The sequence below is a fragment of the Mauremys mutica genome, chromosome 5, assembly GCF_020497125.1.
Source record: "Mauremys mutica isolate MM-2020 ecotype Southern chromosome 5, ASM2049712v1, whole genome shotgun sequence".
Taxonomy (NCBI): Eukaryota; Metazoa; Chordata; order Testudines; family Geoemydidae; genus Mauremys; species Mauremys mutica.
In genome coordinates, this window is record NC_059076.1 from 132,366,665 (window position 1) to 132,438,753 (window position 72,089).

Genomic DNA, 72,089 nt, shown 5'->3' on the forward strand with positions numbered 1-72,089 from the left:
ACTCCAAGTTAGGCATGGTGGTTTCCTGAGACTCTCCAGATTCCTTTTAACTCTTCATAGATGGCGTGTTTTTTTTCAACTACTGCATATCTTAGAGTGTTATTATTTGGATTCTGGTAGTGCCTAGAGGGTCCAAATGAGATTATGCCCCATTGTTTTAGGTTCTGTACAAACATGCAATAAAAAACATGCCCAGAAGAATTTACCATATAAATAGACAAGACAGACAGAGGCTGGGACAGAAACAGGCACAATCATGGTGAAGTGCCTTGCCCCGGCTCACACAGCAGGTCAGTGGCATAGCTAGGGATACAGCCAAGGTCTCCTCTCCCAGTCAAGTAGCTCAAATAATTTGAGATATTAGCTCAAACTACCTCCCTTAGAAGTGTTTATCCAACAATCAAAAACTGTCAGCTCCTAATCTTTGGCAGTTTTAAGACAGTAATCACAATAGGTCAGAGTCATCCCTGATGTTACACCATCACTTTTCTCTCTCTTCCCAGCCGCTTTCTCTCTGCTATTTCATGCCACATCCTTAAAACAATTCAAACACGTTTCTTGAGTCCAACAAAATTGCAGGCTTTCCTGTTAAATGGTACGTATGGCCTGAAAATCACATTCCTGTGAAATGCTGCATAATTAAATTAATGAGCAAATAGTCCGACTTAATTGAAATATTTAATTAAAGTATTAGTCTGAGCTGAGGATATCCTTTTGCATATCCATGTAGATAGATCTCTGTGTTGTAGGTAGGCATGTAATCAGCTCTACCATGTCTTGGAATCGGAACTGCTGCCAGATGCATGGCCACATACACCAGTGTGAAAATTCAGCCCCCAAATGCCATTAAAGGCACTGATTCTGCAACCTTTACTCAAGGTGAATAGCATGACAGGTATTGCAGCCATTTGCCATGTCTTTGGAGAACATACTTTATGAAGTTTGACTTTCATGGATTATTGTGGGCCTAGACTGGATGCTGTTCCATAGGGAAATCATGACCATAGCTTCTCTAGGAACTGAAAATTCCTAGATTGTAAACACCTTGAGAGAAATACTAGGATGGTTTGAAAATACTGGTTTAGGGCAGTCACAGATGAGAGACAAGGGAGAAAGACAGATCTTGCGATATTAAGTCTGAGTTTGGGGAGAATTGGGGGTCTTCCTTTTGATTCAACAAACAGGATCTTGTGTCCTAGTGAGACCCCAACACTTGCTGCAAGGTTGGAAAGATTTGGGTTTACTAGGACCCATAAAGACTGATCTTTTGGCAGACTAGCTTGCTGGGAGTATCACAGTGGATGGCAGGGGGAATGGTGCGTCCTTAAAACACTGCTCAGAAGTGGGAGAGACACGGGTCTGTGCCCAACATAGGTGACATAAGGAAGTATTCAGAGTAGCAGCCGTGTTAGTCTGTATCAGCAAAAAGAATGAGGAGTACTTGTGGCACCTTGGACACTAACACATTTATTTGGGCATAAGCTAATTTTTCCCCTACTGTTACTCACACCTTCTTGTCAACTGTTGGAAATGGGCCTTCATGATTATCACTACAAAAGTTTTTTTTTCTCCTGCTGATAATAGCCCACCTTAATTGATTAGTCTCGTTATAGGTGGTATAGCAACACCCATTTTTTCATGTTCTCTGTGCATATATATCTTCCTACTGTATTTTCCACTGCACGCATCCGATGAAGTGGGTTTTAGCCCATGAAAGCTTATGCCCAAATAACTTTGTAGTCTCTAAGGTGCCGCAAGTACTCCTCATTCTTTTTATAAGGAAGTATGACATTTTCAGAGACCACAGAGGGGAAAATAAAGGTACACTTACAATGAACATGTGACAAGTAGTACCTTATTCCAGAGATTCATAGATTTTTCATTATTTTTTTTTAGGCCAGAAAGAAGCATTAGATCATCTACTTTGACTTCCTGTATACTATAGGCCTTGGAATTTCAATCAGTTACTCGTGTATTAGGCCCAGTAACTTCCTTTTGGCCAAACCAGGGATCGGCAACCTTTGGCACGCGGCTCGCCAGGGTAAGCACCCTGGCGGGCCAGGCTGGTTTGTTTATCTGCCTCGTCTGCAGGTTCAGCCGATCCTGCGTCCCACTGGCTGCAGTTCACAGCTCCAGGCCAATGGGGGCTGCGGGAAGCGACGCAGGACAAAGGATGTGCTGGCCGCCGCTTCCCGCTGCCCCCATTGGTCTGGAGCAGCGAACCGCGGCCAGTAGGAGCCACGATTGGGTGAAGCTGCGGACGTGGCAGGAAAACACACTGGCCTGGCCCACCAGATTGCTTACCCTGGCAAGCTGCGTGCCAAAGGTTGCCGATCCCTGGGCTGAACCATGTCTTCCAGAAAGACATGCAATCTTGATTATAAGACTTTGAGAGAGAGTCTGTCACTTTCTTCAGCAGTTTGTTCCAAAGATCAAACATCACTGTTATAAAAAAGTGCCTTATTTCTAATTTGAATGTCTGTCTTTAACTTCCATCTATTAGTTCTTGTTTTGACTTTCTCTGCTAGACTAAAGTGGCCTTCAGTAGGTGCCCATCTCTCCATCCCCTCCCGAGACACTATCAAAATCACCCCTTTTTTGGAGGGGGGAATAAATTAAATGCATTGAGATTACTCTAAGAGTAGACTCACTGGATCATTATGATTACTTGTATAGTAACCAACATGAGCAAAGGGTGGCAGAATCTGATATCACTTCAGACTGTCAGCAATTTTGCATTCTCAAGACGTTCAAATGTTCTTGCTTCTCATTAGCTATTGAGCCTTATGGGTAGTGATTGTAGGCGTGTTTATGTGAACAATTAGTTTACAGCAAGCTGGGGTGTGACTCTAGCCTGCACTATGCTGCTGTGGACTATTTGTTGGGGTGCACACCACTGGCACTCATTAACAGTTCGTTAGAACACTTTGAGCTAGTCACGTTTCAAAGAGGATTAGATCAGAATGCCTAATGTAATGTTCATGCATGTCACCAGGGTGTACCAGGACAGTTAATCCATGATAAACTAGGGCAGGTTTTCCACTGAGGTCTGGTATACATTACAGATTTAGGTTGATGCAAGGCATCTTACGTGAACCTAACTATGTAAGTGCTTACACTAAAATTTTGCTCCCACCGACGTAACTGCCCGGCTGTGTCAGCTTAATAACTCTACCTCCACAAGAGGCAGAAGGTCAATATTGATGTAGTTAACACAGTATAAACCATGTGTTGCTTACACAATCTTTTATTCTCTTTCAGAAGCCATCTCACAATGCCCCACACTGACAATTCAATCCATACATGTGCCTCTGGTCAGGACACACACCACCAACACAAGGAACAAGCGTAGACATGCACAAGCAATGTAATTACTGCTGCGGCTGTATACTGATGTAAGTTAGGTCAACTTAATTTTGTAGTGTAGACATGCCCTAACTAAATGTTCGCATATACAAGTCCTGTTGAACTCTGGGACTTGTCTCACAGTCATTTCTGCATGAATCCAGAACTAGAAAAGGTCTCATTCCCTTCCATCTACCACCTCCTCAAGAGCTCAATTCAGCTCAAAGCCATGGACCAAATTCTGCCCTCTATGATGTCACTCAACACATGTGTCACTTCTGTCAGAGCTGGCAAAAGAGCTTAGAAATCCAGATTACCATTTATTTATCTTAAAGAGTAGATCTACTCTGGGAAAAAAGCCTCAGTGAAATTTGCATTGTGTGGCCCCATGTTTATTGTCACTAAATTATCCTAAATCAAATGCGTTTAGGTAACAGGAAAACATATATTTTCCTTACTGCCAGCTCTGTACACCCAATCTGGGCCCTTTCTTTCTCTCACAAAACAGCAGTAACGTGGTCCTATAGGCAAAATGTGCCCTGCATAAGACCAGTGAAACTCCATTGGTATGTATCTGATTAGAACTAAAGTAAACAATTCTATTGATGATGCACAAAAAAGAACAGAACATGCTCATGCTTTTTCAGACCTTGTCTGCACCACCCATACACTGATGTTAGATGGCAGAACAGTGAAAATGCCAGAGGCCTGCCTTGCTGCAAATTAATGGGGCTACATTGTGGTGAATTACTACTATGAAGTTTGCTAGTCAAGAAGCAACCTTGGCTGTGCTCTCTCTGTAGAACTAAAAGGAATAGAAAGCCATAGAAACATGTTGCTGTTATGAAAAGAAATAAAGATGACTCAATATTGGAGGAATAAATCTAGTGAATAGGTAGGTACCATTTTTATAACAGTCACTTTTCAGAATACTAATCTATGTAGTACTTCTATACAAAATTGTACCTACCACATTGAGTTTCCATCACTTTCCACTGAGGTACCAAAGCAGTTCAAAAGAAAGGTCCCAAATATCTTTCAGCAGGAATAACTTGATTTTTTTTTCTTTCTGTGCTTGAAGATAATTGCACCTTTTTTGCTGACATTTTCAGAAAAAAACTTTGTTCCTTTGATGAGAGAAAGTGTACCAATCTTTAGCTGAGAGAGTAAAATCTAGAGGAAGCTCTCAGTAGAGATGGCCCAAAAAATCATTGGAAGTTTTTTGCAGAAAAATTCAGTTTAATCAAAATAATAACGTTTTGCAGGAATGTATCGATTTTGATCACATTTTTGACAGGAAAAAGTCTTCATTTTGAAAATAAATATTAAATGAAACAAGTTGCTCTGCGGAGGGGCTCCACTTATGAAATAAAGGATAGGCTGCAGAGCCAAGGGGCCATGTCCCAAACACTTTCTGGACAGCCCAAATATGAGCTGTTCTGTGACCCCACATGCCATGTCACCTCAAATTTGGAGGTGGTAGAAATAGGGGCTTATTGGCCAGTCAGTCAGGCTGTTGGTGGTGGAAGATCAGCTCACAGGAGAAGAGAAAGGTCAGGCAACAGGGGAAAATCTGTGATTTTTCCCCCCACACACTTTATATGGCACCTTCAGTTGTATAGCATAGATCTGGTCATTAGCTTTGAATAAAGTTAGAGTGAAAACTTGTGTGATCCACATGCCTAAGAGGGAGACACCTCTTTAAGAGATGTGGGGGGTGAAGGGGTGGTTAAGAATGGTGGGATGATTTGGGTCAAAGAATCCCCCTTGGAACTGCCACCTGATGTGCTGAGACTACCTCTAAGACCGTTTTCCCTGGCAGCTTGGGACTTCAGTACCCTGTCTTGTTGAGCCAGACACACTAGCCTGCTGCAAACGTAGACCCAGGTCTGAACCACGTCCCCCAAAAGCTGAAGGCTTAACTGAAAACAGCTTAAGAAGTGTTCCTGTCTTCAACACCCAGATACCCAGTTCCCAAAGGGGTGCAAACCCCAAATAAAGCTGTTTTACTCTGTATAAAGCTTATACAGGGTAAACTCATAAATTGTTCACCTTCTATAACACTGATAGAGAGATATGCACAGCTGTTTGCTCCCCCGGGTATTAATACTTGCTCTGGGTCAATTAATAAGAAAAAAGTGATTTTATTAAGTATAAAAAGTAGGATTTAAATGGTTCCAAGTAATAACAGACAGAATGAAGTAAGTTACCAAGCAAAATAAAATACAACACGCAAGTCTAAGCCTAATACAGTAGGAAACTAAATGCAGGTAAATCTCACCCTCAAAGATGTTCCAATAAGCTTCTTTGACAGACTAGACTCCTTCCTAGTCTGGGTCCAGCAATCACTCACACCCCCGTAGTTACTGTCCTTTGTTCCTGTTTCTTTCAGGCATCTCTTTGGGGGTGGAGAGGCTATCTTTTGAGCCAGCTGAAGACAAAATGGAGGGGTTTCCAGGGACTTATATAGTCTTTCTCTTGTTGGTAGAAACCCCTTTGTTCTCCTGTGTAAAATCCCCTCAACAAGATGGAGTTTGCAGTCACATGGGCAAGACACATGTCTATGAATGATTCAGCTTTTTGCAGGCCAACACCATTGTTTACATGTTAGTTTGAACATTCCCAGGAAAGCTCAGATGTGGATTGGCATCTCTCAAAGTCCATTATTAGTTAAGTGTTTCTTGATTGGGCACATACTGAGAATAGTCATTTCTCAAGAAGCTGACCAAATGCTTCACTAAGGCTACTTAGAATCAAACAAATACATGGCCAATATTCATAACTTCGAATACAAAAAATGATACACACATACAGACAGCACAATTATAACCAGCAAACTACAGCCTTCCCATAGACACCCCATTTGGCCTCCTCTGTATAAGAACTGGTTCAATCACAAGACCCTGGTTGCAAAAATGATCTATACAGTCACAGTTTATGTCAATAACATCACAAATGGAATGAGTTGTGTCTGTTTCATTGTTGCTAGGAAGATGCACAATTAGCACTCAACATTCCGAATTTTCTGGAATTGGGTGTGGTCATTTTGGGTATGCTCAATAGGCTTCCTGTAGCTGGACTCCATGAGGTCAAGTAGTCATGGCAGCTGCTTTACAAAAGACCATGTGCCCTATGTGGGTTGGGAGAAGCTGAACCAGAGGAGCAGAAAACAGGCTGGTTTCCTTAATGGAAGCATTTTGAAGTAGGTTAGTTGTATTGTTAACCTTCCAAAAGGGAAGCCCTGGCAGTGCTAATTATAGAAAGGGGAAATTGGGAGGAAAAACTAATTTCTTTCATTTTAATTATATATTTGAATGCTTGATTTTAGCCAAACTGTTTTAGTTACATTGTCTCAACTAGTATAATTCACGAACTTTTCTCATATTTGAATGTGATAATGGGGAAAGAATAATTTATATTTTGCTATTCTTAGTGTTGTGTTTTTCTTGTAACAGCTTTTTATCTGTATACTTAAACTGAGTGGTTGGCTAATCAGTTAACTGACTAGCTAACGGTGATTTCAGCAGAGTCTGCGTGGATTCCATTTAGAGGTTTCTACAAGCAATAGGAGAGAAGACATTGTTGCAGTGATTTTCACACAACACACTGTATAGATTTTTGGTGTAACTGAGACTCAGATGAACTCAACCTACGCTTCTGAGTTTCTTTTCACTGTGTTTCTGTGGGGACTGATCTGTTTAGATTTAATTTATTTTCTTTATGTTTATGTATAACTGAAGACAACATATCTATTTTATAAAGTAGCCATATTCCATTATAAAAATATGTATTTATTTATTTACTATGTTCCTTTATCATTATAAGATTCTGTAAAGTTCATACTTAAGAATTAAATTCATTCCTTTTGTTCGTTTTGGACCTGATTGTGGGGCATTTGATTTTGTACAATCCTTGCTGAAAATCCTCAGTGACTGAATTCTGGGTCTCCATGTGCTTTTTTTATGAGAGTTGGGGTTTTGGGGCACTGGACAGGTCAGTGAAGTAAACTCTAGCCCCTGGGTCCGCAACTTTTGGCACGCGGCTCATCAGGGTAATTTGCTGGTGGGCCGTGATACGTTTTGTTTATGTTGACTGTCTGCAGGCCCGGCTTCCCACAGCTCCCAGTGGCCGTGATTCACCGCTCCCGGCCAATGGGATCTGCGGAAAGCGGTGACCAGCACATCCTTGCAGCCTGCACTGCTTCCCCCAGCTCCCATTGGCTGGGAATGGTGAACCATGGCCACTGGAAGCCTGCCAGTGGATTATCCTTTTGGGCCACGTGCCGAAGGTTGTTGACTCCTGCTCTAGACTACCCAAAGATTACACTTGCAGTAGTCACAAATAACAGGTTTGTCATTCAGATGGCTTCTAAAGAAGATTTATTGAGTTTCAGATTGGTTAGTTACAGAGACCTAAAAACCTTAATCAAGATCCATATCCATCCACTAATAAATAATAACGAACCCTGAATGATAAAGTAAAAAGCAATCCCAACAGTTGACATGCAGCATCATAAACTGATGAAAACAAATATAGACAAAATCAATTAGTGGCGGTTACCATAAGTGGTGTTTATGGTTTCAGCTGTTGCCTACTATGTCAGTCTGATACCCCCACTGGTAAACACCCATGTATCAATTTTTATAACCTTTTGTTTACACAATATCATATCTGTGGCCATATTTAATTCTCTCCTGGCTCTCGTGTGCCAGGTAACTATAATTGGGCTTCCAAATAGCTGACATAGCTATTTGCATCAATGGAATGATCAATATTTCCAATGCATCAGTGTGGTTAGCCTAACTTGTACATGTTGCCAAAAAAACCCTAGAATTTCATTAGGATTTTATTATTTTGTTCCTTGTGGTTAACTTGTTTGTGCCAAAGTTCTTACTGTTAAATCTTATAACCGTAAACCACTCACTTATACTAAGCCTTCATGCTGCTTATGCTAAAGAACCATAAGGCCTCAGTTGATTACCAAACTTACCTTAACATTAATACTCATGTTGCCTGTTCCCCTACTTGCGTTAGAGCTATATTGGAATGACTCTCATTTATTAAAACAATTGTACACATGCCATATACGATTTAAGCCTCTCTCATACCTTTCCAGGAGCAGGCCATAGGCCAACACTACTATTTGAACTACATGAGTATCTCCATCAGTTCTTAGCAGTATTATGCTCTTCTCTTCTAGGTGGACTAACTATACATCTGACGTTTACAATATAAAGCATTGCAAACATACTTTTCCTCAGAAAATATAAATTGTGTTTTGATTTCATGTCGATTTTTACACCAATTTAACTCCAGTTATTCCAGACTTACACTCGGGGTGCTGGAACCATTTGTATAGTAGGGGTGCTAAGAGCCATTGAACCAAATTGAAAACTTTGTATATAATGGAAACCACTTCAAGACAGAGCAACACCCCAAGCACTCCTAGTTCCAGAACCTGTGCCTACACTGGTATACCTGAGTTCTGAGTCTTGATCCAAATGCTGTTGAAGTCTGTGAAAAGGCTCCTACTGAATTCAATGAGTTTTGGATCAGATTCAGACTGCTTGCAAAGATTAGAGTACTCCATCAATTACATACTTAGTTAAAGCAATTATAGTTTACCAACAACAACAACAACCACCACCAAACAACCAAACAAAAAAGCCTCCTTCTAACAGCAGACAACATTGCAGCTGAAGAGATCAAATTACCTCCTGTTGTGCCTTCATGTTTCATTTAACTTGACTATTTAATTTAAATTAAAATTCTGTATTCCAGGTGGGCAACATACTATACTGACATATTTTGTTCAGCACACTAAGTAGGCAGGGAATAACTACATAATTATGATCCTGATTTTTTCTAACACCCATGTCTGCTTCAAAACAAACATCCTTGCAGATGTTCCTCTGACTCCTACCAATCCTTGACTGTTCCCAAATTTCCAGCTTGTGCTTGATCCTTCTCAGCACAGATGTGAAGTATGGCATGTATAAGAATAACGTTTAAAAAAAAAGTCATGAGCAGGAGAGATCTCTGGGGAACCATAGCGGCGTGGTCACCCACTCCTGCCCTGAGGGGTATAAAGACAGCCCTGGGAGAGAGCTATTGCAAGGAAAAGCCTAGGCTGATTGGGGAAGCAACCGCAGCTGGGCCACACCCCAATCAGGCCTCAGCTGGCCCTATATAAGAAGCTGGGAGCCAGGCACTCAGCAGTCTCTCTCTAGTGGTAGAGGGAGATGGGCCTGGCTTCTTGGGAGCCTATAGGGTACCTGAGTGGAGCAGGGCAGGGGAAAAGCAGAAGAGCCCCAATCAACCTAGGCTTTTCCCTGCAATAGCCCTCTCCCAGGGCTGTCTTTATACCCCTCAGGGCAGGAGCAGGTGAAAGGCAGAAGAACTAGGGAGCTCTAGCAAGGAAAGCCCCAGGCTGTGGCCTAGAAGAAGGCCAACAGGTACTGGGGGTTGCAGAGGACAGCCCAGGAGTAGGCAAAGGCAGCAGGTCCAAACCCAACCTCTTGCCGGTGATGCGTAGGCTGATACTGCAGTCTGCCCCAGGGCCTGGGGGCTAGATGATGACTGGCAGTAGCCTTATGCTGAGGTAAGGTGGAGATAGTGGGTGGAGGTTCCCTGGGGAAGGGAGACCCTGAGAGAAAGGGGTTACTGCCAAGGGGCAGCACCCCACGTAACAGGGCACCGGGTCTGGGAGAGACATGGGGGGGCCAAGTGGCAGTGGGACACCGGCCTGCAGAGGGCGTTCCAAGGCTGTGAAAGAGCTAATTCCCAGGCTGATAGCAGGAGGCGCCACAGGGGTGAGTCCTGCACCACTACAGGAACCTTATCTTGCATTAATAGAGCAAGGATGCATGACCTCCAGATAACAATAGAGACGCCGAAGAAGGAAACACATAGCTAAGCACCCTATTTGAAGAGCTGGTTGAAAATTTTCAACAGAAGTTTTCTGTCAGAAAATGGTGTTTCACTGAAATGGCAGGAACATGCCTATTCAATTTTTTTTTGAAACACTTCAAAATCAATATGGAGTATTGACTTTCTCATTTCATTCTAACTTTCTTCATTTTGTTTCAACTTTTATATTAAAATGTTAATATTAATTTTGTTATATTTAATATATCTTATTAGCTATTTTATATTACAATATTTTGATATTATCAAAATATTTTGGAAGTTCTGTTCCACAAAATATTTTGAGATTTTTTTCTAATTTGGGATAAAAACAAATTTTGGAATTTCCTGTGGGATGTACATTCCATTTTCTGAACAGCTCTACTTATTATCATGACAAGCACTGAATTAGAACACCTGTCTCCACAGACACACCCTTCTGCAACTCACACTTTACTCCTTTTCATCTTGCACAGTAGTGCTCACTTGAAGCTTTACACATACATGTGATGAGCTATTTTAAACTAAAGAACAATATTAGCACAAGAACAAATGGTTATAAACTGGCCATGAACAAATTCAAGCTGGAAATTAACAGAAGGTGCTAATCATCAGAAGGGTGAAGTTCTGGAACAGACTCCCAATAGGAGTTGTGGGGGCAAACAACTTAATTAGTTTTAAAAGAGAGCTGGATAACATTTGAGTGTGGTTGCATGATAGTGTTGCTTGTGATTTTAGGGATCAGGACTCACTTGTGGTTTACCGTCTTATGTTCCTAAAGCTAATGCTTCAGGGTTGCAGCTTGCAACCAACAGGGGTCAGGAAGAGATTGTCCCCACTGTGTATTCTGGGAGGGTTTCCCCCACCCCCACCCCTTCCTCTGAAGCATTAGTTGTGGCCAAGACTGGAAATGGGACACTGGTCATGGTAGCACTGAGCATTCTCTCTCTCAGATGCTTGGCTGCCTGGTTCATGCTCAGGGTCTAACTGATTGTCATGTGGGGGTTGGGAAGGAATTTCCCCCCACATTAGACTGGCAGTGACCTTAGGTTGTTTTTTTCACCTGCCTCTGCACTGGATGGATGCAGGTCACTTTCCAGGATTATCTGGATATATCTCACTTAATCATTGCCCTGCTATTGTGATGCCTCAGGCATCAGTCCCTCCTGTTCACTACCTCAGCCACATAATAGTCTAGTCTTCAGTGGGCTGTAATACTTTGGTCTAATTTCATTTGTTGGGTTTACTGTGTCGGTGCTGGCTGGTGTTGGTGGCCTGTGCTACACAGGAGGTCAGACTAGATGATCTGGTGGTCCCTCCTGGCCTTAAACTCTGACTCTACAATACATTTGTAGTTCTTAGTAGTTGTATTATGATAGTGCCTTAGTACCCAAGCTATGGGGCCCCATTGTGTTAGTTGCTGTACACATACAATAAATTACAAAGGGTTGCATTAAATGTGATTTTTTTTTCAATCAAGGTATGGGTCAATTTAATTGAAGTGTATCAGAATAGGGTAGTATCCCTTTAATTTTTTAGCCTTCAAGTGATGCTCACTGTGTTCTGTTTTAGAAGTTGACCAGAAACCAGCCACAGCAGGGTACATCTCTAGCTAGGCCATGGGTGTTTATATATTTTTAGAAAACATGGTTATCTGGGACCCAACTGTCCCTGTGTCATTACTTCATATTATGTTGGTTGTGTAAAGAGCAAAAGACACAATATTGACTGCTTTGTCGGTGTCTCTCTCTCTCCTGTTTCTTCCTGTTTGCCAATCTCCAAATGCCACACCCTTCTAACAGAGCCAGAGCTGTGCTGGCATTTTAGTCACAGTAGGTTCTGCTATAACTATGCTATTTTATTCTTACTCTGAGCAAAGAGTTTCATGTTTAACTTTGTACTGAACTTTTCCATTAATTTAATGTCCAAGTAAAATATGGAGGAATAATTACAGGATGATTAATTCAATCTAATTGTGCTAATTCACATAGACGCGTACATGTGGTAATTCACAAAACAGTCACCTCTGATTAATATGCATTACACTGTTATAAACATGGACAAGCTGGTTTTTTGTACAAAATATTGATACAAATAAATTTTTATGAAATCAAATCACGTTTTATATGGATGTTTACTTTAATTCAATAAGCATTTATTCGAACACTGTAACAGTAAATTTAACTATGATAATTCTTGAATTTATTAAACTGTTGAAAATATGTTTAGAGTCAAAGAACACTTATCAAGTGTCAAGTTTTCCTGTTCTTGGTTCCAAAATTATTTCCCATCTGATCTTGAGCAAGACACATGTTTTCTGTACCATAGCTTAGTCACCTGTAGAAAGATTGTTACTGATATTATTAAGAATGTTATTTTGTTTATTTGTTAATTTTCCCCACTGGGTGATCACATCACCAAAGTTGCTAATTTTTACAATTTAATTGTGAGTCTTGCAAAATGTGATGCTTTTGTTGAAACCTTTGACAATGGTGACATGGGAGTACACTAGAATCTCAGCAAAAAAAAAAAGTTTCTAGATTATTATGATTGTAGACAAAAACTTGAAAATCTGAACCTAAAAGCCTATAAAGCAAATAAAAATAACTCCTAATCTTAAATCTTGTGATTTTTTCAGCCAGCCTCTTGATTTTTCGTGGTCCGAGTCATGGAATTTGAATGCTTGGGGCAACATTAGAGCAGAGAATATGGCTTCTGATGAGTTTGAACACCCATTTGAATGTTCCTCTGACTAAATTAAGCTGTTTAGTCAGGTAGTAAGGACTCTGGGCTGTCACTTTGGAGACATGGGGTCTGTTCTTCTAAGTGACTTTGGGTAAGTTGCTTATGCTTTCTGTACCTCAGTCTCTGCCTCTGTAAAATAGGGGTGATGATAGTGATCTTTGTAAAGTGCATTGAAATCTATGGATGAAACACTATATAATCCCTAGGTGGTTTATATTGATGCCTAAATAAGGATTAAAGCACCCAGGTTTGAAGATTTTGGCATGCATGTATTGATGTTCAAAATTCCAGTTGTGTCTGATAGGTAGATTTCAGAGTATTTTATCTGCTCTCTGATTGGATGAATGTAGATCTTGTAATCAAGTTTCCAGCATGAATGCTCAACTCATATTTACAAATTGAAAATTAGCTTCCCACCAGTATTTTCTATTTGGCTATCTTAATGCATATTTCTTGATTGTGAATGGTGAACTTCTTCTTTACTACAATATTCCTGGAAATTGAACACAAAAAGATTGGGTGGACTTTTGTTTTTTGTAGCATAGCTCTACTTCAACTGCACTTTGAGACCTCCTAGAAGAAGAGTACTGTGTAAATGTCAAGAATTATCAGAATTCATTGTTATCCAAATATCATTTCCTTTTAAAATTATGGCATGGTTGTTTTGTGTTTGCTAAAGTGCGTGATGGGACAAATCACTTAGTATACCCTCACTAACCTAAAAGAGGTATGAAAACAAAATAATCTTTTAACAAGCCTGAAGCACTTCCAGGTGGACTGGATGATCTATCTCAGTGCCTCTCAACCTTTCCAGACTACTGTACACCTTTCAGGAATCTGATTTGTCTTGCATACCCTTAATTTTCACCTAGTTTAAAAACTACTGGTTACAAAATCAGACAAAGTCCCAGCACACTATTACTGAAAAACTGTGTACTTTTTCATTGTTACCATATAATTATAAAGTAAATCATCTGGAATAAAAATATTGTACTTACATTTCAGTGTCTAATATATAGAGCAGTATAAACAAGTCATTGTATGAAATTTTAGTTTGTACTGACTTCGCTAGAGCATTTTATGTAGCCTGTTGTAAAGGTAGGCAAATATCTAGATGAGTTGATGTACCCCCTGGCAAACCTCTGTGTGCCCCCAGAGGCATGTGTGCCCTCGGTTGAGAACCGCTGATCTATCTAATAGGTACTTTCCATCTCAAACCTACAAGATACTATGTGCAACAGATGGAGCAGCAAACAAAGATGCATAATTGTGTCAACTTTGTTAATGACCTGGATGAGACTAAGGGCTTGTCTACATTACCCGCTGGATCAATGGGCAGCGATCGATCCAGTGGGGGTCGATTTATCACGTCTAGAGTAGATGCGATAAATCGACTGCCGAGTGCACTCCCATTTACTCCAGTACTCCATCAGGGCAAGAGGTGGAGTCAATGGGAGAGAGTCAGCTGTTGACTTACTGCAGTGATGACACCATGGTAAGTAGATCTAAGTATGTCGACTTCAGCTACATTATTCATGTAGCCGAAGTTGCATTACTTAGATCGATTCTCTCCCCCCTTTTTTCCCCCAGTGTAGACCAGGCCTAGGAAAGCCAAAAGTCTGTGGTTGCAAAATGTTGAAAATGGAAACTCCTATCTAGTAACAAGAGAAAGTAACAATAAGGCTATACTTAACTTTTATCAGAAAGTGTTTGTTTGAAGATCGACAGGTGACATGACTGTTGAAGTCAATGGGAGTTTTTTCACTCTACTCAGGCTCTTGAATTACCCTGGTATCAGATCATGAGACATGCATTAAGTGACTTGACTTGTGTCACCTGTAGTTGTTTTTTCTTACATTCCCTCTCTCCAGAGGGAAACCGTATAAGCAGGGTTGTTGTTTTGGAGGGGGGGGGTTCTTACATGATATGTATTCTTCCCTATGTGTTTTAATTAACAAAAGCAAGATTGAAGAAATGTGCCTTGCATTTGGAATGGAAGGTTTTGAGGTGGTTTTTAGCTCCTGAAGGAGTTCATTCTGCATTCTTGGACTGGCCCCTGTGAAAGTTCTGTCTCGTGAAATGACTAATTCTACCCTCGAGGTAGACAGAATGGAAGATTGACTTGGCCCTCTCAGATGGAAATATATTACCGTAAGACGTACTAGCTGACAAATGTACACAAATCCCAACCTGTACCAGATTTGCTATTTCCTAAAATAGGACTTTGTGCTTGAAATGTCATTGCTAATTTTATTTCCTATTTTCATACAGGTTTATGATCACAAACTATAAGTTACTTTTTGTGGAATGCTAGATGAGGGATAGTCATGAATTTCATTCCAGCCTTAGAGAAAATATCCAACACACTGCACCCTCCAGCTTTCTAAACTTTTTAAAGTGTAACTTTAATTCCTTTTGCTAGAGACAGACCAACTCTATTCTTATCCATAGTCAAGTTAATCCAGTAAGTAATAAATATCTTCAGGCACACATTTTACAGCCTAAGTAAAGCTAAAGAATAATGAAACATCTTATTGTTCTAAGCTACCTTGTTAACAGCAGAAGAGAATGAAAATAATGACATTTATTGTGCTAGACCAACACTGCATTGTAGACCACCTTTCATTTGCAGAGATCAAAGTGCCTTTCTCATTAATTATGCATCACAACACCTTGGAGACATGGGTTATTATAATACCCGTTTTACAGATGAATTAACCAAGGCAGCCTCAGTGATATCCACAAGTTACCCTCTGCTTGTCTATATACCCATGGTTATTCATTAGTTGCTGGTTGACTAGGGACAGTATGCTTGGTTCTGTACAGACCATAGAAGTAGTCACAGTCCTGTCTCAAATGGCCTTACCATCTACTTTAGACATAGATATTACAGACTAAATAAATCATTTTGTCCCCATATTTTTTCTATCTTTTATCAGATTCTATTGAATACCCTTCTGTAATACTCTGAGCAACAGAATATCAGATAGCCATGCTCCAGATTAAAGTATATCTGAGAGATTTCCAGGACATCTGTTACATGATTTAGGTAGACTACTTCCTAGTGTTTATATTTTATAGTTATTTTCCTATATATTACTCGCTGACTGTATTATTTGGCAAATATTTTTATCCAATATTCGACCAGCTGTATCATTCATCAGTCATAATTGGCTCTCAAAGACATTGATTTAAATCCAGAGTAACCCCACTATTTTGAAATGAACTCCCTCGGATTTCCACCAGTGCCACTTGGAGAAGAACATTGCCCATGAATCTTTAATATGGCTTTAAATGATTCTTAAATAAATTCTGTAATGGCTCCATGTGCATCAGCCTGACACACCATTGTACAACACACTATACAAAACTACATTCAAATTGTACTTTTCTTGATGAATGCTTTTAAAGGACCAGAGTTAATTGTCTCATGGTGTAGACTACTTTCATGACCAATTTAATCAACTGCTCTCTTTCTGGTGGTTGTGCATCATTATTTTATGAAATCTGCCATCAATACATCAATCTTACACTAACTCCGGATCCCTCTGAAGTGTACGGCACATCTCTTATTTTATATGGTTATCTTACTTTCAGACTCCAGCATCAACATTATCTTTTCAGGACTCTACATTAGGTTCTGCCTGTACTTCCTTTCCTAGGTGACAGTTCTGAAAGGCTGATATTAATTCTACCAATCTCATGATGGCATGTAATTGCATATATGTGTGTATATATATATATATATATATATATATATATATATATACACATCCTGGGGCAGCTGTCAATGCTAGCACATTAGATATCACTCCAATTAAATCATGACACTTGGATAATTGTTTGTCACTCAGTCCAGGGAAGACACTAATTCAGTGTCCCAGATCTGACTTCATATCACTTGGTTTTCACCAGCTAATTGGAAGGGTTCTTACAGTGACTCCCACTTCAACTGTGCACAGTCCTGGCGCTGATCTAAATATAGAACCTTATGTGGAGGGAATAATGAAAACATTTCCACGTCTCTTAGTTATTTAGAAATGATTCACTCTTATTATTAGTGAGTAACAAAAATAAATTACACTGGTTTGATTCCAAATGATAGAAAGCATCAGTACATGGGAAGGAAAGGTTTGGTGGATTTGCCAATGGGAGGAAAATAGGGACAAGATGAGGAAAGGAGCTGGAAGATTCAAAGAAGTGTGGAGATGGATATATTAGCCTGGAGGGACTGGGACAGACTTGAAGAGCACCTTTAACCGGACTGTTGGCAAAGAACAGCCCCCGGCAGGGGAAGGGTGTAGGAACACTGGTGGGTGGGAGGACTGAGAAAGCGACAAGAGCAAGAATGAAGGATTATCGATAAAGAAAGAGAGAAGGGGATGGAGTCTTAACAACTTCATTAATATATTATTTCCTGACTACCTCAGTTTGACCAGCTGTGTCTTTTTCATCTCTGACTTGGATAAGTCACAATCATTTGGGATGAGATTTGGGGACAGAAGCATTTACAGGGGGAGTGGAAGGAGAACTGTTAGGAAAATGTGTCACCTGGGGTTCCAATGCTAGTATTAGTTCATGGCCCCTTCTGTGCTGCAGTGTGAATACAAACATCTGGTTTACATGGAAGGGAATATAAAATACTGCAGATAAATATCTACTGGTCTGGGCCAGTAGATCTGTTCTTTTTAGCTTAACTAGCATAGCAATCTGATGAAAATGGAGAAGAGACAAAATCTATTCTCATCCTCTTCTACATGCAAATTAATTTGATCATTGGTGTAGATATCTGTTTATTCAATGAGGGAAGTGCCTGATGCCCTCTTCTGGTGTATGTAAAAATGAATCCCACTCTTGTGTATGAAAAAGGTAATTTACGCAACATTGTCTTACCACAGTAACAAGATACTTTTCAACACCCTCATGCTATAATTATAGGAACTTTAATTAGCAAAGAATACTGCAATTAGTGTTTTTGTACTTCCCAGGATCATTACTGCTACATTACCCCTGCACTTCACTTGCTTCAGTGGTTTCTAATTAAATACAGATCAAATTCAAGGTTCTTCTTTTAACTTTTAAAGTTTTCCATTATCTAGATTAATGTTATGACCTAGCTGATGTCTGTGTTCTTTCCTCCAGATCACGTTCTCCATTCTGAAACTGCAGATCTTTTATATTTTTGCCTTGATCAGTATATTGTGCTTTTTTTTTCCCCCAGTGAAGAATGTTTTCACCCAAACACATTTAAAATTTGGCCAAACTTAAATTTACATTTACTCTTAAAGTACAGTTGTTTATGGCTATAAGTTCAGCACTGTAATTCAGTCTTGCAGTTATATTTGTGTTCTTTTAACGATGCCTTTAACTTTGCCGAAAAACAACAACCAAAAAAAACCAGGAAAACCTTTACAAGGAAAAGGGTGAAATCTTACTCCATAAAATAAATTTACTATTAAGACTTTGGCAAAAAAATAATCTATCAGTGCTAAAAAAAGCTTCCTCCAGTGTTTATATGAATTATTTGCAGTGTGATACATACTTTCTATATAATCCTGTACCAAAATTTACATCTTTACCTTCCTAATGTGCTACTTAGCTACACAGTCCTTACATTTTTTGTATGAACCTGTATCATGACGACTCAATAGCATAAAGATGAGATCCAACCTCAGACTGGCTATTCATTTTACTTTATAGAGGACCTGATCCAAACAGAGTTTTTTTTCCATTGACTTGAAAGGGCTTTGGATCAGGTTCAGAATGCTGTATGTATTATTACAGGTATTGTGACCAAGTGACGTAAGCCCGTACCTGGTACAAAACAGCTCATATGTGCCAGAGCCATAGAATCTTAAGTGTATAGAGAAACTATAGAATGGGTCCATCTCAGAAATAATTCTCATGATCCACCATTTGGTTATGTATATGATCATATAATTAAAGACCGTCTCTTCATGCATAAGCACAAGAGGACCAAATTAAGGTTGCACAGGCAACCTTAATTCTGGCAATTCCTAACTTTTGCATGCTTCACTTGACAACATTAATCATGTACTTTTATTATTATTGCAAATATTGCATGCAATTATTATTATAGATCAGAGCTAGGAGATTTACTTGCCCTTTGTAAGAGACAGCTCCAGCCTTCACGAGCTTACATTCAAAGTAAACCATACAGACCAAGAATGGGAGAAAATATATTATTTCCCCTACTTTACTAATAGGGAAATGAGGCATGGGGAGATTAGGGCCCAGATCCTCAAAAGTATTCAGGCACCTAACTCCCATTGAAATCAGTGGGAGTTAGGCACCCAAGGTCACATAGGCAGCCTATGAAAGAGCCATAAATTAAATCCATATCTCCTGAATCCCCCTTCCATACATTAACCATCAGATGGCTTTCCTCTCCCCTGACTTCAAGGAATTACCTCACAGCTGAATTTACCCCTTTTCACCTTGTCTCTGCCTCATGCGAAGCTGTACTGGAGAGCAGCTCTCATTTTAAAGCACTATTTATTTGCGGCTAATACAAGAAGACACTCAAATCACTATTGTAATACAAATCCCTGACCATATCAGTAATTTCCATCGTGTCCAATAGTAATCCTTCATAATACTCGTACATTTCCCCCCGGACTTCATTAAAAGCATTTTATCATGTTAATTATTATTGTGACAATTTTAATATCTGAAGCCGTTTTATTACCTGCCCTGAAAGGTTCCCTTAAGATTGCTTTCTTCAGCGATTAACTCGCAGTCATGTCAAAGGCCCCTTGGCGGCATCCTCGTTAAGGAGAGGTTCAAAAAGGCTCTCTGCATCCATTCTTATTAAAAATACAAATTAGTAAAAAAAACAACCTTTCAGCCACCCCTCAGGAGTGAAATGATCAATAGTCTCTTTCTCATGACGTAAACAAATATCTTAGAATCAGAGGATCAAACACTGTGGTCTTAACTGAGGCAAAACTTCCAGTGAAATAGGTTTGACTGAGCAAGGATTGAATGATTTGGCCCAATGATAGCAGTGTTCCCAAAAGTGTCAGATGTGTCCTTGTAGTGGTGAGGGGCGGGGTAGGACAAGGGCTAGCCAGAGGTGCATGGCCAGACCTCTCAATTGTTTTTTGAATCTTAGCTTTTTTTTTTTTTAAGTTACTCTTATATTTAGGTTGTAAGCACTTTGGGGGCAGGGTGGACTTGGGCTGGAGGCCTCATGGCCCTGCATCACCCTGCCCCAGAACAGAGCAGGGAGAAGTCCTTCAGGCAGCCTAGGGGGAGTGCTAGGTGCTAGACGAGCAGCAGTTCACGGGCAGCTCACTGCAGAAAGCTCACCAGGCAGAACTGAGCAGAATGGAGCCCAGGGAAGGCTGCCAAAGACTAGGTACCTGGCTGGCTAGACAGAGTAGCAGCAGGACCATAAAAAGGTCAGCGTGGGCAGGCTGAGCCCAGGGGACTGAGCTGAGGACTTGGCCTGACCAGGCGAGGGTACTGAGATGGGCCCGGCTGGTCTGGTTGCAGACTGAGCCCAGGGAGGGCTGCTGAAAAAGACACCAGCTGAGGGTAAAGAGATGGCCCTGGCTGGGTGGTTGAAGAAGGCAGTTCCTTGGGGAAGAAGCATACCAGGGCCGAGAAAAGACTTGGACTGTATACCCCGGAAAGGGGAGACAGCATGTCCAGCTTGGCTGGAGGACTGAGCAGCCAAAGGCCAGCCGAGAGAACCAGCGGCCGAGGGGGTGCTTGCGAGAGGCAGGCACCATCCTGACGTAAGACCAAAAAAGAAAAGCAGGCTCACACCTAACCCAGAGAAAGGGGGGGCATCCACAAGAAGTGGGTCCCCCCCCGTGTAAAGAACTGTTTGCAGGCACTATCGGACAGAGAAAAGGGGCCTGCGTGAGAGGGAGGTGCTGACCGTGTTACACAGGTACTGTCTTTTTGTTCTGGGTTTGTGCAGCACCTAGCACAATGAAGTCCTGGTCCAAGACTGGGGTTCCTAAGTGCTGCCTCAAGTAAAGTAATTTCTTTCTTTCTTTTGTTGAGAGGTCATCTAGTCCATCTTCCTACTCTGAGGCAGGAATAAGTAGATTTACATGATACTGGACAGATGTTTGTCTAACCAGGTCTTAAAAACCTTCCATAACAGGGATTTCACAACCTCCCCCCTTCGTTTCCTGTTCCAGGGCTTAGCTACCCTTATAATTAGAAAGATTTTCTTAATATCCTCCCTTGCTGCAAACTAAGCTGCTTATTTCTTGTCCTACTGTTGTTGGACATAGAGAACAATTTATCACCGTCCTCTTTATAACAGCACTTTACATATTTGCAGACTATCAGATTCCCCCTCAGCCTTCTCTTCTCAAGACTAGACATCCCCAATTCTTTCAGTCTTTTCTCATACCTTTTCTCAATTTTTATCATGTTTGTTGTTCTTCTTTGGATTCTTTTCAATTTGTCCACATCTTTCTTAAAGTGTGGTGTCCAAAACTGGGCACAATATTCCAGGTAAAGCCTCACCAATGCCAAGCAGAGTAGAACAATTACCTCCTGTGTTATCCTGTTACTTCCTATTTGGGTGTTATAAAACAAAGACTAAAACTTTGCAAATGTGCAACAAGTATACAAGGTGCAGCATCTGCCTGAGTTTGCAGAGAGACTGAAATACTGGCTCGGAAGCATGAACTGCCCCACTCATTTCAGAGGGTGCTGATATTCAGATGTTAGTGCTGATACAGTGTCAACACTGTTAACTATTTCACTGCTCATCAAAGCATGTCAGAAAGGGGTAGTGGGTGTCAGTGTATGAAGATCCACACCGCCATGTTCCAAAGTGTAGTGCACTTCCCATCGGGTGTGTGTAGGACTAGGTGTCACAGGATGTGTGGAAGATGAATAAGCTTCAGCAACACATGGCAGAGTTACACTAGGAGAGATGATTGGTTCGCTTTTCTTAAAGGGAGGCTCGGCTTTCAAAAGTTTGGGAAATGCTCAGCTGAGTAGTGTATGCTGTAATGCTCTTTGCCTGGAGGAAGGTGGGATTTCAAACCCAGTGACATTTCATGCATTTGAAAATTCCAGGTGGAGTCCATGAAAATTGGACCTGGGACAGAGTGCAACTATTTTAATAGCATAGTAATACACCTCCATTACCACAGAGACCAACCAGTGTATCAGACCACAGTAGATTTCTTTCTGCTTCTCTTCCTTTCCTTCATGTTCCTTTGCCTATTTCACATCGATTGCATGCATGTAGTATTTAAAGCAACAAATTGCTGTATATGAGCAGAGGCAGACTAATCCCACCTCAATTCCAGCAATTCCTCAATCTTTCTTCATTTTTTTTCTGTAAAATCCTTATGGAGAGTTATTTAATCTGGGTGTCTAAAAACTATCTGTTCCTGCCAAACAAATAACACACAGTGCCACTGAAATGTGAGCCAACAAAAGTATTTTCTGAATGAATTTATGAATCAAATATAGCTACTTGGAAGCTTAGAGATAAAAGAAAATCAAGTCTGAAGTATGGCTTGGAGAGAGAAAAAAATAGTCCTCTGTGACAGCGACTGATAAAAAAAGACAGATCTACACTCTATAGATATTCATTAAAGCTCTTTCATGTTGTGTATTCCTTAGCTCTCATATAGAGAGAGGCTTACTAGCATTACAATGAATGGGAGTTGCAACTTTTATATACCATGTGCATATCGATTCATTGAGCATAGTGCATCGGGCACAAATTACAGTATCAAATTTCCCAGGGCTTCTCATTCTGAGCTGCATGTCTGCAAGCCATTGCCTTCCTGGAATGCAACCATTTAAGAGTTAGTTATTTCATGAGGAGATCCAGCAGGAGTTGCCATGTTAACAGGCATGAGAGTGCTGGTGACATACACGGCCACTATATATTTCAAGATGTTTGGTCACGTGTGGGTGAGCTGTGGACAGGTCAGGGTTTTTACGAATTGGGGTAATGAATGTGCAAGGTTAGTGATTATTTTTAATTGCAGTTGCGTAGCCACTTTCACCTGTGCATCTCAAAGTGCTCAAGCAATTAATTCATCCTCACACTTTCCCTGTGAGTAACAATTTGAATAAGTTCATTACAGATGGGTAAACTGAGGCATAGAGCCATCCTACAACATGCCCAAGGTCTCACAATAAGCCAGTAGCAGAACTCAAATTGGGGCCTCAGTGTCTTGATTCCCAATTCCTTTCTCTACCCTCTGGATCACACTCCTTTCTTCCCAATCTCTGATTATGATCTTTCTGTGCACTTTTCAATACTAACTATTCCTATAACCTTTGGGAATTTGTTTCTGTAAGAAATGTAGGACGTAAGCTCAGTATGTTCAAGCTATAGGTCAATCAGCCTCTTCCTGTGTGGCCATCATGACTTGTGTAAAGGCTATTTCAGAACTGTTGGTGCTGTTTATCAAAAGAGGGATATTTCAGAAGGACGGAAATGTTACTTTGTTCTACAAATGTATAGACATGAGAAGAGTGAAGTCGCTAGGGTGACCAAATAGCAAGTGTGAAAAATTGGGACAGAGAGTGGGGGGTAATAGGTGCCTATATAAGAAAAAGCCCCAAATATCAGGACTGTCCCTATAAAATCGGGACATCTGGTGACCCTAGAAGTCGCATCTAGCTTACACCAGTCTGAGTTTGGTCCCAATGGGACAGCTGCAGCCATGTTAATGAGAACAGAATTGGGCACATGGTTTCTGAATCATTTGGTAGAAAAAAAGGCCTACCACCCTGCAAGGTATGGCAATTGTAGAGACTAGAAGAAGGTGTAGCGTGCCAAATATATAGACTTTAGTTACCCTGCAATTCACTTATGTGCTGTGTTAAGGCAAGCACAGGCTTTAGGCAGAATTTGTGGAGATGTGTCATGTTCTAGCAGATATACAAAGGGCTGAGACTTGGCAAATGGGACTCCAGTACAGTGATGTTCCAGTTAATAGGTAGGATGGATTTTGAATGGATTGAAGAGGAAATGTTGGATCTAGATCCCAACTGGTTATCAGCTATGGTTCAGCTTGAAGGTTTCAGGGGGAATCAGGCCTGCAGCTAGGGGTGAAAGTAACTTAAAGGACTTGCCGGTACTCCCGGAAGGGGAGGGGAGGGGCCTCAACCGGAAGAGGCATGGCCTCTATCGGAAGAGGTGGGGCCTTTAAATCCTGGGGCTTTTAAATCAGGATTTAAAGGGCTCGGGGATTCAGCTGAAGCTAGGAGCTGGTCCTTTTAAATCACCCCCGGAGCTACCAGCTGCAGAGGAGGCTGGGAGCCCTGGGGTTTAGGCAGGGGTGAAAGTAATTTACATTTCTTACCCATATGGTCCAATCACAAGCAACCCACCTCTCCTACGTACTTCATGGATCCCTCCCATTGCATGACATGGATAGAGAAAATAAAGCTACTATTACTACTACCAGTACTGTCTGTAATAAAACTTTACTATTGGAATAAGCCTGAAAAAGTGAAAACTCACTGTCACATTTTTCTCCGTGTCTTCCCTCCTCCTCCAGCCAGGCTGTGGACACTAGGCTCCATGCTTTCTCCCTGCCTGGCACTGAGCAGCAGCTGCAGGGGCTTCCCTCTAGCTTGCAGCAGGGAGCAGGGAGACTGGCTGAGGGAGGGAGAAGCCTGCCTCCTGCATAAGAACAGTTTAAACTCAGCTGTTCCCTGCGCGGTTCAGTAACATTTCAAAGAGGATCTGCAAGCAGTTTGGACATCACAACCATGATCCTCTGCTGGGGAGGTAATGGGATAGATTTGATCTTGGAAATGGTTCCTGATTTTGATTGTGTTTGTGTATAGGAGATCCCCTCATCTCCGGGGCAGAAAAGAACTGCCCCTGCCATCGTCACACACTGTTCTTATGCAGGCAGCAGCAGCAGGCATCTCAGCCAGTGTCCCTACTGCAAGCTAGAGCCTAGAGGAGAACCCCTGCTGGGGGTGGGGCGGGAGGAATGCAGAGCCTTGTCTGCAGCCTGGCTGGAGGAGGGGGAGTGAGGAGATGAGAAACCAATGTGACAGTGAGTTTTCCCCTTCCACCTGCATTTATTAGCTCTGGATTTAAGCGGTGGAGCCAAATGCTTGTATTTGTTGTGTATATTAGTACTGGAGACAAGATCCCCTCATCCTGGGGGCAGACAAGGACTGCCCCTGCCATGGTCAAACACACCCTCCCCACTCTCCCCAGCTGCTGTGAGTGAAATTAACAAGGATGCCAGAAACCACTCCTAAATCCGAGGGCTGAACCACTCAGGGAACAGCTGAGTTTAAACTATTCTTCTGCAGGGGGCAGGCTTCTCCCTCCCTCAGCCAGTCTCCTTTTCTTACCGGTCCTCCGTACCAGCCCGTACCGGCTTACTTTCACCTCTGCCTGCAGCCTAGATTTGTCAGGGCTTATACGTTGCATGAGCTCTCATCATGAGATGAGAGCTCAAAATGGCAGAAATCTTGGCAAGACCAGTTGTTCTCTTGAGATGCCTGCCATCTTGGGCTGCATCCAAACCAGATATGGAAAATAGGTGTGAGGTGACTGTATAGCTGCCTACTGCAGGTTGATTTCACTTCCCTCTGAAGTAGCTGATCCAGGCCACTCTCTGACAGGATACTGCACTAGATGGACCATTATTCTGATCCATTATAATAATTCAGGGGGAAGGATAGCTCAGTGGTTTGCGCATTGGCCTGCTAAACCCAGGGTTGTGAGTTGAGTCCTAGGGATCTGAGGCAAAATCAGTACTTGGTCCTGCTAGTGAAGGTAAGGGGCTGGACTCAATGACCTTTTAGGGTCCCTTCCAGCTCTATGAGATAGTTATATCTCCATATATTATTTTTTCTATTATTATTTTAATTCCTGTATGTCTTTCTGGTGTTGGTTTGCCAAGAACCAGAACCATAGGGGTCTATATTTGGAACTGGAGATTTGAATTAGAGTTCCTTTTGATTTCAACACACACATGGTTTCCACCAGTGCTTGGTCATTAGGTGGATGGTGGTTGGCCTTTATCCCATTGGTACACACACATTCTGATGGATTCTACTTTGGAATAGAGGTAAGTATGGGCACACCATCAACAGGAGTACTAGCCATGCATCTGAGAGGACTACTGGGCCCCCAGTGCCTAAGGTGTTGAAGTAATAATCACACAGACATGATTCTGACAGCACACATCAATTCATGAAGCATGTCTGCAGCTCACCATGTGTGATTAAGTCTCATTGATGCCAATGGGTTTAAGGGCTTTGCTGAAGCAGTGCCTAAGACAGTCAAAGCATGCAGAGGATGAGAAAAGAGCCAGACTAAATATTATTCAGGAATGTTAATTCAAATCAAAATAGAGAATTTGCCTGAATGGCACCCCACATTGTGCACAGGGGCCAGCCAACATGCCAATGCTTTTATGCCTTGAGCACAGAATCAAGGAAGTGTCAGGGCTTCCAGTAGCATTGCATGTGCCAAAGGGGGCATGGCGTAGTGTGGGAGGTCCCTAACCCTCCTGTGCACTTGGTCATGGCTCTACCTCCCCTGTGCACATAGCTGCACCTGGAAACTAGGCCATGCTTCAGCAGTAAGCTGGAATTCTAGGAGCTTCTCCTGGCCATTCTTTCTGATGTCCCCAGAAGTGTCCTGCCTATCCCAGCACTCTGTAGGCACGATCCTTCTAGCCATGACGACCAACACAGTACACCTCTGCCTCTCCAGCCCATCTGACTATGGCTAGTAATGCTGCAGTATACGTCTATAAACTCTGTCTTATTGCAATAATCATTTTCACTTGACCATTGCCTTATTTTCCAGCACTCCAATTTGTCCCGTATATTTTTGCTTGAACTTAGAAACCCTCCAGGGGAGGTTGCAGAGCAGATGATGGCTTTTGAAAATTGAAAATATGCCCCTCAAGTTGTAGACCAGGTCAGAGTCAGTTCTTTCTGAATTATTAATCCCTTAAAATAATTAGCAGATATGTCACTCAATCATCCTTGATTTTCACATCCCATTAAAAGGTCACTAGGTTTTAGAGTCACCCTTACTTTGGCATAAAAAAATGATCTGCCCTTCCCAACACTGGCTTTATGTCTTCTGCAATTTTAACAGCACGAAATTATCTTTGAATGCACTTAACTCTTTGGTGCATGGGGATGTAGCTATGTGCATCCTTTCTATGTGCTCAGCCTGGAAAATGCCAGTGTTTAAAGGGCTAAACTGAAATCATTTGATGGTTATGCTTTTTTGCAACCAATTTTCATAGACTATCCCTAATCCGGATTCCTTTGCATTTTGCCTTTTCTTAAAATTTTTATATGCATGTTCCTCTGGATTTCATGATAAATATCTAAAACATTTAGACACATACACTGAAACTTGTCAAAAGGACAAGGAAATGTACTCTAGGGGAAAACCTGCCATCCTACTATCCCAGTTCCAGAGTTAACTGCACCTTTGCCCTGTTGTTTTACCACTGAAGTCTCAAGCCTCTACCCATCACTTCAGTGCAGCACCAGCAGTACTGTTCTACTGAGGGTAGAGACAGTCAGCGACCAGTCAGTTCAAATACTCTTTATTCAGAACAAATTCATGTCCGAGAAAACATATCTTACCAGAAAGTCTCCTAGCCAGTTTTAAAGTTCTTTAGGACCTCAGCAGGGCCTGTCTCTGGTCACAGACCAATGTCAATTCTTGGATTGAGTATAAGTGACCACAGGTCACTTTATTCAGTTGCAAATCCTTTGTTATAGCCTTTGAACCAGGTCAGACCAGTCTGGGTGCTGTTTCCCCAAGCAGGAATGAAACTTCAAAAGACTTGTAAGATGCATTGTTTAGCTATTGGAGATTTGCCTTAATTAACACTTCCCCATTGACATTAGTCAGGATGCCTCTCCTATCTGACTCACTGAGTCAGGAATACAATCATTAGTCAGTCCACAAAAATACACAGAACATTTGTAAAGTTAACTCAGTAGTCTTTGAATAGTCCATGTTTCCATAGCATTGCATCTGTCACACTTACATTGACTCCAAATGAACAGACAACAGAAGTTGATCTAGCAGAGTTTTTCTAACACTATCTTCTAGGAATGTGACACAAGAAATTCAATCTTTAGCAGACCAGTTGATCTTTTCATATGCAGAGTATAAACCTGAAGAATCTTATCAATGACACATTAATGCTTGTTCTCCTTTCCTCTAAATATCCCCAAACTGAATTGCCATGAGTGAAAATGTATAAATACAATTAACCTTATTGGCTCTGCTAACTATATCCAGCCCTCCTAAAGGAGATATGAACAGCATTTCTTTTCTTATATATTTAACACTATTTGTATCATTCACAATACATAAATAAAGACATAGGAATAAAATTATAGCACCTATAACTAGCATTCATATGCTGATACTGCTATGGTATGGAATTTCCAGTCTCCATCACTTCCTTAATAGAGTCAATATGGCTTGGTGAACTGAACTTGGAGGGTTTGAAATCACACTCATTGATTCCGATCCTAGCTTTGCCATGAACTTGCTGTGTGGTCCTGGACAAGCTACTTACTCTCTCTGATCCTCAGTTTTGCCATCTGTAAAATGAGGATAGCAATTATTTACCTGCCCCACAGTTTGCTGTGTGGATTAAGCAGCTATAGTGACATACTTTGCTAAGGACGTGAGAACCTACAATTCTCACAGAACAAATCTCTTTGCAAATCTCAAATCTTCAAGCTGGGGTTGATGAGAGCCAGGTGAGAAATGGATTTCCTCTAATGTACTAATCATAGGCCTGGTCTACACTGGGGGCCAGGGTGGAAGGGATTGATCTAAATTACGCAACTTCAATTACGTGAATAACGTAGCTGAAGTCAACGTACTTAGATCTACTTACTGCAGTGTCTTCACTGCGGTAAGTCAATGGCTGATGCTCTCCCGTCAACTCTACCTGAGCCTCTTGCCCTGGTGGAGTACCAGAGTCGACGGGAGAGTGCTCGGCGATTTATCGCATCTAGACTAGAGGCAATAAATTGTCCCCTGCTGGATCGATCACTGCCTGTCAATCCAGCGGGTAATATAGATAAACCCGTAGAATCATAGGACTAGAAGGGACCTCGAGAGGTCTTTTAGTCCCATCCCCTAATGTTTGAGATACTGAAATAATTTTCCATCCTAAATTGGGACAAAAAGTTGAAATCTCAAAAATGTTCACCATATGAAAAAAAAATCAATTTGTGTCAATAAAAACTATTGTTGTTTATTATTTATATTACCATAGCATCTAGGAGCCTCAGTCATGGACCAGGAGGACCTCACTGCGCTACTCCTTGTTCCAACACAGAATAAAAAAGATGGTCCTTGCACCAAAGAGTTTACAATCTAAGGCCTGGTCTACACTAGGACTTTAATTCGAATTTAGCAGCGTTAATTCGAACTAACCGCTCAACCGTCCACACCAGGAAGCCATTTAATTCGAACTAGAGGGCTCTTTAGTTCGAATTTGGTACTCCACCCCGACAGGTGGAGTAACGCTAAATTCGACATGGCTAGCTCGAATTAGGCTAGGTGTGGATGCAAATCGAACTTAGTAGCTCCGGGAGCTATCCCACAGTGCACCACTCTGTTGACGCTCTGGACAGCAGTCCGAGCTTGGATTCTCTGACCAGCCACACAGGAAATGACCCGGGAAAATTTGAATTCATTTTCCTGTCTGGGCACTTTGAATTTGATGTCCTGGCTGGACATCGGGGCGAGCTCCGCAGCACCTGCAACGATGCAGAGCTCTCCAGCAGAGGAGTTCATGTTATCTGTGAATAGAAAGAGGGACCCAGCATAGACTGACTGGGAACTCTTCGATCTGATCGGTGTGTGGGGCGAGGAGTCTGTGCTTTCGGAGCTGCGCTCCAAAACAGGGAATGCGAAGACCTACGAGAAGGTCTCCAAAGCCATGAGAGACAGAGGATACAGGCGGGATGCAACGCAGCGCTGCGTGAAAATCAAGGACCCCAGACAAGGCTACCAAAAAATCAAAGCGGCAAACGGACGCTACGGAGCCTGCCACCACTGCCCCACCAGTGACCATGGACTCTGATGATGGGACAGTGTCGACGGCCAGTTCCTCGGTGATGTTCGCGGACGGGGAAGATGAGGAAGGGTTTGTGGAGGACGAGGCAGGCGAGAGCGCTTACAACGCTGGTTTCCCCGACAGCCAGGATCTATTCATCACCGTCACGGAGATCCCCCAACAACCCTCCCCGGCCATTAACCCGGACCCTGAATCAGGGGAAGGAGCAGTCGGTAAGTGCTGTAACCATGTTAACTTTTATTCTTAATATAACAGGAATCTGAAGTGTGTGAGAAGGAGGTCTCTCTATATATGGTGATAGAACAGAAATCCTCCTGGGAGATCTCCACGAAGCTCTCCTTCCGTTAATCGATAAGCATCAGCAGGAGGTTCCTGAGGAGAGCTGCCTTATTGGGTGCTCCGTGATAGCACCGTTTTCCGCGCGAGGCTTTCATGCGGTATTCAGGGAGCATTGCCTCCCATTGCACGGCTGCATCGGGCCCTGGTTCGTGCTAGCTTTCACGCAGCATGCACTCTCTATCTCCTTCAGTGACCCTCCTCAGGGTGATCTCGCTCGGAGACTCCTGCATCTAATTAGGTTAATTACTGTAATTTTACGCCTGGTCCAAAGTATTTTTTAAAAATCTAAGGACAGACGGCATAGCACAGACTCAGCACGCAGCTGCGTGACGACCGTAACGGAAAGCCAAAGAATATAATGGACGCTCATGGAGGGAGGGGGGAATGAGGACGCAAGGTATCCCACAGTTCCTGCTGTCTCCGAAAAGTATTTGCATTCTTGGATGAGCTCCAAATGCTTCTAGGGTCAAACACAGTGTCTGCGGTGGGTCAGGGCATAGTTCGGCAATTTGCGCACACACCCCACCCACCACCAGAAGTGAAAACAATCCTCTGTTGACTCTTTTACATGTCACCCTATCTTTACTGAATGCTGCAGATAGACGCGATGGTGCAGCACTCAACACCAACATCCTTGCTCCCCCCACGCTATGGATGGCTGATGGTACAATAAGATGGAAATCCATCCTCATCATCAGCCTATTGGTACATGGGGCAGTGCAAAAGGGCTGGTAACCATGCCGACTAGTATCAGTAAGGTCGATCAAGGGCGCCTGTCCCTAATTTTTGATGGCTGATGGTACAATATGGCTGGTAACCATCCTCATCATTGCAACAGGGGGCTGAGCTCCATCAGCCCCCACCCTTCATTGTAAATAAAAGATTCGATTGCCCCTGGACTAGCAGAGGGATGATGGGCTCCTTCATCCACACTCCTTAATGTCCTGTCTGGACTATCATTGCAGCTGGAGGCTTCCTTCCACTCATTTCTCACAAACAAGTCACTGTGTCTTATTCCTGCATTCTTTATTACTTCATCACACAAGTGGGGGGACAATGGTATGGTAGCCCAGGAAGGCTGGGGTAAGAATGGAATGAACAGGTGGGGTTGTTGCAGGAGCACCCCCTGTGAATAGCATAAAGCTCATAATTTATGCAGGATCGGACACAGAGCAGCTGTGCTCTCTGGTTCTATGATACAGTGGTTCTCTAGTACACTTGCCCATAATCTAGGCAGGACTGATTCTATTTTTAGGTACCAAAAAGGAGGAATTGACTCAGGGAGTCATTCCCAATTTTTGCTTTTGCGCCCCTGGCTGCTTGGCCAGGGGCACTTATGACAGCCCCAAATGGGGCAGTGCAAAAGGACAGGTAACCATGCCCATCTTATTACCATCTTATTACCAATCTATGGTATGGTTGATGGTACAATATGGCTGGTAACCATCTCTGCTGTCATGCAAAAGCAAAAGCATGCTGCTGTGCAGCGCTGCTTACCCGCCTCTGTCAGCGGCATCTAGTACACATACAGTGACATACACAAAAGGCAAAACAGTGTCCATGGTTGCCACGCTATGGCGTATGCCAGGGCAATTCTGGGAAAACGGGCTTGAAATGATTGTCTGCCGTTGCTTTCCCAGAGGAAGGAATGACTGGCGACATTTACCCAGAATCCACCGCGAAAATGATTTGTGCCCCAGCAGGCACAGGGGTCTCAACCCAGAATTCCCAGAGACAGCCTAGACTCAGTTAATTGTTTGCAAAAATGTACCTTTGCAAGGAATTCACTCCCTGTTTCCATCTCACAGCTTCCACTGTCTCCAGACCTGCCACAGCATCCCCCTTGCAGAGGCTGGCGAAGATTAGGCGACGAAAGAAAAAGACAAGGGACAAGATGTTCGAGGAACGTATGGGCTGCTACCTAGCAGAGGCGGACCAGCAGAGCCAGTGGAGGGAGACCGTCTCTCTGTGCCAGCGCTCACACAGCGAACGGGAGGAGAGGTGGCGTGAGGAAGACAAGCAGGCGACTGAAACAATGCTTGGACTAGTGATGGAGCACACGGACACGCTCAGGCGCCTTGTGGATGTTCTGCAGGACCGCAGGAGGACAGAGCCCCCCTGCAGTGTATCTGCAACCGCCCTCCCCCGCCACAAAGTCCCATACCCCCCTCACCGAAAATAATCAGGAGGAGGGGCGGCCGGGGACGTGAATACTGTCACTGCACCACAGCACAGTGCTCAAGTACCCAAAAGCTCTCATACCCTATATTTGCCGAAGTCCTTCACTTCCAGACTCACAGTAGTCCCAATCCCAGTCCCATCCCCTAACTGTCTACTTAATTAATAAAAATGCTTTGCTGTTAATTACTGTTTCCGTTATGTTTTTTCAAAGAAGACTGTGTTTGAATGGGGGGCGTGGGGAAGGGGGTGGTTAATTGCATAGGACAGACACCTTTCCCAGGGTACAGACACGGGGGCAGGATCAGCAGCGGGTCACACACACGGTGCAGTCAGTAGGCACCCTGGTCGATATGGGAGGTGGTTTCCAGGATCTGTGTGGGCGGGGGAGATGTGACTTTGCAGTGGGGGAGGGCGGTTACAGATCTTATACAGCGGTCCTTGTCCTGGACCGCTGAGTCACGCAGCTGAGGAATCTGTATCCATCCTCCTCCACCACAAGGTCACATATCCGCCTGCACACAGAATTCCATAAAGAGGGATGGCAGGCTCCGTTGAAAGAAGCATTCCGGCACTGCGGACCGCTCTAGGAGCAGGAGCCTGTCATTCCTTGAGTTTAGAGGCGGTCTTTACATCACCGCACACCCTACCCAGCACAGCCTGCGTCCCAGTTTCAACCCTTTCACGAACAGTCATGAATAAAGAAACCTTTGTTAAGTAATAATGGGACATGTATTTTATTTTTACACGTGTGCTGGAAGTGGGGGTAACGGGGTGAACGGGGTATGTAACCGAAGAGGAGAGTCAACAGTAACTGGGTAAAGAAACAGGGGCAGGTTCAGCTTCTCTGTAAAGAAACTGAACAGTCACAGGTCACGCTGCTCGCTGGTATTTGAAGAGTTCCTTGTCGCTGTCCCAGGCGCCTGTATAGGGCTTCATGAGCAAGTGCATTAGCGGGCAGGCTGGGTCCCCGAGGATGACTATAGGCATCTGCACATCCACAACAGTTATTTCGTGGTCCGGGAAGAAACTACCTTCCTGCAGGCATCTGAGCAGCCCACAGTTCCTGAAAACACACGCATCATGAACCTTGCCCAGCCACCCGACGTTGATGTTTGTAAAACGTCCCCTATGGTCCCCCAGTGCTTGCAGCACCATTGAAAAGTAGCCCAATTTCTCAGCAGCTGACTGTGGAAGACGTGGATGATAAAGTGCGAGGAGGAGAAAACGGCAATGATCGCAGCGGGCTCCGTGCTTGCAGTGCTGTGGCGTCCGCGCTGTCACTGACCAGAAAAGTGCACGAACAGATTGCCCGCAGGCGCTTTCCCGGAGGGAGGGAGGGAGGGAGGTTGTGATTGACGGTTCAATGACGACACTTACCCAAAACCACCCTCGACACATTTTTTCCCCCAGCATGCATTGGGGGCTCTACCCAGCATTCCAATGGGCAGCGGGGAGTGCGGGAACTGTGGGATAGCTTCCCACAGTGCACCGCTTCCAAAGTCGACGCTGGCCCTGTGAATGTGGACTCAGAAATTCGAATTAGTGTATTTAGTATGGATACACAAATTCGACTTCATAAGGTCGAATCCACAAATTCGAACTAAGTTGATTCGAAATAGTCTTGTAGTGTAGACAAGGCCTAAGTATAAAACAAGAGACACCATATGGGTAGAGATGGGTAGTACAAGGAAACAATGAGACATATAGGGTATGTCTACACAGGCCCAGAAGCAAGCCTTGAAGCTCGGGTCAATAGACTCAGATTAGTGGGAGACCAAATAGCAAGGAGACCACCTCCCTTGGCTTCAGAGCTGGAGCCTTAACTTCAAAGCACTGTCTACAGAGCTATTTTTAGAGTGCTAGCATGAGCCCTGATACATCAAGGCCTGGTCTACACTGGGGGAGGGGGATTCGAACTAAGGTACGCAAGTTCAGCTACGCGAATAGCATAGCTGAATTCGAAGTACCTTAGTTCGAAGTACTTACCCGTCCTCACGGCGCGGGATCGAAGTCCGCGGCTCCCCCGTCAACTCTGCCACCGCCGTTCGCGGTGGTGGAGTTCTGGAGTCGACGGGAGCGCGTTCGGAGTTCGATATATCGCATCTAGATGAGACGCGATATATCGAACTCCGAGAAGTCGATCGCTACCCGCCGACCCGGGCGGGTAGTATGGACGTATCCCAAGTCTGTTAATCTGGGCTGGGTGGCTTGTTTCCTCTGGCTGTGTAGACAAACCCATAATGTGAAAAATTGAGTTTAGATGATTTTTAAATATTACATTTCAATTTCAACCATGTTTAATTAATTGATTTTTTTTTATTTTACTCAAATGAGCTTACATTTTGAAACAAAAATGATTTTAAACAGGACAACTGGAATTTTTTTTTTCATTTTGTCAGAATGAAACGCTTCAACAACTTTGGAAACTCTTTCCCCAGCATTCTGAAGTCAAAAATTCCTTTCCTACAAAAAGTTTTGGCTTTCCAACTATGCATGCTCTGATGAAAAAATGCTTTGTCTAAAAATTCCTGACTGGCTCTAGCGTTGACATGTTTACAGGCTGGAAGCAGTTGCATCTTGAGCTGTCTGTTCTTATCTATCAAATACTGCAGACTAGTGTTTTGGAAATTGCTCCCTGGGCCTTAGGCTCCTTTGTGTGAGGCACCACATGTTTCTACTCTATCATCTCCATGCTCCACACAGTGTCTTTGCTAGAACACTACGGGACATAACAATCTGATTTTATTTTGGCTGCAGACTCATCAGTATTCTGATGAAACTCCGTTTCATGTCTCTGCTTCATTGGGCCTGTGAAGTGCAGTCACTTGGCTTCCCGAGTGCCTGACTGAGATTGGAGCTTGGATGTGAGCTAATTGGTTGACAATGAATTCACTTAGCACTGGCTACGTCTGCACTGCACACCTCATGTGGCAGCGGGCAGGGGACGTGTACATGCTGCAGTGAAAAGCAGGCTGTGTCCATGCTGCGGTATGTTGCTACAGGAGTCAGTGAAGGGCTCTGGCAGGGGGGAAGCAGCTGGGGGACAGCTCAGCCCCCTAGCCTGAATGCAGAACCAGGAAACCTCTTCTACTTACAGTGATAGCTTGTAATTTTAACACAATTTCCTATATACCACGGAGTTTAAAAGGTGTAAAACTAGCACATAATAAATATAGACCCATACAGTGGGACTTGCAGTAGATCACAGACTACAATTCCTCATTTTTCTGTTTCATAGAATCATAGGAGATTAGGGTTGGAAGAGACCTCAGGGGGTTACCTAGTCCAACACCCTGCTCAAAACAGGACCAACCCCAACTAAATCATCCCAGCCAGGGCTTTGTCAATCTGGGCCTTAAAAACCTCTAAGGATGGAGATTTCACTACCTCCCTACCGTCTACACTACAGGACTATTCCGAATTTGCATAAACCGGTTTTGTAAAACAGATTGTATAAAATCGAGTGCGCGCGGCCACACTAAACACATTAAATCGGTGGTGTGCGTCCACGGTCCGAGGCTAGCGTCGATTTCTGGAGCATTGCACTGTGGGTAGCTATTCCGTAGCTATCCCATAGTTCCCACAGCCTCCCCCGCCCCTTGGAATTTCTGGGTTGAGATCCCAGTGCCTGATGGGGCAGAAATCATTGTCACGGGTGGTTCTGGGTAAATGTCGTCAGTCACTCCTTCCTCTGGGAAAGCAACGGCAGACAAGCATTTCGCGGCTTTTTTCCCTGGATTGCCCTGGCAGATGCCATAGCATGGCAATCATGGAGCCTGTTTTGCCTTTTGTGACTGTCACCGTATGTGTACTAGATGCCGCTGACAGAGGCGATTCAGCAGCGCTACACAGCAGCATGCTTTTGCTTTTGCATGACAGCAGAGATGGTTACCAGCCATACTGTACCATCTACCAATCCATAAATTGGTAAAAAGATGATCATGGTTACCAGTCCTTTTGCACTGCGCCATCTGTTGCTGTCATAAGTGCCCCTGGCTGCTCTTAGCCAGGGGTGCAAAAGCCAAAATTGGGAATGACTCCCTGAGTCAATCCCTCCTTTTTGGTATCTAAAAATAGAATCAGTCCTGCCTAGAATATGGGCAAGTGTACTAGAGAACCACTGTATCATAGAACCAAAGAGCATAGCTGCTCTGTGTCAGATCCTGCAGAAATTATGAGCTGTATGCTATTCACAGGGGGTGCTCCTGCAACAACCCCACCTGTTCATTCTGTTCTTCCCCCAGCCTTCCTGGGCTACCATAGCATTGTCCCCCCACTTGTGTGATGACACAGTGACTTGTTAGTGAGAAATGAGTGGAAGGCAGCCTCCAGCTGCTATGATAGTCCAGACAGGACATTAAGCAGTGTGTAGGAGAGGAGCCCAGCATCCCACTCCTAGTCCAGGGGCAACTGAATCTTTTCTTTACACATGAAGGGTGGGGGCTGATGGAGCTCAGCCCCCTGTTGCTATGATGAGGATGGTAACCAGCCATATTGCACCATCTACCAGGAAAAATTAGGGGCAGGCACCCTTGATCGACCTAACGGATGCTAGTCTGCATGGTTACCAGTCCTTTTGCACTGCCCCATGTGCCAATAGGCTGATGATGACAATGGATATCAGTCTTATTGCACCATCAGCCACCCATGGCAGGGGATGAGCAAGGATGTTGGTGTTGAGTGCTGCAGCATCGTGTCTATCTTCAGCATTCAGTAAAGATAGGGTGACATGTAAAAGAGTCAAGAGAGGATTGTTTTCCCTTTCACTTCTGGGGGTGGGGGGGGTGCGTAGATTGCCGAGCTATGCCCTGACCCACCGCGGAGACTGTGTTTGACCCTAGAAGCATTTGGAGCTCAGCCAAGAATGCAAATACTTTTCAGAGACTGCAGGAACTGTGGGATAGCTTGAGTCCTCCAGTCCATGAGCGTCCATTTGATTCTTTGGCTTTCCGTTACGCTTGTCACGCAGCAGTGCGCTGAGCCCCTGCTATGGCGTCTGTCTGGAGATTTTTTAAAAATGATTTTGAATTTCGTCTTCTGTAACGGAGCGCTGATAGAACAGATTTGCCTGCCCTTACAGCGATCACATCCGCATCGTCCATGCGGGAGCTCTTTCTTTATTTTGATTTTTAACTGCATCACCACACGTGCTGATCGGAGCTCCACGCTGGGCAAACAGGAAATATTCAAAAGTTCGCGGGGCTTTTCCTGTCTACCTGGCCACTGCATCCGAGTTCAGATTGCTGTCCAGAGCGGTCAGTGGTGCACTGTGGGATACCACCCGGAGGCCAATACCGTTGATCTGCGGCCACACTAACCCTAATCCGATATGGTAATACTGATATTAGCGCTACTCCTCTCGTTAGGGAGGAGTACAGAAACCGGTTTAAAGTGCCCTTTATATCGATATAAATGGCCTCTCAGTGTGGACGGGTGTGGCGTTAAATCGGTTTTACGCTCCTAAAACCGGTTTAAACGCCTAGTGTAGACCAGGCTTAGGTAACCCGTTCCAGTGCTTCACCACCCTCCCAGTGAAATAGTGTTTCCTAATATCCAACCTACACCTCCCCCACTGCAACTTGAGACCATTGCTCCTTGTTTGTTCCCGCAATTACTTCCAGTTGTTTTTTTTTCTCCTGAGTCACTTCCCCTCCCCAAAGAAAGAATAAGGATTGCACATATTAATGGTCTAAACACCCTTTTCAGCTGAATGTTTGCTACCATGTGAAAACTGGGCTTCAATGTCTCAAAAATAGGGCATCATTTATTCAGATATTGTTTGAGAAATTGCCCATTCTCCAGATTTTCTGCATAAATAGTAAGGAGTGTCCCTTGTTTTATAACTAAACAGAATCCTATGAAACACACATTAAGCTCCCAAACTATCAATTCATGGGATTCATGTAGAGCCAAGCAGCTTTAAAACTGCCTTCTTGATAGGAAACTTACTGTATATTCTCTCTCTTCTCCCTTTGTGTGGGAAGCAATTCTGTTCTGGTAACTTAACCGTCGTCTACACAGAGTAATTTCACTTCTCATGCAACTTGCGCTGTTTGCACTCCAGGAATACACCAAAGCAATTATTAGCAAGAAAATTACAAACAAAATGGTATTTTGACACAGTATGCTGTCAGTGAAATACAAACATTTGTATGTAAAAATATAATATTTCCAACATCTGGAAGACTTTTTCTATTATTCTGCTATCTGCTGGCATCTCCGACAACCAAATATCTGGAAAAGCTCCCTAAACCTGATTGGCCAGAGCTACGTGACAAAATTAATTGGATCTCAGTTTACTAATGAATTTCTTATTAAGGAATAAACACTTTAGATACCATACTTCAGGTTCTTTTATGTAGCATTTTCCATCAGTACATCTCATAGCACTTTTCAAAAGCAGTCAGCATCATTAATCTCACCGAAGGAAAAGATTTTAGTAATTGTCCCTGTGCCGTCAGGTTCTACTCTGAGAACTTATTCTGTAAAAATGACCCCATCTTACTCTTCGGATCTACTCCCTGGCTGTATCAGCATAATAGCTCCTGTCTTCAGAGACAAAAACAAGAATTTACTGCTTTTTTTTTTTTTTTTGCTCCTGTCTGCCCTGCAGAGCAAATAGAGCTAAGAGAGAAAGAGCTGGATTCTATTCCTTCTTGTGGCATTGTCAACTTAATAATTTAGTAAGTGCCAATAAGTGACATCTGTGCACATCCTTTGAAGGCTCTGGTGAAGACGCAGGGATATAATTTAACCTGCTGTGCCTTGAAATCTGTGGGAATTAGATGCTTAAAGGCCTGTGAGAATCTGAGCCCTTATTTCTGGTGATAATTCAGCAGAAGGGAAGGACCCAGCTTGACTCTTCAAATTCCAGTTCAGAAGTCCAACAGGTATCATCAGATTTGTAAATCAAGCACCTTTCACATGGACGCCATTGAGAGACAGTAATCATGGGAAACCCAGGCTGCCATTTCTGTAAGAGTCACTTTTCAGAGTCCAACCATCATTTAATAGGGGGGACCCGGTTTTCTGGCTCTGTTAGCTCTCAACTATGCTATCTGCCTGTCAAGTACTGTGGGACACTGATATCAGCCAAGCTCTATGGATTTACTCTAGAGGAGAACATGCCTTGTAAATCAAAAGTAAGCTTGTGTACGTAATCCAGCCTGGAATCCACATGATCCGAGGCAGTGTTTCTCAAGTGGTGGGGGTCACAACTCAACCACATGGGAGGGGTCATAAGGCTCACATTTTGATCACATTCCCCACATTCCCTCACTACTATTATGATTGTTATTATTTTATTTATCATTTTATTTATTACTATTACTGTAGCACCTAGATGCCCCAGTCACGAACCAGAACCCCATTGTGCTAAGTGCCCTACAAACATAGAACAAAAAGATGCCCCGCTTGCCCGTAGTGGTTAAATATTCTCTGTCAACCCCTGGAAACACGCTTCCAACTAAATCGGGATGGGCAAATTTTTTGGCCTGAGGGCCACATCGGGGAATAGGAATTGTACGGCGGGCCATGAATGCTCACAAAATTGCGGTTGAGGTGCAAGAGAGGGTGAAGGCTCTGGTTGGGGGTGCGGGGCTCCAGGGTGGGGCCATAAATGGAGAGTTCAGGGTGCGGGAGTGGGTGCCTGGATAAGGCGGGGAGTGCAGGGGGGGTGAGGGCTCTGGCTGGGGGTGCAGGCTCTGGGGTAGGGCTGGGGATGAGGAGTTTGGGGTGTAGGAGGGTGCTCTGGACTGGGGCCGAGGGTTCAGAGGGTGGGAGGGGGAATCAGGACTGGGGTAGGGGGTTGGGGTGCAGGAAGGGGTGCAGGCTCTGGCTGGGGGTGCAGGCTCTGCGGTGGGGCTGGGGATGAGGAGTTGGGGGTGCAGGAGGTTACTCTGGGCTGGGATTGAGGGGTTTGGAGGACAGGAGGGGTATCAGGGCTTGATCGGGGGTTGGGGTGTGGGGAGAGGCTCAGGGGTGCAGGCTCTGGGAGGTGCTGACCTCAAAAAAAAATTGGAAATTACCAATCTCCTAGAACTGGAAGGGACCTCAAAAAGGTAATTGAGTCCAGCCCCCTGCCTTCACTAGCAGGACCAATTTTTGCCCCAGATCCCTAAGCAGCCTTCCTCAAGGATTGAACTCACAGCCCTAGGTTTAGCAGGCCAATGCTCAAACCACTGAGCTATCCCTAGCAGCTGATATTTATTTAGAAGCACAAATACATTATTTACATTATTTCCGAGGAGATAATACACTTGTCACCCAGACTGTATGTGTAGATTCCTCTAAGGCAAGATTCATTTAATTAATATGAACAAAAAGAAGGGGAGAAAAAAGCTTAAGATCTGGCACCAGTTTTGCTTTTAAAAATAGCACATTGTGTTCATCTTTCTGCTGTCACTCTGAGGGCTCCCGATATTAGAGTAGATGAGAATAGTAGCAATTGGTATGTAAGAAAGAAAGACAGGCATGTGCTGTGTAATTCCGTAAAGAGCCAGGGATACGTGAGTGAGCAGGGAGTAACACCAAGTTAATCACATTAAAATTAGCGAGCATTTAAACAGACACTATTATGAATCTGGCAAGACCATGCTGTGCAAATGAAAGGTAAATGAACAGAGTGAAAACAATATCAATGAAGGGCAGGGGGAAAGGATAAGAGCCTGCTTTCAGCATGGGAATTTGTCAATTACAGAACTAACCATCCATAACTAAGTAACATCCATGCTTGGATGACAGATAACTACCCCAAATCTGCAGGTAGTTGTATGCTCCATTCCCCACATCACCTGAGTTCCTTCCCTCATTTATATTTGGAGTGAGTTCAGCCTCAGCCTGTTGCCTTCTGAACAAAATCAATGGATGCTCTAGTTAGCCTCGGCTCCCAAATCACTGTCATCCCAATGAATAAAATTAAGCGGGTAGGACTGCAGTGCAGTGCACTGTGTAATGCTGAAAGTAGGTGCCTATACTGAGCCAGGGAGGACAAGAATTGCCAGGGATTTAGGATGGTAGAGATTCAGCGTGACTGAAAGGACCTGCTCTAGCACCCTTGCTTGGCAGCCCGTGTCTTGTTGGAAGAAATATGGCAGTAAAAGTGATTTACTCATATGAGAGGACGAGAGACCAGTGGAAGAGTCCCAGCAATAACAGAGATGTCAGCTGCCAACAGTCCAGGCAAAAGTTTGGGCATTCAGTGCAGCTGTCTGATATATCTCCTAACTTATATTCATTCCTTTATTCTTCCCAACTTCCCTCTTGTGATTCCTGGAGGTCACACAGAAAGGAGGGGTTTGGAGACTGTCTTGATACACCAATTGATAAAATAGTCACTGATTGAGGCTCTTTTTAATATTCAGAGGGATATCAGAATGGTATCATGCATGGCACAGATGCTCCATTCCTCATGACACAAGGCCACCCAGCAGTTCATACTTAACTCTTATTTTTTCTTTCCTGCAAAGGCTCCGCTGATCAGCTGGGGCATATTAACTGCATCTGTCACCAAATGAGGACATGAAATTCATTCTTGACAGTAGCCAATGGTAGCTTGGCAGGAGATGGCAATGTGGTCAGGTGGGCAGGGCAGTGGACGGGGCATTTGTAGAGATGGGGTCTAGTCCCTGTTTTGCCACCAGCTGATGGCATAAGCTTTGGCAAGTCACTTTACCTCACCATCTCTGGTGCCCCTTCCATCCATCTTCTCTTTGTAAAGTGTTAGTTTTGGGGGGCAGGAACTGTCCTGACTGTATCTCTATTCAGAGACGACCCATGCCTGCCACTAGTGGGGAGGCAGAGTGAGGGCAGTTGGCTTCAGCAGTGTTACTGAGCATGCTCAGTACAAGCCAAGCAGCAAATTGGAGGGTGACCCTGCATGCCCTCCTCCCATCTATGGTACTTCTGTCTCTATTCTCTCCTATACAAATATTAATTCAGAGCTCACCACTTTAGTATATGAGTGCCTTCCAGTAGTGCATTAAGCAACAGAACATAAAAAACATGAGAACAGCCATACTGGGTCAGACCAAAGGTCCATCTAGCCCAGCATCCTGTCTTCTGACAGTGGCCAATGCCAGGTGCCCCAGAGGGAATGAACAGAACAGGTAATCATCAAGTGATCCATCCCCTGTCGCCCATTCCCAGCTTCTGGCAAACAGGTTAGGAACACCATCCCTGCCCAGCCTAGCTAATAGCCATTGATGAACCTATCCTCCATGAACCCTGTTATAGTCTTGGCCTTCACAACATTCTCTGGCAAAGAGTTCCACAGGTTGCCTGTGCATTGTGTGAAAAAATACTTCCTTTTGTTTGTTTTAAACCTGCTGCCTATTAATTTCATTTGGCAACCTCTAGTTCTTGTGTTATGAGAAGGAGTAAATAACACTTACTTATTTACTTTCTCCACACCATCCATGATTTTATAGCCCTCCATCATATCCCCCCTTAATTATCTCTTTTCCAAGCTGAAAAGTCCCAGTCTTATTCCTCTCTCCTCATATGGAAGCCGTTCCATACCCCTAATCATTTTTGTTGCCCTTTTCTGAACCTTTTCCAATTCCAATATATCTTTTTTGAGATGGGATGACCACATCAGCACACAGTATTCAAGAGGCAATATGATATTTTCTGTCTTATTATCTATCCCTTTTCTAATGGTTCCCAACATTCTGTTCACTTTTTTGACTGCTGCACATTGAGTGGATATTTTCATAGACCTGTCTAGCATAACTCCAAGATCTTTCTGGAGTGGTAACAACTAATTTAGACCCCATAATTTTATATGTATAGATGGGATTATGTTTTTCAATGTGCATTACTTTGCATTTACCAACACTGAATTTTATCTGCCATTTTGTTGCCCAGTCCCCGAGTTTTGTATCTATGCATCTGTCACGTTTGTTCTCTCATTCTCTCCCCATGGAGAGGACTGTATATCATGGAGTGATCTGTTTTGGAAAACACACACATGTTCATGTTAAGGAAAGTGATGTCAAAGAAATGTCCCTGTTCAGCTGACAGTTGTGAGTCATTAGTTCCTGGAGAAGTTCATTCCACACTCCATGGCCAGCCCCTGAGAAAGTTCTGCCTCCTGCACAGATGAGCTTTACCTATCATGTGAAGAGTCCCATTGTGCCAGAGGAGCTAAGTTGTCAACCAGGATCTTGATCCCAGGATTTTAGCCAATCTTTTAGTTACCATGGACCCAGACCATGGAGTGCTTTGAAGATAAGCACCAAGATGTTGAACACGATTCAATGTTCCTTGGACAGCCAAAGCAAGGAGCAGAGGATGGGACTGATGGGTTTGCAGTAGCTGTTGTTGCTGTGGAGATGTGCTGCAGCTGTTTATAAAATGCTTAGCACAGTGAATCTCCCTTCTTGGCATAAATGTAAAACAAATTATTATGAGTATTGATTAAATATTTTAAAGTAGAATGAGTGAAGAGGTTCAAAATACAATACTGTCCCCACATCCCTCTAAGAAAAATTGTCCTACCAAGCCTGAACCATACTTGTTCAGTGTTCATATGTGAGTTATTTCACTTTCAGTGCTTGGACAGAATAAGAAGTGCAGAAGAAACTGCTCTCTTGACAGTTCCAGCTGGACTAGACTCTAAAACACTGTCAATCTCAATAGAAATCCTGTTCTCACAACATCTCCAATGTCATTTTGAACACTCGAGAGACTTGGATAGTTTAGCTAAGATCTGAACCTGACCTGAATGCCCATCTTTTTAAAGGTCACCATTCTGATTTAAAAGGGTTATGCTCTTTCATGGGAAAACACTGTGACCATCATCCATACATTTTTTTCTTAGGAATTTAGACCATCACATTAAATGCAAATTAGAATAATTGCGTTAGAAAAGCAAGGGTTAATTCTCCCGGGATTTGAAGGGGGGAACCCTGACAGTCAGTAATGCCTCCTTCCATGGCTCATTCCAACTCTGTCATTATCACCTGTCTTTAACCTTAGCCTTTGATGTTAGTTCACAGTTGTTTAACAAGGAATCCCATGAAGATTAATTGAGTCAGTTAAATGTGGTAGTAGCCACACTCCTGTCTAATTGAACATATCCTATTCCTAATGCTGATAAAATTGGTTACATGGCTAGTATTCATTTTGTGCAGTTGTTTCCTTTATATGGCAGGTATGGCTGAGATGTTAACCAGAGATAAAGGAAGAGATTCCTTAATTGATGGACCCCTTTCTTCTCTCTTATCTGCGCTATGGATCTATTACTTGTGCTTACCGTAAGAATAAGTGGTTATAAGCTGATACTGGGCAAAAATGTGTGTGTGTGTGTGTGTGTGTGTGTGCGCGCGCACACGCTTACTTTTGGCAACGTGTTGTTGAGATTAAACACCATCACACGATAATGTGACATCATAATGATAGGCAAACCTCATTGAAAACAACTAAAGAAAACACAAAGGTTGCATTTTTAACGGAAAGTGCTTTGCAGAAGAGATAATTGTTTTGCCCAAAGTTACGAAGCCAGTCAGTTGTAGAGAGGAGTCATTGAAACCAATGGTCCTGACTACTAGTTCCTTGCCTTTAATGTAGGGTCTGGGATTTTCCAAGGAGCCAAAGGGAATTAAGCCTCCAGCTTTCATTGAAATTCATAGATTGATAGATTCCAAGGCTAGTCTGAGCTTATGTATAGAACAGGTCATAGAACAGGGATTAGCAACCTTTGGCACATGGCCTGTCAGGGAAATCCGCTGGCGGGCTGGGACGGTTTGTTTACCTGCAGCGTGTGCAGGTTCGGCTGATCGCAGCTCCTACTGGCTGTCATTTACCGTTCCCTCAGCCCTCGCCATTGGCTGCATGCCAAAGGTTGCCGGTCCCTATCGTAGAATTTCCCCAAAATAATTCCTAGAGAGGATTTTTTAGAAAAATACCCAATCTTGATTTAAAAATTGCCAGTGATGGAGAATCTACCACGACCCTTATTTCCAGTCTGAATTTGTTCAGCTTTAACTTCCAGCCATCAGACCATGTTATACCCTTCTCTGCTGGATTGAAGAGCCCATTATTAGATATTTGTTCCCCATGTAGGTACTTATAGAGTGTAAACAAGTCATTCCTTAACCTTCTCTTTGTTAAGCTCAATAGATTGAGCTCTTTGGGTCTATCACTAGAAGGCATGTTTCCTAGTCATGTCATAATTCTTATGGTCATCTCCAATCTATGAACATCCTTCTCGAATTGTGGGCTCCAGAACTGGACACAGGATTCCAGCAGCAGTTGCACCAATGCCAAATACAGAGGTAAATATAATTCCCTTATTTGCATCTCAGGATCACATTAACTCTTTTGGCAACAACATCAAGCTGTTTATCCACCATGACCCCCAAATCTTTTTCCGAGTCACTGCTTCCCAGGATAGGGTCCCCCATCATGTAAGCATGGTCAACATTCATTGTTCCTGTCCTATTCATTATTTACCATTCCCCGAGTGTTTGTGTCAGCTGCACATTTAATCAGTGATGATTTTATGTTTTTTTCCAAGTCATTGATACAAATGTAAAATAGCATAGGCCTAAGAACACCTAATTCAGTGGAAGCTGGATGAGTCATTTTTCAGACAAATCAACTGAGTGCAGTCCCAGTACTGAGATAATATTGTAGAACATATTTTCTCTAGTCCTAGTGGATTCTCTGAGCACACAACTTAGGAGGGTAAAATTCAGGATTCAGAGTTAAAGAGGAAAATGCACTGGACACTTGGAGAAAAATATTTCTTTCCATGCTGACCTAATTTTCCTTGCTTATGTTATGCTTCTGCAGTGTTGTTAATTGTACTCACCTTAGGCTTGCCCGGCGGGCAAAAAGGGAGAGCTTAATTTTAACCCAGAGCCAGTTGCGTATGGGGGGAATTACTCTCAACTTTAATGTTGTTTGTCCCTTTATTTCCCAAAGATCTAGGAAACACTTTGGATTGCAAAGCACTTTTAAAATAGATTTGATGATGATGATCATTATACTCCTCACTCTCATTACACAGAAACAGGACCATCACTAGGGTGAGGCAAGCAAGGCAGTCACTCACGGTGCAAAGCCGGTGGGGGTGGAAAAATGGGGTGGTGCAGGATTGGCCCCAGTGGCATCAGCTTCCTCCCACCACAGGATCGGGCCCATGAGCATCTCCCAGAGTCCAGGCTGCTCAGCGCCTCCTCTCCCATTCCCTGGCCAGAGCAGGTTCTCCTCACGGCAGTAGGACGACAGCGGCAGCAGCAAGCAAGCAGGGTGCTGAGTGCTGCTGCCTCCTCACCCTGGGGAGAGGGAGAGCCCTCAGGGAAGTGCTGACTGATTGGCTAGTGCTGCAGCCCAGGCCTGTGCCAGCTACCCTGCCATTGTGACAGGGAGCACGACATTGCCTCCCATCCCCAGTGGGTACCGTTGCTGAAGGTACTCCCACCAGCGCCCCCCAAATACTCCCTCCAACAGTCCCCCAAATACTCCCTGCCAGTACTGTACACACGCACCCCTCCAGCAACCCAGCTGTACTCCCCTTACTCTCTGCAGCAGCGTCCACTGTTTGGAATTTGAAATATGGTAACCCTAAGGGTCACTTCATTCTCACAGCCTCTTTTTCCGGTGCTGGTGGGAGCGAGTTCGCCCTGCCAGCAGCAGCCGCCTGCCCCTGGCGGCTGGGCCGGGCCGGGCACCGGGGTCATGTGGCCGAGGTCAGAGCTGGAAGACATGGCCTGAGACAAGGAAGCCAATGGGAGCAAGGGACAGTTCCGCTCTGCAGACAGGGAGTGTGGGGAGAGTGAGTCAGCTGCAATGGCAGGTCCCTGGGCAGTGAGCAGGGTGTGACTGGGCAGCTGAGAAGCAGGGGCCCAAGGGGGATGAGTACTGCAGGGAGCATCCTGGGGAGCATATCCTGGCAGCTGGGTTCCCTGGGCAGGGGATGGCTCCAGCGGGTGCCACTGGCCAGCACCGGGCTCCTTCGGGACAAAGGCAAGAGTGTGTCGGGGTGCAGCTCGGAGCTGTGCCGCCCCCACCTGCCTGGGGAGCACCCGGCCCTGCAGAGGTGGCCTGGCTCAGGAAGCAGGGTGGGGAGAGCTGCTGGGCAGCCAGCCAGCACCCTGACTCCCACAGTGCAGAGAACCAGGGCCTGAGTGAATTGGGTGACTCCCACCAGCTTCTGACCTGCCGGCTCCTGGCAGGAAGTGATGGTTTTCAAACTGTGGGACATGTCCCCCTCGGTTGGCATGCCCCACAGTTTGAAAACCTCTAAGCTATATGGATGGCAGAAAGCGGGGGCACGTGATCCTGCATGCCCCTCAAGTGTCACCTCTAGGGGGTGCAAATATACTTGCTCACCCAGGCATTAAAGTGCTTAGTTACGGCTCTGCACAGAAATGCATTTTCATTGGGAAATGCTCCTTTTATTTCCCTATAATCTGTCTTCTGCTGTACTTGTACAATTATCTGTCTCCACCAGAGCTACAGGCATATGTGTCGGTACTTTCCAGGTATCACGGACACGTGGGGTGAAATACTGGTCTCACTGGGTAAGTCTACACAGCACATTAAGCCTGGGTCTGTGTGACCCAAGTTTGCACTCAGTGTTTGCAAGTCTGCACTTGAGCATCCACAGTACATTGGAAACCCAGGACTCACAACCATGCTGGTGCATCCATAATGTACAATGCAACCCTAGTCAGAACTTCAGCATCTGTCGGAGAATCCTATTCTATGCAAGGGTTCCTAGTGCCCTCACCAGCTGAAACTATTTAAGGGCTTGGTTCACAGTGGGTTGTGGGACACCTGGTGTTTCTGTCCTGTGGGAGGGGACTAGAAGTGTGTTGAATAGATTTAGCCCACCAACATAACCAGTCGAGCCATTTTGTGTCCATACACTTCCACTAGCTGATGCCATTAACATGGATCCCAACCCAGTGGAAAAAAACTTCTCCATTTCACACAGTCAGTCCTATTTCAGAAATCAGGCAGATGATCTGTGAAATGCTGGTGGACATTTCAATGGCAGTGTTTGAACTGCCATAGGCACCTCTTGGAGCGGGATCCTGACATGCCAGATATGACCCAGCTAATGCAGCTTATGCCTGTTGCGTTAGCTGCAGATTCCCCCTCTGTAGAGCAGTGCTTCTGGAGCAGGGCCACAAGCACAGACAGGTGGGATCACATCGTCATGCAGACCAGGGATGACCAAAGTGGGACCAGAGCTTTCGCCTGAAGGAGCAGACATTCCTGGAGGTTCAAGATCAGCTCATCCAGCCATTCAGCACCCAGACACCCACATGAGGGAGCCCATGCTGGTCCCGAAGTAGGTCACGACAGCCGTTTAGAAGCTGGCTACCCCACGCTGCTACAGGTTCATAGTTAACCAGTCTGGAGTTGGCAAATCAACTGTAGGGGTTGTTGTGGCAGAGGTTTGAGAGGTAAGCAGGACTGTGGGGTTCCCAAAGGTGGTCAACATTACAAATGTTCCTGACATTATTGCTGGCTTTGAGAGAATGGGCTTTCCAAACTGAGCCATTGATGGGAATCATGTTCCTATAGTTTGCCCTCCACAAGGAGCACATGCGTACATAATCCACAAAGGGTACTATATCATTAGGCAGGCTCTGGCTGACCACACAATGGATACTAATATGGGATGCACTGGCGGGGTGCGTGCTGCCAGGGTGTTCCAAAGATTTGGACTTTATCTTCATGGACAAGCTGGAACATGAAATTGAGTCACTGTTCCCGCTGTTATTCTACGGCACCTTGCTTACCGCCTGCTGCTTATGCTGCTTGTGACTTATGAAACATTGCCATGATTTCACAGGCTCTGGCAAAAAAAGGTTCAACTAAACACTCAGTAGCTGAAAGATGGTGGTCGAATGTGAATTTGGCAGACTGAAATCTCGTTGGTCCTGCATTTGTAAGCCAAATAATGGGTTTGCATGCAAGAGGGGGAATGAAATTGTGGTTGGGGCTGTGCTGTGTATGGTGGGGGACAGCTGTAGGAAGATTTTTCTAAATTTGTTGGTATTATGAATTATGTAGATACTTTCATGAAATGTACGGCGATACATTATATATTTGAACAATACTGGCCTTGCACTGCAACTCACAATTTATGGATTGTTGTGATGACATTTTGTACTATTTTGTTTTATGAAATTCATTGAGAATGGGCACACAATGGCATTCATTACAGGTTTTTGCCACTTTTGGCATTATATATAATATTTTTTTCTGTTGTAGCCTTGGGTGCAAATTCCACACTTTATTTTACACATGTAAAGAACCAGAGAGACAGATCAGCACAATAAACAAAACTCAGTGCCAAAACAGCCAAAGGTCTATGTTCCAAATGATATGTCCAGCTACTCCTGGGTGCCCCCTCCCTCTGTTCTCCATGACCTTGATTTCACATTTTGCATGTGCGAGACATGACTGGACTGGAATGGATGAATGTACATGGTTCATCTACTCCCTGAATTGCCCAAAGATTGCAGAGTTTGCAGGGCATGATAGCGTGGATGGGACTCAGGATGTGGGTGAAAGTGGCAGTGGAGCCTGAAGTCTGGTAACCATGAGTTCAAGTAATGGTCCGAACAGCTGTGCGCTGTCTTCCTTCATCTACCTGCAGCCATGCTCCATTAATCTGTCCACCAATCTCTTCTTCTGCTGTGCAGCCTCTATCTCTCTTTCCACCCTTCATACTTCCTTATCCTTTCAATACTCCATTTGGTCCTTCTGGGAATCTGTCTTCTGATTTGATTTATCTAGCAGTTCTCCCTTCAGCTTATCTCAGACTCTTTTTGTCCTTGATCGCAGTAGGTGGGTCCACACACTCAAATTCTCAATGCTGTGTGTTTGCCTTGCAGAGGTGGAAGGGATTGTCTGATCATGATAAAAAATTACATTTTCCACCCTATCTAAAGGGGCTGTTTAATTTAAGGTCAAAAGATGGTACTTTTTATCAACAGGCTTTATTTTATTCACTCAAAAACATTGGCCCCTGCAGATATCCTTTGGCATAGCACTGAAAACCATCACACATCATGGTAAAATATGACTATAAAATTCAACTGAAATAATTTCTACATCCACTTATTTTTTTCCAGGTGGATGGGGGGAACTTATGAGAGATCTAATCACTAACTATGGTTTTTCAGTCCTGACAGGCAGGACAACCTCTAGAAAACATGAATATTCTGGATGTCCCCAAATGGAACGGTTAACTTTTGTTCCAGGCCAGAGAGGACAACTGCCCAAATATGTTAAGGAGAGACACTACGTGTTTAGTGACCAACTAGCACATCTCAGAATGGAGGGGTTCATGAGTTACTGAGGTGGCCTTAATATATCTGCCCTCCCACAGAATGAAACCAGCCATCTGGAGTTCCCAATCTGTGAGAAGTTCGCTTTCATCACCAGCCAGCAATGGGTGAAAAATTGTGCTAAAATCAACAACATGCTAATTTATCCTGCAGACACAGTACAGCCTCCTTACAAGCACCCTGCATCCATAATATCACCAAATTGAGGACTGGAAGGGACCTCGAGAGGTCATCGAGTCCAGTCCCCTGCACTCATGGCAGAACTAAGTTTTATCTAGACCATCCCAGGCAGGTGTTTGCCTAACCTACTTTTAAAAATCTTCAATGATGCAGATTCCACAACCTCCCAAGGCAATTTATTCCAGTACTTAACTACCCTGACAGTTAGGAAGTTTCTCCTAATGTCTAACTTAAACCTCCCTTGCTGCAATTTAAGCCCAATGTTTCTTGTCCTATCCTCAGAGGTTAAGGAGAATTTTTTTTCTCCCTCCTCCTTGCAACAACCTTTTATGTACTTGAAAACTGTTATCAAGTCCTCTCTTAGTCTTCTCTTATCCAGGCTAAACAAAAGAATTTTTTCAATCTTCCATCATAGGTCATGTATTCCACAGAGATACTTGACTGACTGCCAGAGGGACTCCTAATGCAGACAGATAGATGCCATCTGTTGTATTTTGGGCTCAAAATATTAAAGCCAACTGTGCACTAGATACACACTCTGGTTTTGTTTGGACTCATAACAGACAGGTGTTTTGGGGACTCGGTTCACAGGCAGTCTAGGACAGGTATGGCCAATTTATATAGTGCACTGTATTAGACAGGAGCGGTATGTGAATCTATTAATTGTGGAGTCCAACCCATACTTATCACATTAATCAAGTAACTAGTAACAATTTCATGATAACAGTTTATTTAATTTTTTCCTCATTTTGCGGTGTTCCTTTTTAATCCCACATGGAGTCAAGGAGAAGGTGGGAGGATGGTAGGGAAAAGGCAAGTCTTTCACCCTGAATGGAAGCACACCAAAATCCCACCTTGAATTAACAGCTGAATAGGGCCATATACTAGAAATCCCACCAATCCATATATTAATAACTACAAACATGGTGGGAGAAATTTACCAGGCTCCTCCTCTGGCATTTGGTCTGAGGCCAGTTCTGCAGCAGGCTGTTCCCCAGGGCTGTTCCCAAACAGCTCCTCTGAGTACAGATTGGGGATATGCCTTAGCTGCTCTGCTGGCGTAGTCTCTTTGGTTACCAGCTTCAGCACCACGGTCAATTTTTGCTCTCTGTCCAGTTGCTTTCTCTCCTCTGATGGTGCCAGTGACTTGGGGGGTTATAAGAATGCCATCCCTGCTCAGCAGATTGTCATGGCACTGTGGGCTCAGTGCTAGCTATAATTCCCAATACCCGTCAAATTCCTCATAAAAGAGGCATCAAGAAGGAGAGTTCCCAAAGATGCCATTAGCATCCTTGACTTTGTAGTATTCTGTCTTCAGCTACTTGATTCACTCTCTGCATTGTTCTGCTGTCTGGCCAATCACCAACACTTCCAGCCACTTGGATATATTTTTTTAGACATGATAATTTCTTGTGCTCTTGCTGAAGTTGAAAGTCTTGCTTGCCTTGCAAAGGAGGTTAACCTTAATCTCACTCTGTTTCTCTGGCCAGCTAGCAGTGCATTTGCTGCAGGACTCCTTCTTAGTGCTGGCCATGTGAATACATGTGAGCATTGACTGTGTTTCTATGGAGTAGTCTATATAGAAATGAAGGGTTAAACACAGAGCAGCTGCATTTAAGTAGGAGGTTGCTCCTGGTTCCTGTGAAGCAAGTGAGAAGTTTTGGGATGAAAAGGCTGGGAAGCCCAGTCCCAAAGTATTGTGGGTAGCACTGGCGGATTCTTCACACCCTGGTCTGGAGACCTGGACTTGAGCTGCATCCACACTGCAGAATGTTTGGGTTTTGACCCCATCACAGCAGGACTGGGGCTCTGACCCAACCCCTCTAGAAGCCTTCATGTGCCCAAGTCAGGAGGGTTTCTTGGTCTGAGTCAGACTGATTTCTGTGTGGATAGAAGGGGGTCTTGGGTTTAAACCTGAATCAGTACACAAATGCACATCATATACTAAACCAATTTCTGCTTGTATTGCCATTAAAAAAGCACACTTTTCTATCTGAATGACAAGGGTAGAATTAAAGCTGAAGAGTACAATTTCCCAGCACTTTAGACATTTCTGAAGCAGTATATTCCTTCTCAAAGGCAGATTTACAGATTATTAGAAGTTGAACACAATACAAAACTTTCCTTATATTGAAAAAATGTCTAAACCTCTATATCTTGTCACAATGTAATAAGACTGGCCATATTCAACTAAGATAAGAGAGATCCCTTATTGTTTGTGCAATTAACAAAAGACTGATAAAAAGAACCATTAATTTTAATTTGGCATCTCTTGTTATATTATGTAAAACACTGACTACTGAGCTCCCACCTGTGCTACCCCTGGCTACACTGCTATTTTTAGTGAAGTAGATCAAGCAGAGCTAGGACGTGTCTTGCTACCTGAGCATTCTCCAATCAGTGTTGTAGACATGCCCAAAGAGAGACTTAAATGTAGGCAGGGTAAGGACCTTGCAGATAAGCTCATGGAGGTCGTGCCATGGATGGGGACTATACTGAAGAAGACACAGAGATAACTGTGTGAGAAGCTGACAAATGGGTGGATGTGACTGGGAGCACTGGCAGAGCAAAGGGAATGGGGTGGCAATGCAAAGCTTGAAATGGGAGAATAGGAAAGGTGGGGCAGAGCTGAGTAGACCTGTGAAGCTGGTGATGGTAAGGGAGGAAGCTATAGTTAGAATACTGGACTCAGGAGACCCGCATTGAATTCCCAGCTCAGCCAAAAATATGATGCTATGTGACACTGGGCAATTCACTTATTCTACCCTGTTTCTCAATTACCTTTAAGTGAAATGGGACTGGTAAGTCCCTACTTCAAGGGGGGCAAGGGGGTTGAGGATAAACTCCATTAATGACTGTGAGGCACACAGGCTCAGATCCTCCAATGAGGAGCCTAAATATCTTTGAGGATCTGGTACTTAATCCTCTGAATAAACACCAACATTCAAATTTTCTACCCACTAACAGCTTCCCCAATGGCTCACTCCTGCACCTGGGCAAATAGACAGCTCACCCAAACTACCCAAGGGAGCAAAGATCCGGTTGCTAAAGTCAATGGCAAAAATGACTTCAGGGGGAGAAGGATTGAGCCTAAAGCTCGCCCCTGCTTTTGTGCTGTCTCAGTTTGAATGTAGAAACTCTGGCCGCACATGACTTGAAAATGCTTGTGATCTTTCTCCTCCCCTTTAAACGTAGTGTTAAGTCCTGCATTTTCATCACAAGTCCTCCAGTGTATCAGTGGGTCTATTCATATGCTTAAATAAAAACACATGCTGAAAGTGCTTTGGTCAATCAGGTCCTGATCCACCCCTTATAGAAGCTTATGTCAAGACTCCCATTTTATTCAATGGCCTTAGGATCACACCGTATGAGTTAAATTTTCGAGAGTTCAGGGCTAGATTTTCAACTACTCAACATCCATAACTGGGGGCAAATTTTGAAAGGAGCTCAGCTCCCAAAACACCTAATGTGCTGAGCTCTGTTGAAAATTTAGCTACTTATTTTGGTGACTAAATGGAAGCTGAGGTCTTCTGGATTATTTGGGGGAAGCGTTGTGGCCTGTGATATACAGAAGGTCAGACTGGATGATCACAATGGTTTCTACTGACCTTAGAATCTGTGAAAATCTGCCCTCAATAGTGGGTGAGGAGCATTGTTGAAAATTTGGGACTACTGGAGAAATCCTTTAAATTTTGCCATCGACTTCAATGGGGAGAGGATTTCACTCTATACATCTGTCTGCTAGAAGCTAACCTAGCAATGAAATGCTTTGTTCATGGTCCAGTCTTTAAGCATTACAGGCTGGGAGGATTATTCTAATTCAATATATTATGAAACGTCAATCTGATCGATATTCAAAAAGCTATGGGGGGAGGGGAAACAAAACAAAATAGCTTCTTCACTTTATATAATTGGAATGTAATTTTTTAATGGAAAATAATTGAATTTCTTACAGAACCACTGTTTCCTTTAATTACATTTTGACTGCATAGCTATTAGTGGAGAGGACACATTACAAAGCTTTTGTTTTGTACCAGAGTAAAATTGATAAAATTGGCAAGATCTCTTTTAATCAGTTAAAGTTGGGAATTAATGTCATATGGTACCAGGTTCCGCCTCCTGTTATTAAGGAAATTGGACAATTATTAATTTCTTCACTATTCAAATTCAATCTTCAAATACAGTGCCAACATTGTAATAAAACATGAAAGAGAGAGAGAAATAAAAAGCTTTGAATTTCTAAGGAAAATGCTGCAAATGGAAAACAATGTATGGACAAGACACCTTTTCTTTCCTTTGACAGATCATTCTACATGACATGAACATTTTAATTATAAAACTTGGAGAGTAAAATAGAGAAACAAGTTTTGTTGAAGTGAGTCGCTAACTCTTATAGAAACCTCGCAATCTTGTGAGGAGATTGCAAGGTTAATTAGGACTGAGCAAGCCAAAAAGCCAAAACCACACCTTGACTGGACATAAGGAATAAGGATGAATTGTCTGCTAATAAGGAATAAGGATGAATTGTCTGCTAATTGGAATAAGGAAATTGGAAATTGGAATAAGGAAATGCACAAAGGGAAACCCAAAGTCAAGATGACCTTGAGAAAATGTTGCCAGAATAATCTGCCAAGGTTGGTTCTTGATCATTCAGCAGCAGCTGTGAGATCAAACAGCCATTGATTTACCCTCACCACTTCAACATTAATAAATGTTTCTTTTTGTGTAGTCAGCTGCTGTTCAGGGAGATACTAAGTGCCTCTTTGGCTGAGGGTAGCATGTAAGGTGTTTTCAAGGAGGCACTGTTAAATGCCCCTGCCCTGCTCAAGAAACCATTGTTTGGTGTTGATGTTCTTGGCAACTGTAGCTGGACATCAAATCTCCTGTATTTTGGAAGGGTTATTGCCCAGAAGCTATGATGTTTGCAGTTTGTCAGACTTCCTTGATCCCAGTTTATTTGAATTTATATCTGCATAGGGGACTGAATCTGCACTAGTGGCAATGACCAATGTCTCTTCTCCTGGACAAGGACAATTCTGTGCTAATTTTATTATATCTCTCATCAGCTGTCTTCGAGATGATTCACCTTGTGATGTTTCTGAGAGGAATGAAGCCCTTAGCAGGAATAGACAGTACTGCTTTGAAGTGCCTTCCCTATATTTATAGTGGGGGACTGAGAAGATCATCGACATCTAGGGGGCCCTTGTGCCGGGTAGCACAGGATTTTCCTTTGTCTCCCTTTCTGTTCAAAGTGTGGCGATGTTGGGGTCATTAAGGAGACATGGGTTACAGTATCTGCAATATGGAGATGATGCCCATTCATTATGTTCAATTTCACTGGTAGAGTGGAACAGATAGCCCAGCATCTGCTAAAGATTGAGTTTCAAATGTGGGCTAGCTGGCTGAGGCTCTATAAATATAAGGCTCAAATAATACTAGAAGATGGGGATGAAGCAACCAGAAGAATTGACTGGTTATGTGACCTCCTCTAACTGATGAATATCAACCATCCTTTCTAAATAAGGCTCATCATTTAGGGATCTTATTGAAAATTGGAGTGCTGCCGGATGTCCAGTTGACAGCTATGTTGAAGAGCATGTTTTTTCTGCTGGGCTTAGAAAGCAAAATCTAACCATGTGTTTCAGATGTGTTTCTTCCTACACTTACCCATGTCTTTGTCACCTGAAGAATAGGCTCCTGCAGTGCACTCTATTTGGGGCTATTGCTTATCATAGAATATCAGGGTTAGAAGGGACCTCAGGAGGTCATCTAGTCCAGCCCCCTGCTCAAAGCAGAACCAATCCCCAAATAAATCATCCCAGCCAGGGCTTTGTCAAGCCTGACCTTAAAAACCTCTGAGGAAGGAGATTCCACCACCTCCCTAGGTAACCCATACCAGTGCTTCACCACTCTCCTAGTGAAAAAGTTTTTCCTAATATCCAACCTAAACCGCCCCCACTCCAATGTGAGACCATTACTCCTTGTTCTGTCATCTGCTACCACTGAGATCAGTCTAGATCCATCCTCTTTGGAACCCCCTTTCAGCTAGTTGAAAGCAGCTATCAAATCCCCCCTCATTCTTCTCTTCTGCAGACTAAATAATCCCAGTTCCCTCAGCCTCTCCTTATAAGTCAAATGCTCCAGTCCCCTAATCATTTTTGTTGCTCTCCGCTGGACTCTTTCCAATTTTTCCACATCCTTCTTGTAGTGTGGGGCCCAAAACTGGACACAGTACTCCAGAGGAGGACTCACCAATGCCGAATAGAGGGGAATGATCATATCCCTCGATCTGCTGGCAATGCTCCTACTTATACAGCCCAAAATGCCATTAGCCTTCTTAGCAACAAGGGCACACTGTCGATTCATATCCAGCTTCTCGTCCACTGTAACCCCTAGGTCCTTTTCTGAAGAACTGCTGCCTAGCCACTTGGTCCCTAGTCTGTAGCAATACATGGGATTCTTCCATCCTACGTGCAGGACTCTGCACTTGTCCTTGTTGAACCTTATCAGATTTATTTTGGCCAAATCCTCTAATTTGTTTAGGTCCCTCTGTATCCTATCCCTACCCTCCATCATATCTACCACTCCTCCCAGTGTAGTGTCATCTGCAAAGTTGCTGAGAGTGCAATCCACGCCATCCTCTAGATCATTAATGAAGATATTGAACAAAACCGGCAATCCAGGAGACAATTCAGGAGATGAAACTAGTCAAATGAAGCATCCTGTCTTTTAAATGGAGCTTTCCACTGGAACACATAACCCCAGTGTTCTACAAGTTGTCAGAGGCTGTCAGTGGCCTTCCAGGTGGTTGCTGTTTTTCACCCTTAAATCCCCAATGTTTGGGTCACAGCTCATGAGAAACCACCACTCTCCCATGCAGTACTGTCATGGGGGCAATCAGGTAAAGTACTTGAGCTGAAGTCACCTCAGTACAGAAGAGGGGAAGCTGCTGTTGTCTGTGAAAGCCCCTCAACTCCGAAACCAACCTCCATCCCAGTCCATTACAGCCTAGATTTGTTAATCTGTTTTCTTATGTATGAGGGTGGGGACTGGATGTGGTCTGGATGAATTGTCTGCTAATTGGAATGTAACAGAGGTATGGGTGGGAATGAATTATGACTGTATGGGTAGTCATCAGTGCTTTAGAGCATTTCAGGGTAATTTTTGATTATAGCATTAATTATTAGAAGGGGCACCCAGAGGATGGAATGGGAGCTCCTATTATGTATATTTCAAACATGTAATTCATACATCACTGAACATGAGAGCTTTGAAAATTTGAATTTTGATTTGTCTCCTTTACACTGGAATAAAATAGGAGAAATTCCACTGAAACCAATGGGTCTAGAGTGGTGTAAAGCTGACACTGGAAGAGGATGAGCCCCTCTGTTCTCAGGATGCAGATGAGTCAGTTTTAGAGTTTTATTTACGTATGGTTTAGGACAGGCTAGAATATCAAAGCAGGAGAGAAATCATATAGCAAAAACACGGGGACAGCTTGGTCTCAGATACTTCCTTTCCGGTCTAGGGTCACTCCACTAAAGTCAATGATGTGTCAATGGATAAAACGATGGCAAGTGCAAAGAGAATCAAGCGGTGTCAGGGTCTACCAGGCCTTCTCTGCCCCCCTACTGGAGGTCTCGGTGCCTTGGCACACCCTTTCTTAAAGAAAACCTGCTCAGGCTGGGTTACCAATAAGACATAAATCCTCCACAGGTCTAGAAGGGACAGGAAGAGACACTGACCAATAAGGAGCCAGCAGAACAGTCAAGAAAACTCTCTTGCTTTCTCCGTGTAAAGATGTGGACTCACCCCTGTGGCGCCTTCTGCTGGTGACTTCCAGGAATTAGCTTGTTCCAGCTCTAGAGCGCCCTCTGCAGGCCTGTGATCCACCTGTCCTCAGGCCCCCGTGTCCCTCCCTGGACCTGGTGCCCTTTTACATGGGGTGCTGCCCCCTGGCAGTAACCTCTCAGTCTTAGGGTCTCCCCTCCCCAGGGGACCCCCACCCACTATTCCCACCTCCCCTCAGTATAAGGCTTCTGCCAGTCATTGTCTAGCCCCACACCCTGGGGCAGACTGCAGTATCAGCCTACTCATCACTGGCACGGAGGGTTTGGACCTGCTGCCTTGGCTTACCCCCAGTACCCCTTGGCCTTCTCCCCAGCTCCTCAGCCTGTCCCCAGCCCTGCTCCACTCAGGTACCCTGTCTCTAGCTCCCTGCAGCCAGGCCCTTCTCCCTCTACAGGCAGAGGGAGACTCTTGAGCTCCTGGCTCCCAGCCTCTTTATACAGGCCAGCTGTGGCCTGATTGGGGCGTGGCCCAGCTGCAGCCACTTCCCAATCAGCCCAGCTTAGCAGCTCCCAGCCACAACCTTCCCCCAGGGCTGTTTTAAGCCCTTCAGGGCAGGAGCAGGGTAACCATCCCACTACACTCTGGGAAAGTGCTGAGTGAGCTTGAGACAGGAGAAGAGCATCTCTGTATTAGCTGTGGACTCCAAGACCAGGCCTTTTGCTTCAACACTGTGACTACACATTCCTTCAGAGGGGTAGCCGTGTTAGTCTGGTTCTGTAAAAGCAGCAAAGAATCCTGTGGCACCTTAGTCTATAAGGTGCCACAGGATTCTTTGCTGCTTTTACACATTCCTTGCTTGTGTTTGTGTATTAATTTAAAGGTGCATATTGATAAACCTTGAGTTTGGTTATTGTTAGCCGTTTAAGTCTGATGTTGCTTTTGCTCCCTCCCAATTCCCATGCAGCGCTATGGATATGGTTCCTCATCACAGGCTGCTCCAGACAATTTGCTGCCATAGGCAAAGCACAGTGAAGCACACTGAGCCTTCTAATTGTTTCGTGGTTATGGTGGAAGCGGGGAGACCAAGCACCAGGTGGCAGCTCCACTCACTGAAGCGTGGCCTGTCCATCCCTCTGTAATTACACAGGGGAGTGGGCAAGCCAAATTTGAGTGAGTGGCATTGCAACCTGAGCATGGGGTGGCAGCGCCACATATGTATGGCTGGGCCGCCCCTGTTGTCCTAGGCAGAATCTGCCACCCTCGGCAGCTTCCTGGTATGCCTATAGCTAGAGTGGTCCCTGTTTCTCACAACAGGCCTCACAGCATTTGGCCTGTGTTTGTGTAACCACCAAAGATGTCTCCCTAAACCCTCATCTTAGGTTTTGTAGGACTTGGGTCAAATAATGAAAGAAATATTGTGATGCTCTGAACAGAGAGGAGAGCTGTAGTGGTTCAGCTGGTAGCAGGGCAGGTGTAAGGGAGACCTGAGGTTCTTGCTTCTCAAGTCCATGGGTAGCTTTCACAATTTGCTAGATAGTGGTTTGGTTGGGAAGAGTACTGGAAATCAAAGTGTGTAAACAACACAGCTGTTCCTGGCCAAATGAAGGGAGAAAGATGATTTCCCCATATTGGCAAAAAGTTAAAAATCTGGCCCTTTTGTGCAGAATATGCTGCTATTGCAAATACATCTGTACAAAGTAAAATATGCTACCTCTTATCTCCACCCTCATACACAACTTCCTTATTCTCTTCAGCTGTACACCTCGGTCTCTTGGGCCTGTAGGCTCCTCGGACCTGAGCCTGAAGAAAACAAGCCCATAACTCATCTGACTTTGCAGGGAAGGGTAAGTAAAGATTTATTCTTTTCCAACTTATTATTTAACATTTATTATTTGTTGTACTTGACAGTATCTCTCAGTCACTACACAATGGTTTCCTGATGCTTAATATGGGAAATAAGTGCTTTAGTCTCTAAGGTGCCACAAGGACTCCTCATTGTTTTTGCTTTCAAAGGGTTGACCCAGCACTTGTCCTAAGAAGCTAACAATATTAAGACCCAACTCTGCAAAGCTCACATATGTAGGTGGACCCTTGTCCTTGTGTGAAGCTGCACTGCCTTCATAAGATGCTACTGTAGTTTCCTAGCCTTCATTCTGTCTTATTTGCTAGCCAGGTAAGCAGTCTCTGAAATCACTGCGGATCTGCGTGGCTACAAGGGACCATCGGCATGGAGCAATTTTCAGGATCACAATCCTTAGGGTCAAATTGTATTATCAGTTACACAGATGCATCTCCCATTGGCTTCAATAGGATTTTCACCTGTTGGCCCTAAATCTCTAACTCCTGTCTCTAGGAAGCGTGGCAAATAACAGAAAAGGGTAACAATGAAACTAAAATGACAGTATAAAGCCTAGACTCAGGAGAACTTTATGTAATGTGAAGCCATGCATGATGGAAAGAGCTTGCCTGACCTGCAAATTATTTAATGAGAGAATGAGGGATAAAAATCTGTAGATATCATGAGGGAAAGAAATGCCTGTGATTTTAATTTTTAACAAAGCCTGGTGCCAAATACGCCTCACTCATTTAATGTGTGTATTGTGCTTGCTCTTTAGCCTCTTTATTTGCTTAGTATTAGGCTGTTTGCATAAATGAACTACATTCCCCTACTCCGTTTTGTTTGTTTTTCAAATACATGTAATGCTCACGCTGGGTGGAGGCATGAAAGCCCTGGAGGATGAGGCCCTCGATTTATCAACAGAACACAGAGAGCACCGGCAGGGCAAATTTCCTCAGCTGACCTGCAAGGAGCATATCTGCAGGGAAGGGGATAGTTCCATCTCCATGCACATTTGGTCCTTGGCATCTCTGGTCTCAATAGAGTTGCCAATTAGCTTCCAGCAGGGGGACCAGTTAGTGCTAAATGTGCTGCTGGATTTTTTGCAGTGTGGATACGTGGGGCCTAATTCTCCTCTGAAAACTCCGACTGCTGCTGTGCTGCCGACAGTTGTTGATTTGTATGGAAAACCTTTTGCCGGCCGTTGTTCCTCTTTCCTGGTCTCTGTCTGTCCGGCTGTGTCCCCTGAGCCCACTCCTTTCGATTGTCTGTGAAGTGTCTAGCACATTCTGAAGGCTACTGCAAGCAAACCAAAAATGACCATAAATAATTCAGGATCACCTGTGCTAAGTTTATTATTAACAACACTGGGCCCTTACCTAGCACGGATTTTCTTCTCAGCTTTGCAGTGTCACTGTTTTAAATCTCTCTTCCTGTGGAGCAACAACAGAAAATGTGTCCATCACTTCCCCATCTATCTGCTGCCTTTGATACCATTGATTTTATAACAATCAGCTCTCTGGCTCGCCTTGATCTGTTATCTATCTCCTGTATTGACTGTTCCAGGTCCCTTCTTAATCAAAGTTAAATCAGTAGGTCAGGCAATGTGGTGTAGCTGATAATGCTCTAGACTGGGACTTATGCGACCTGAGGTGAAATTCTCGCTTCAGTGAAGTCAGTGGGCCCAGGATTTTGCCCTTGATTCTCTTCCTTTTTCTGCCTCTGACCTGCTGTATGACCTTTGGGCAAGTCCCTTTGCCTCTCTGTAACTCTGTTTCCTTTACCCTCTGTCTGTTTTATCTTCTTAGATTGTAAGCCTTTTGGGGCAGTGCCTGTCTCTTAGTATATAGTACCACAAGCATCATCTAGTCTAACCCCCTGCCAAGATGCAGGATTTGCTGTGTGCTAAAGGCCTCCAGGACGCGTGGCGAGGACAAGGTTCCCAGTTGCCTGGCTGCCCGGTGCGGCAGGGTTGGCGTCACCAACCGTTCCCACATGGCAGAGGTCCAGGATTGGGGCTGCCGCTCAGCCCCACAGAGTCCGGGGTCCAGGGCTGCCACCCGACCCCACCAGGTCAGAATCTGGGGTCAGCGTCAGGGCTTCTGGCTGGCCCTGCAGGGTCAGAGGCTGGGCGGCCACCTGGCTGCCCTGACACCCGGCCCCGCGTGGCCAGATCCAGGGTTGGGGCTGCTGTCTGGCCCCCCGACCAAGTGCTCTGCTCCTGGCCCTATTCAGTGAAGGGGTGTCTGGGCGGGAGGCACTGGGCATAGGGGTCTGTGGGAGGTTCGGGGCGCTGTGGTTCTCAACCTGCATCCCAGATAACACATTGCGGGCTGCATATGCATATGATAAATAGGTTGAGAACCACTGGTCTAAACCATCCAAGACAGATGGCTATCCAGCCTTTTGAAAACCTCCAGTGAAGAAGCTTCCACAACCTCCCGAGCATGGGCAGCGGGTGCCACCGAATGCCGGGTTGTGGGGTTTAACGGGGGAAGTTTTTGCTTTGTTATGCCCATTCAGGTTCTGGGATGGCTGAGGAGGGGTATGTTATTCAGTTTCCGGCATTCATCAGTAATCTCCCTGGATGCCAGAGAGATTACTGATGAACCCAGGAAGCTGAGTAGCAACTACCGCCTCCTCAGCCACCCTGGAACATGCATGGGACATAGCAAAAGCGTCTTCAAATCGGGATGAGAGTGAGATACTTTTCTTTGGGGTGGCTTAGTGTCTGGGGAGAGGAGGTGTGGTGCAGCTGCAGCTGATCTGGGTCTCTTCTGGAAGGTGTGTGTGGGGGGTACCTCTGGGCACCGGGGGGAGGTGTCTCCGTGCTTCGGCTGGCCCAGGGATCCAAGGGGGAGGGGCATGCTCGGGGCTCCTCTGAGTGGGAGGAGAGCTCATGGCTCTGGCCACGGCGGGGTCTCAGGGCTCCGGCTTCAGGGCCCATGGCGGTGGGGAGCTCAGGCCTCTGGCCAGCCCAGGGCTCCTCCGGGTAGGTAGGTGGGTGGCACGCTTGGTGCTCCTCCGGGCAGGCTGCAGGGAGTCTCAAGGCTCTAAAGAGGGGGCACAGAAGGAAGGGGGGGAGCCAGGCGCTAGCCTTACTGAAGGGGGGCTCGATCCACTGCCCATGCTCCTGAGGCAGCCTGTTCCATTGTCCTACTGTTCTTACAGTTAGGAAATTTAATCTAAATCTACTATTCTATAGTTTTAACCCTTTGCCTCTTATCCAGCCCTCTGTGGCAAAAGAGAAAAACTTTTCTCCATCTTTTTATAGGAGACTTTCAAGTATCTGAAGACCACTATTATATCTCCCCCCTTACTCTCCTCTTTTCCAAGCTAAACATACCCAGTTCCTTCAGCCTTTGCTCATATAGCTTGCATTCCCCGCCTTTTATCCTCTGTGCTGGATTCTTTCCAGTTTCTCAACCTCCTTTCTATACAATGGTGACTAAAATTGGACACAGTACTGCAGCTGAGGCCTAACCAATGCCGAGTAGAGTTGTACTATCACCTCCCGTGACTTGCATGTTCTGCCTCTGTTAATGCAACCCAAAATTGCATTTGCTTTTTTTGCAACAGCATTTCATTGCAGACTCACGTTGAGGTTACAATCCATCACAACTCCCAGATCCTTCTCAGTGCTTCTGCCAATCCAGTTCCCCCCCATTCTGTATTTGTGCATTTTTTTTCTTCCCTAATGGTAGAAACTTACATTTCTTTGTTGAATTGAATTTTGTTGTCTATAGTCTATATAAATTCTCCAGCTTATCAAGATCTCTCTGAATTTTTGCTCTATCCTCCAGAGTTACCCTTTGTTTTCAGTTGTTTAACCAATTATATGTCTACTTAATGGTAGTTCTGTCGAGCTTCTCCAGATTACTTATCAGAATATCACATGGGACTGTGTCAAATGCCTTGCTGAAGTCCAGGTATACATATTATGTCCACCGCACTCCCTCTATCCACCAAATCAGTTAACCTGTCAAAGAAGGAAATGAAGTTGTGGCATGATTTGTTCTTGGTAAATTCATGTTGGCGGCTAGTGATCACCCCTTCATCCTCCAGGTTTTCACAAATTGAGTGTTTCATACATCGCTCTAGTAGTTTCTCAGGTATCAAGGTAGGCTGAATAGTTTATAGTTCCCCGGCTCCTCCTTTTTGCCCTTTTTCAAGCTGGGCACTATGTTAGCCCTTCTCCAGTCTTCTGGGACCTCCTCTGTTATCCGTGAATTTATAAATGTTATTGCCAGTGATTCCAAGATTTCTTCAGCTAATTCCTTCAGTATCCTCAGGTCAATACAATCCAGCCCTGCTGATTTGAATTCATTCAAATTGGACAGAAGATTTCTGATGTGTTCTTTACTTATCCCAGTCTGAATCCTTTGCCCTTTTATAGTCTATGGTAACTTCACTGGTCATTCAGTGACATGATATTTTTTGAGTAAAGACTAAAGTAAAGTAGGCATTGATCAGCTCTGCTTTCCTATTATCTTCCACTACCAGCTCACCTCTTCCACTGAGCAACAGACCCACACCCTTTTTTTTCTTTCTTTATTGTCTGACATATTTGAAGAACTCCTTCTTGTTGTCTCTAACATTTCATGTCAGGTGTAACTCATTTTTTACCTTGGTTTTCCTGATTTTGTCCCTACACACTCATGCTATTCCAAGGTATATTTCCTAGACATAGCACAATAGAGTCCCAATTTCAGTTGAAATCTCATTATTATGGTCAACCATCTTTGTCATCTTGATCCTGATATCTTTAAAAGAATGAAAGCAGGATTCATTTATTTATTTTTAACAGAGGCCAACATGTGTCCAAAAACCAAGTAGGTAGAGGTGGGCTCATGCCCTGTCCCAATTCACAGAGTCTTCATTTTGCACCAGGGGTCCGAGTCAAAGCCCATTTAAATCAGTTAGTGTCTTTCCACTGATTTCAAATCAGGCCCCATGTAGACTATGTGACACCATGGAGGGGTATAATAGTAGATATGATGAACCTCCAGGGGATATATCTTTTTATCATTGTCATCATAATCAAGACAAATCCCAAAGGGACATGGCCTTTTTTAATGAAGTAGCTTATGTTATATTGAGTTGTTTATCTGGCCTTCATTGCTGTTGTATGTGAGCATCTCACTATCCATTTTATTACCTAGGAAGGGTGTGCAATCCCCATTGTTGGAGGCTTTTAAGAACAGGTAGAACAAAAACTTGTCAGGAATGGTCTAGATATACATAATCTTGCCTCAGTTCAGGAGGGATGGACTAGATGACCTGCTGAGGTCCCTTCCAGTTGTTCATTTCTAAGATTCTAGGATTAATTAATGGACTTCATCCTCACAATAGCCCCAGAAGGTAGAGAAATATTATATCCATTTTACAGCTGGAAAACTGAGAAACATGGTAGACTGAATCAGGGTTGGCTTTAATTTCCCCGTTTCCCGGGAATCAGGCCCTGTGCCTAAGAGGTCCCCACGCCCGTGCCTAAGAGGGCCCCACCTCTTAGGTGTCTTTTTAATTTTTAAATTTTTTCTTTTACTCACCCAGGGGCAGTGTGTGTGTGTGTTGGGGGGCTGCTCCGTGACTTCGGCAGCTTTTCTTTCTTTGGTCACTTACTTATGTCAAGCAGTTCTTAAATTTATGGCCTACTATGACTAAGCTAAAAGCTTACAGGCCTCAGCCTGTAGGCTTTGCGTTACAGTCCTACTTACTTAGATACCAAATACATAATTATCCCTTTTAACTACTGATCAGTCTTATACTTCTATACTCCTATAATTTAACCCTATTTAACATACAATTATGTATATATGACATAACGTGTTAGGTAATCATAACATCACACAATAAATTACCAATAAACTAAAATCATTGGCTACATATTGGAAATTGATTACCTCAAAAACAAAGACACCAGAAACTGTGATTGCAAAAGGAGTTATTTACACTAAAGAAAGGAATCCCACAATATTTGAAGTTTCAAGAATAAGTTATTTTGTGTTCTTTGTGAGGAGACTTTTTGTCCCAACATTTAAATCTTGGTAGGTTGAGCTTACAATGGTTTCACACTGGGCTTTAGTGGAATTAGTCTTGTAGTACTGGGGACTGTCTTTAAAAGTTGAGCTTCTCAGACAGAGTATCTGGGCAAAGCTCTGTGAAGCTCTTGTTTTAGCCATCTGGGACACGGGAGAGATTCGGTGGCGGAGACACACTCTAGAGCATTGAACAAAAGTACAGTGGAGCAAAGTCTACAGCTAAATTTTGTACATATCAATCTGGCGACAGAAACCTGTCCTCTCTCAGAAAAAGTGTAGTCTGTGATTGCTATAGCTCAGGATGAGATTCTGCAGAAAGTTAGTAGCAAAGGAAGCATATTTCCAGCTTCTATTATCAATTTAAGGGAGTGCTTGCCATGTCTTCTGGGATTTTGTTTATAAGCACAAGGATGGTAATTCCTAAAGTGTAACCGAAAAATATGGTAAAAAGAGTACATGAAGGTTATTTAGGGATTGAAAAATCAAAGAGATGGGCCAGTGATGTTTTATACAGCCTCAAATGAACAGCTGTGGAAGTCGTTAAAGCTTGCTGCATATGTCCAAATACAGGCCAACTCAAGGAAAAGAGCCCAAGTTCGTTGTATTGTTAAAAACTGATGTCATTGAAGACATGCAGGCATACAAAGAGAAAGATAAAACTAAACAAACAAAAATCAGTATGACTTGGGGTCATGGGAGCTGCCACCACTTTATGAAGATTACCCCACACACCTCTATGATGGGTCACCAACAGCAGTCGGGTCACTCACAAGAGGTTGCCCGGTGGTTGTATGAGGTTTCCACCCCCAGATGGACATAGAGGAATAGGTGACACCTTCTCCAAATCCCAGAAAGGAGGGAGATAAGGGGCACTGTGTCTGCTGCTTTGGCAGACAGAGTCTCAGACAAGAAGTCGGACAGCAGGTTGAGACAACATAGCCCCAGGACATGAAACAATCAGAACAAGTAGACTTGCTGCCTCCTGACAGCAGTAGTGCTGGTGATCCAGGGGACCCCAGCAGGTCCATGCAACAGTGCAAGGTACCTCAGAGACTAATTAAGCATCATTAGCAAGTTTCATTATTAGGTTGTTTATAAGTATTTCTAATTGTGTGTTATAGTAATGTTGTTTTTTAAGTGCTATTATTATGTTTTGGCTTGCAGGAGAAGCTGTGGTATTGGGGACGGTGCCTTTAAGGACTGAGCTTGCCAAACCCAGAGTCTGGGTGGGGCACTGTGAAGCTGATATTATGCATGGCCAGAATAAAGCTGAGCTCCTGGAATTATCTTAAGCACTGACTGATCACTGAACCCCACAAGTCCTGAGGTAATTGAGTGGAGAAACAGGCCCTCTGAAAAGTTTTGGGTTTTTTTACAGATGTGTGGAATACTGTATATAAATGGATCATTGTTCCCTTTCTTCCTTTCTCTTCCTTCCCCTCTGCATAACCTGGCTTTTTTTTAAAGGTACCATTTAAAAGTCAATACATAAATAAATGAAAGGGAAAATTTAATCCGAGACGCAAGCTTTGTTTTGCATGCAAGTTTAAAGCACCTGCTTGCCATGGACAACTGGATAGCTCTGCTATTAAAATAAATAACTGTTCAGATGAACAATACATATTCTCAGATTTATTTATGTTTTTTAAATCAAACACTTTGAATTAGAGTAGTTCTTTTTGGGGGAAAATATCACCATTGTCAGGGACATTATCTGAGGAGGTGGGATCAGTGCGAAATCCAGGTCTAACATAGAGTAAACAACATTGCTGGAGGAGAAAGAATAAACAACAAGCGGGTGAAGCCAATGCTTTGCCATATCAGAAGTGACTATCAGACAACAGTGCCGTTTGCTTCAGAATGCCTGGAGTGTCCGTCGGTTTAGAACAAGAACAAATACAACTCCATCTGATACTTGAATCTCTAGTGCTGAATCTTAAAGGACTTCACCTTGCTTCTTCTGTTCCTCAGGCAAAAGCACAGAATGTCAAGCCATAGAAGAAGATGTACCTCCAGAAGGCTTTCTGGCCAGAGGAGAGCAAGAATCCTTGTGTGGCTGAAAAAATAGAATTGATCTTGTTCTTCTCTGCCCTGAGAGTTTATCTTTGTGACTCAAGGTGCGCCTGACTCAAGAAGTGCCTGGTTTTAGTTTGGTAGCTATTTTCTTACAAGGTAAACATTAAGCCATTGCCACTAATTTGAATGGATGTGTGTGCTGTGTTAGTGTTCTTTTCACCATAGCCTTGGGCCATTATTTTTTATTTGAGGCTGAGATATCCTGTACTGTCTCCAGGTCACTGGTGAGGATGATTGCTTTCCCTTATTCAAAACACCTTGAATGGTTTATTTCTTCTGATCCCCTTATTCAACATGAATTGAAAATTATTTGGGAACTCAAGTATACCAGAAATGGGCCAGATTCTCCAGGATTATCCTGGTGTAACTACCGTGTTCAGTGGAATCACACTGGAACTGGCGTTGTGCAATGGGGAGTTAGTCCTCTGTATGCGTCTTTATTGATTGTGCCATATGTACTGGACTAATTTTTCAGATCTTGAAATTGCTATTCTGCTCTCCTTCCTGCAGTGGACATCACCAGGAATTCTGAGCATGTAGGGAAAGCCAAATGTCGAGGTGGAGATCGGTAGGAAAATGTCCACTCCTTGTTTCAGTTGTCGCTTATGTGTTTGAGTTGCATGCTCTTTCCTTCTGAAACCTCTAAACAGCAATTAGGCAATACCCTTTGGCGGCTTTGAGCATCTCAGATTTGAACAGACTTTTCATAAAGAAATAATTTCTCTGCTTTTAGTACTCACCATAATGTACTTATTAAAAGCCAAATCAGGAGTAGTGCCCAAGTTTTATCTCTAAGCTGTGTTCTTAAGCTTAATGGTTTGATTCAAAAATTCCTATTTGATCCCATCCTACTAACTGTCTAGCAGAAATGATTTGGAGCCAAATTAGTTTAGCAATGAGAGGAGAGTCATGGCAGAATTCAAAGGTCATGCAGTAAGAGAGCTATTTCTATTACACTTTTTCAAAATCTACTGGTGTAGTCTGGCTGTATTCCTGGAAATAGTGACCATTCACAAATAGTGACCTGGAAATAGTGACCATTCACAAATAGTGACCTGGAAATAGTGACCATTCACAAACAATACATCTTGTCCAGTCCTCAACCCAGCTAGAATGTACAGTGCTGCCGTCAGCTAGTGCTAGCTGGCAAATGGTGGGTGACCAAGGAACAGCAACATGCCCTCCATCTTGCCATGTGAAATCCTGCCCTGGATTGTATGTTTCCTGTTGCAAAAGCATCTCTTCTCACCGTGGCTATATTTTCATTTTTACATATCAGGAACACTGAATTATCACGTGATCACAAATATTTTTTTGCCTGGGTACGATCATGTATTCTAACTAGTTCAGTGGACGATGACAAGGCGTTTTTAGCCAGATGTCAAAATACTAAGCCAATTCAGACTAGGGATTGGTGATATGTGTCTCACAGTTTAGTCAGTGAGCATCTGGAGGATTTTTATTTCAAGCAACAGAAACACATTGGCAGAGGATGCCAGGGGGTTTGCCGGGTGGTGGCAATGGCGCTAACTGTCTTGGTAGGAGTTGAGTGTTTGCTGACTCATGGTCATGATAGACAGCCAAGCCATCCTAGGATTGTGTCAGAAAGCTAAGGTCACTTGTTTTTCAATTAACTAGATTCTGGGAGTTAACTCTGGTTGGTGGAGCAACGGTGCCTTCCCCTTGATGTTAGGAGTGTGCGCATTTCTTCAGGTGTTATTTCCCCATTAACCTAAATTCTGGGACAATTCCCTGTGCCTCCTTCTGGCTTAAGTAGTGCATCCAGGCCAATCCAGGGAGAAGGCGGGGCTGGACATCTGCTCCAATGAGGAGGTTCATGACCAGAGTGTCTAGGGGGCCTCAGTTCCATTAGGCCCCTCCGGTGCAGCCTCTAAAGAGCTGTTGGTGTCAGTCATGCTCTGGGCACTGCAAGGGGGCTTGTGTGCCTGGGTTTGAGACCCATGACCCCACACAAAGGTTTTCCCAACATACCATGGACTGAAAGCTCCCTAGAGTTACATTTCAAGCAGTGAAAAACTGCCTTTCATAAAAGTTAAAGCTGCATCCACTGCACTACTAGTGATCCTATCACCAGGAGCAGCTAGGATGAATGAAATGCCTCAGTTCTTCATCCTGATACGTTACCTCTTCATCAAGTAGCTTCGCTGTGAAAACCCAAATCCAGTTAATCGAAAATAAAAAGTCTTGCTTTTCCCTCTCCCCATTGCTAATCTGAAAAGGCTCTAAGAGGATTTAAGAGAATGTGAAATAAATTGATTTTTATACTTTCACCGGAACAAATCTAGCTACATTTCAAAATCTTTAAAGCTTACGTTCCAGTGTAATATGATCATTGTTTTTAGAACATCAGGAGAATGCAAGAGAAGAATTCTTCACAAATTTTTAATCTAATAATGCTAGAAATAATAACCTGGAATCTACATTGTGTTTATTAGATTAGCCTTCATTTGCCATCACTCTGTTTCCGTGGGATTTGAATGTGCACATCCTAATCATACCCTCCTGTTTACAGAAGAGAATGCTGTGTTTCTCCTCTTTGTATTCATAGTTGTTCATCCGGCACTAGATAAGACCATTCTGTTTCCATTATTCTGCCAGAACCAATTGAGAGGGGAACAAAAATCAATATGCTTTATCTGGCAAGAGGAACAGAGTCACCGAAGTTTTAATGGCAGCAAATCTGACACTTATGAAATGGTTCAAATGACATTTCTAATAATGAAGAGAAACCAGCCAGTGTCTAGCAGCTTTCTGATGCTCTAGCAAAATGTTCCATTATGCTAACTCAGCTGTGTAGAGCATGTTGTACCATTTAAGCATTAGGGCAATTAGGTAGAAGCATAAAAAGACGTTACAACCTCAGTGGCCTTATCAAAATAAAGATAAAAACTGAAGCCATTGACATTGTCAGAGTATACTATGTCACTTGGCAGACACCTATTAAAATAATTATAGGACTGCAACCCTTCTAGGATTGTTGATGGCAACAAAAAAGAATTAGGTTCAGTTTTCTAGGGGTTTCCGTAAAGTCTAAAATAACACCGCTTAAGCCTTCAACCAGAAACCTGGGGAACTATACCTACCACCCTGTGTGCCCCGAAGGGCAATACGCCCCGACTCGCAAGCACTAAGTAAAGGGAGTTAACACAAAGAGACCCTTATTAAGGGGCTAAAAGGGCAGACAAGAGAATAGACTTGGGAAAACCAGCACCTAACAAACCAACAAATCCTA